The 72,089-nt window shown below is 39.8% G+C and overlaps 1 protein-coding gene across 1 annotated transcript; it reads right to left on the reverse strand.

Moving 5' to 3' along the window:
• Window positions 1-8,537: 8,537 nt before the first annotated feature.
• Window positions 8,538-53,371, reverse strand: LOC133537826 (endothelin receptor type B-like). The gene is made up of 7 exons (XM_061878900.1): window positions 53,108-53,371; window positions 52,860-52,972; window positions 35,949-36,144; window positions 29,772-29,909; window positions 29,554-29,687; window positions 27,316-27,424; window positions 8,538-8,675 (listed from the first exon to the last, which is right to left on the reverse strand). The coding sequence occupies exons 1-7, from the start codon at window positions 53,369-53,371 to the stop codon at window positions 8,538-8,540; spliced, it is 1,092 nt and encodes a 363-aa protein (XP_061734884.1).
• Between the last annotated feature and the right edge of the window lie 18,718 nt (window positions 53,372-72,089).

Consider the following 72,089-nt stretch of genomic DNA (forward strand, 5'->3'; position numbering starts at 1 on the left):
GGAAGCCGGCAGACCCGTCAGCGATCCTGTTCTGTCTCCCTGTAATGTTTGTCTGATTTTGAATGGGATTGTGCTGAAAATTTTAATTTTCCTGAATTAACTTTCCTGAAGTAATAAATAAAGTACTATCTAATCCAGGGGTGCCCATTACGTCGATCGCGAGCTACCAGTCGACCGCGGGGGGTGTGTCAGTCGATCTCGAGCCAGGCTTTTAAAAAAAATAGACCTAAAAATTAGTGATCATCAATCTTCACCAAGACGTCACTTAAATGACATTCACGGTACCGGAGGGTCTTGTGAGATGACGCTGGCTGCTGTCAAGATCATTATTATGAAAATATGACCGAGAGGAAAGCGAGAAACACTTTTTATTTCAACAGACTCTCGCGGCGTACCTTCCGTCAAAACTCTAAAGGCCGACAGCACATTTCCTATCTTCACAATAAAAGCCCTGCTTCATGCTGCCTGCGCTAACTAAATACAGAGTCTCGGAAAACTGGCGTGCACAAGCGATCCCTCAGAAAGCTGGCGTGCACATCATGGGACGGTATAGCTCGGTTGGTAGAGTGGCCGTGCCAGCAACTTGGGGGTTGCAGGTTCGATTCCCACTTCCGCCATCCTGGTCACTGCCGTTGTGTCCTTGGGCAAGACACTTTACCCACCTGCTCCCAGTGCCACCCACGCTGGTTTAAATGTAACTTAGATATTGGGTTTCACTATGTAAAGCGCTTTGAGTCACTAGAGAAAAGCGCTATATAAATATAATTCACTTCACTTCACATCACTTGTGCACGCCAGCTTTCCGAGACTCTTATTTTGTTAGCGCAGGTAGCATGAAGCAGGGCTTTTATTGTGAAGATAGGAAATGTGCAGTCGGCCTTTAGAGTTTTGACGAAAGGGACGGCGCGAAAGTCTGTTGAAATAAAAAATGTTTCTCGCCTTCCTCTCGGTCATTTTTTCATAATAATGAACTGGCAGCAGCCAGCGTCATCTCACAAGACCCTCGGGTGCCGTGAATGTCAATCAAGCAAGCTACGGAATTTGCCGCCAATGTTTTTCTTGTAAAGTGTATGGAAGCTGGATGAATTAGATGCCAAAAACCAACCACTTTCATGTGGTATTGTACAGAAAGGACAACTTTTTTCTCCTCCATTTGAAAACGTGGGCGTTATCATTGCTGTCTGATTCCAATCAATGCAAGTCATCAGAATCAGGTAATACACCAACTTATAGTCTTGTCTTCATGAAAGAAAGACATCTATATGTGTTACACATGCTTGTATTATCATTAAACACATTTAACTTGTTTACAAAAATGTCTCTTTCATAAATAAATAAATATAAATGATATATATAAATGAGGTAGATCCCCTCGAGTTGGTCAATTGAAAAGTAGCTCGCCTGCAGAAAAAGTGTGGGCACCCCTGATCTAATCTAATCTATTCTAAACAATGTGATAAACAACACTTAACACTTTTCAATCTAGAAATCTAGACATCTGGTCAGGACACACCTCACTCTTTTGCCTTCACCTTCATTGTCCATTCCTTTTTGGTGACTCTATATACTCTGGACCTAGACGTTGAGTCCGCGACATACATGGCGGACAATAACTGAAACAGTCTTCTTTGCCAGTTCAAATGCATTCGCCGTTTCCCCTCGACGGCCAGGTAATACAAGACACACGCTACCTTTTTTTAAATTACATCCGCGGGAGCTCGCATTCTTGTTGTCTCTCCTTCGACAAATGGACAAAGTTTTTGGCTAAGTAAAATCACAGCTGACCTGGACATTGGAAAGTTCTCTTGCCGTCTGAGAAGTGTTGTATCCCAAATAGCTGCAATTGCTTTCTCTTAAGGTATTCATGTGTGATTTCCGCAAGTGTCTGTACGGACTGAAGGAGAAACACGAGGCATGTCTGGATGACTCGCCTTCATATTTCCGGTGATTAGCTCCAAGTTACGAAACTCGCTTTATTATGAAGCTGGCTGTCACGCGTTCCTTCTGACGTCACTTCCTGTGTGGGGCGAGGTCTTTTTGGCGTCACTTCCTCTCCGAACTCACTTTGTAAGCGATCAATGAGTCCATACGAAGCCGAGAGCCGGAGATTCAAGAATTAAACGGCTGACTTACCCGTGTAAAAAATTGTTAGAATAATTATTTATATATTATCACACAACTCTAATGATTAAGGGTTGTTGCTATAGATATTATCAATTGTGCTGAAGTTGTATTTTTCTATCTGTGCAAAGCTGGCAGTCCAAAAGATTGCAAAATCATCTCGTATCAGTGTTGTGTCCAGACTCGGCCTGATGACTACCAAGGCCGAACATCGAGTACTGGTACGCAGATAACTAGTCCCAGCTGGGTAATCTAATCACCTGTCAGTTGTGTTTCGAGGTTAGGTGGGTTTTACCCTGGATAACCTTATCCGGCTTTGAGTAAACGGGCCTTAAGGATACCTTATCCAGTGTGAATCCCACCTAACTTTACCCTTGTCCACACACACACAATGGTCGTTTAACCCTCGTCCGCAGACAAAGCAGAGACGGGGTGATATCACGAGTGTCAGAACTTTTGCATTTCATTAATAGTCATATATTGTATCTAACTGGGGCTGTCGAGATTACCCCCATTCCCTCAGTGACCGCCTCAGTGATGTAACCAGGGACCTCCCAAATAGATAGAGGAAGCACGTGGGCGGTATAGCTCGGTTGGTAGAGCGGCCGTGCCAGCAACTAGAGGGTTGCAGGTTCGATCCCCGCTTCCGCCATCCTAGTCACTGCCGTTGTGTCCTTGGGCAAGACGCTTTACCCACCTGCTCCCAGTGACACCCACACTGGTTTGAATGTAAAAATTAGATATTGGGTTTCACTATGTAAAGTGGCATTAGAGAAAAAGCGCTATATAAATATAAATCACTTCACGTGGGCTGCACTTTAGAGCTTAGTTTGGATCTGTAACTAAAGGCAAAGAACGTCTGTCCTCAATTGAGCAAAATTTGACTGTGTCTCTGCATGATTCCTTGCTTCTTATCTGTTTAATAGAAGTCATCAGTGTTTGAACCTGACAATGGGGTGTGGTTTTCTTGCATCACTTCCTCTCCGAATTCAGTTTGTAAACAATCAATGAGTCCATGCAAAGCCAAGGGCCGGAGATTCAGGAATTACGCGGTGCACTTACACGTGTAGAAATGTGTCCGAAGAGGGGGGGACTTAAACGCTGGTTTAGTGTGGCTGACACAGGGCTTAGGCTAAATAATTATTCCTTTAAGGGGTTAAACGACTTAGTGTAGATAGTGGCCTTAAAGGACCGTGAATGCCGGAAGAAAAGTGAGCATTTAGGAAACCTCAGAGGGAATAAACAGGACCCTTTTTATTTGTTGATACAATAAATCGGCAAACAATAACCCCAAAATAATGGACTTGGAGAAGGCATTCGACCGTGTCCCTCGGGAAGTCCTGTGAGGAGTGTTCAGAGAGTATGGGGTATCGGACTGGCTGATTGTGGCGGTTCGGTCCCTGTATGATCGGGGTCAGAGCTTGGTCCGCATTGCCGGTTGTAAGTCAGACACGTTTCCAGTGAGAGTCGGACTCCCCCAATGCTGTCCTTTGTCACCGATTCTGTTTATAACTTTTATGGACAGAATTTCTAGGCGCAGTCAAGGTGTTGAGGGGTTCTGGTTTGGTGGCTGCAGGATTAGGTCTCTGCTTTTTGCAGATGATGTGGTCCTGAGGGCTTCATCTGGCCGGGATCTTTAGCTCTCACTGGATCGGTTTGCAGCCGAGTGTGAAGAATAAGCACCTCTAAGTCCGAGTCCATGGTTCTCGCCAGGGAAAAGGGTGGAGTGCCATCTCCGGGTTGGGGAGGAGACCCTGCCCCAAGTGGAGGAATTCAAGTACCTAGGAGTCTTGTTCAGGAGTGGGGGAAGAGTGGATCGTGAGATTGACAGGCGGATCGGTGCGGCGTCTTCAGTAATGCGGACGCTGTATCGATCCGTTGTGGTGAAGAAGGAGCTGAGCCGGAAGGCAAACCTCTCAATTTACCGGTCGATCTACATTCCCATTCTCATTTATGTTCATTAGCTTTGGGTTATGACTGAAAGGACAAGATCACGTGTACAAGCGGGCGAAATTAGTGAATGCAGTGGCTGGTCTCTCCGTTAGAGATAGGGTGAGAGGCTCAGCCATCTTGGGTGAGCTCAAAGTAAAGCCACTGCTCCTCCACATCGAGAGGAGCCAGATGAGGTGGTTCGGGCATCTGGTCATGTCCCCAGGGAGGTGTTTTGGGGCACTTCCAACCGGTAGGAAGCCACGGGGAAGACCCAGGACACCTTGGGAAGAGTAGTTCTCCCGGCTGGCCTGGGAACGCCTCGGGATCCTCCGGGAAGAGCTGGACGAAGTGGCTGGGGAGAGGAAAGTCTGGGCTTTCCTTCTTAGGCTGCTGCCCCCGCGACACGACCTCTGATAAGCAGAAAAAGATGGCTGGACGGATGGACGATAACCCCAAAATACAGCGCGATTAAAATCAGCAATTTAATTCTCGGCGGCAGCCAATCTTTTGTGAAGGCCTGCATGTACGCCGTGTGACTATTTGAATCTTCTCAAAGAAGTCGGCAGGAAAAAAAAAACTTTTAATTGGCGCAACCTGACACAGCATTAACACTCTTTATATGTGCTCGTCTTGTCCTGTGACAGCGAGACCTATCAGGTGGCGGCGGCGTCTTCCCCCCCCCGTCAACCCGCCACCCCCGTGCACAGACACACACATCCATCTCTTCTCCTGACCTCATTCTGTCATCTCTGCTTTTCCTTCCCCTCTACTCGCAGGTCTTTTATAAAGTGTCTCTGAGCATTACACATTTAACAATGCATTAAAAATAGGCCGCCATCAATCAGTCATCGCGTGGCGGGCGGCAGAGATCTACTCGTGCCACCCGGCATTTGGGAGTGTGAGAACAACACAACACCGTTTGAAAGCACACGCTCAGATCCGTAGGTGTGTTAATAAACACGAAAATGAGTCCTGTGGATGTAGATCAGGGGTCACCAACGCGGTGCCCGCGGGCACCAGGTAGCCCGTAAGGATCAGATGAGTCGCCCGCTGGCCTGTTCTAAAAATAGCTCAAATAGCAGCACTTACCAGTGAGCTGCCTCTATTTTTTTTATTTTATTTATTACCTAGCAAGCTGGTCTCGCTTTGCTCAACATTTTTAATTCTAAGAGAGACAAAACTCAAATAGAATGTGAAAATCCAAGAAAATATTTTAAAGACTTGGTCTTCACTTGTTTAAATAAATTAATTTATGTTTTTACTTTGCTTCTTATAAGTTTTACAAAGACAATTTTAGAGAAAAAATACAACCTTAAAAATGATTTTAGGATTTTGAAACACATATACCTTTTTACCTTTTAAATTCCTTCCTCTTCTTTCCTGACAATTTAAATCAATGTTCAAGTATTTTTTTAATATTATTGTGAAGAATAATAAATACATTTTAATTTAATTCTTCATTTTATCTTCTGTTTTTTTCGACGAAGAATATTTGTGAAATATTTTTTCAAACTTGTTATGATTAAAATTCAAAAAAATAATTCTGGCAAATCTAGAAAATCTGTACAATCAAATTTAAATCTTATTTCAAAGTCTTTTGAATTTCTTTAAAAAAAATGTATTCTGGAATATCTAGAAGAAATAATGATTTGTCTTTGTTAGAAATATAGCTTGGTCCAATTTGTTACATATTCTAACAAAGTGTAAATTGGATTTTAACCTATTTAAAACATGTCATCAAAATTCTAAAAATTAATCTTAATCAGGAATAATTATAGTCCGGAAAATACAGTAATACATTATTTTCAAAGGACTATTTAAAGTCTACATGTATCTCTTATGTGTGATTGCCATCTACTGGTCACACTTATAATTACACCATGTACCGAATAAAGTAGCTTTGAGGTCGTTAAGCAAAACCAGAAGTATTCCGTACATTAGGCGCACCGGGTTATAAGGCGCACCGTCGAGTTTTGAGGGAAAAATATTTTAAGTGCGCCTTGTAGTCCGGAAAATACGGTAATACATTATTTTTAAAGGACCATTTAAAGTTTTGATGTTTACTGGCGTCATGTAGCAGTCTACATGTATCTCTTCTAAGTGACTGCCATCTACTGGTCACACTTATCACACCATGTACCAAATAAAATAGCTTCGAGGCCGGTAAGCAAAACCAGAATTATTTCATACATTAGGGGCACCGTGTTATAAGGCGCACTGTCGCGTTTTGAGGGGAAAAAAACAATTTAAGTGACCCTTATAGTCCGGAAAATACAGTAATACATTATTTTCAAAGGAACATTTAACTTTTTTATGTTTACTGGCATCATACAGCAGTCCACACATATCTCTTATGTGTGACTGCCATCTACTGGTCACACTTATAATTACACCATGTACCAAATAAAATAGCTCCGAGGTCGGTAAGCAAAACCAGTATTATTCTGTACATTAGGCGCACCTGGTTGTAAGGCGCACTGTCAAGATTTGAGGGAAAAAAACATATTTTAGGTGCGCCTTATAGTCCGGAAAATACGGTAATACATTATTTTTAAAGGACCATTCAACGTTTTGATGTTTAATCGCGTCATATAGCAGTCTATGCGTATCTTGTATGTGTGACTGCCATCTCCTGGTCATACTTATTACACCATGTACCAAATAAAATAGCTTCAAGGTCGGTAAGCAAAACCAAAAGTATTCCGTACATTAGGTGCACCGGGTTATAAGGCGCACTATCGAGTTTTGAGGGGAAAAAAATATTTTAAGTGCGCCTTATAGTCCGGAAATTACAGTAATACATTATTTTCTGAGGACAACATTAACTTTTGATGTTTAATGGTGTCATATAGCAGTCCAAACATATATCATGTGTGACTGTCATCTACTGGCCACACTTACCATTACACAATGCATTGAAGAAAATTGCTTCGAAATCGGTAAGCACAACCAGAATTGTTCCGTACAATAGGCCAACTTAAAGTTTTGATGTTTACTGGCGTCATACAGCAGTCCACACATATCTCTTATGTGTGACTGCCATCTACTGGTCACACTTATTACACCATGTACCAAATAATATAGCTTCAAATTCGGAGAGCAAAACCAGAATTATTCCGTACATTAGGCATACCGAGTTTTAGGGCGCACTGTCAAGTTTTGGGGGAAAAAAAAAATATTTTAAGTGCGCCTTATAGTCCAGAAAATTCGGTAATACATTATTTTCAAAGGAACATTTAAACTTTTGATGTTTACTGGTGTCATATAGCAGTCCACACATATCTCTTATGTGTGACTGCCATCTACTGGCCACACTTATTACACCATGTACCAAATAATATAGCTTTGAGGTCGGTAAGCAAAACCAGAATTATTCTCTACATTAGGCACACCGGGTTATAAAGGGACACTGTCGAGTTGTGGAGGAAAAAAATGATTTTAAGTGCGCCTTATAGTCTGGAAAATACGGCAATACATTATTTTCAAAGGAACATTTTAAGTTTTAATGTTTACTGGCATCATATAGCAGTCTACACTTGTCTCTTATGTGTGACTGCCATCTACTGGTCACACTTATCACACCATGTACCAAATAAAATAGCTTTGAGGTCGGTAAGCAAAACCAGAATTATCCCGTATATTAGGCACATTGTGTTATAAGGGGGACTGTTGAGTTTTGGGGGAAAAAAAACAATATTTTGAGTGCGCCTTATAGTCCAGAAAATACGGTAATATATTATTTTTTAAGGACCATTCAAAGTGTTGATCTTTAATGGCGTCATATAGCAGTCTACACATATCTCTAATGAGTGACTGCCTTCTACTGGTCAGACTTATAATTACACCATGCACCAAATAAAATAGCTTCGAGGTCGGTAGGCAAAACTAGAATTATTCCGAACAAAACTTTTGAGTTTTTAGGGAAAAAAATGATTTTAAGTGCGCCTTATAGTCCGGAAATTATGGTAATACATTATTTTAGAAAAGACTATTTAAAGTTCTGATGATTACTGGCGTCATATAGCAGTCTACACGTATCTCGTTTGTGTGACTGCCATCTACTGGTCACACTTTACACTATGTATTGGAGAAAATTCATTCGAGATCGGTAAGCGCAACCAGAATCAATCTGTCGATTTTTGAAAAAATGAGGATTTTATCGGCACCTTTTAGTTTGAAAAATGCGGCAGATAGATGCCGGTGATGACAAGATTACGTGTGATGGCTGCCCGGTTAAAATGATGGCCAAAAGCTGCGATGCATGATACACGATTGACACTTGCTACAATCTGATGTAATGGCTGAGAGTGAGTCAAGCCCCCCCCCTCTAAAACCCCTGCAAGGCACACAATCTGAACAGTGACTCCAGGTTGCTCATACCAAAGCAGATGTTCAGCTCACAAAATAACGTCATAGTCGGTTTTCTTTCACATGCTTACTTGCCGCTATGCTGAATGCTTTAATAGTGACTTTAATAACTATACTTACAGGGGCTGTTGTGCACTTTTGACATCCTCTTGGCCGAGCAGCTGTTTCCCGTCTTTCGGCGGGCAAAACTGATCCTTTAGACTCCTCTCGGGCTCGTCGCGAGACACGCGAAGACGCCGACTACAAAGGCACGCCTGGAGGGAAAAAAAAGAAATAAATTGCGTGATGGGTTAAATAGGGGCAGGAGAAATTAGCATTTCACACAGACACAGAAAACGAAATGCTCTCATCGGTGAAGCATGCACACAAACATTAAAACAGTGGAATTTCTAACAATTGGGAAGATTTGTGTCATGTTTGTCCTCAAACAACAAACAAAAACATTTTTCCCTTCCATCTTTTCTGACAGTTCTCAGATTATCTAGTACACACTAACATATTTATTAATTCCGGTTTATCGAAACTACAGGAGCTGGTAAAGTTACAGACATTGTGTGTTTTGTTAAACTAAAAGTAAAACGTTACCAGCAAATTTACAAAGAATGTTTGTCATCACTTCTGAGAATGAAGAGCATGGAGGAAAGAGTAATTTCAAACATCATGTCACGTCTGGAACGCATCGTTATGCGCGAGTTGTCACCCCAAGATGCAATGGGACCAGACAGGCAGGGATTGCAGGTAAGAGCTGGTTTAATGTACAAAAATGTAAAATAACACTGGTACAAAACAGAAAAGAAAGTGCGTGCCTACACACGGTAAGCTAAGCTAACACTTAGCAATGGAGTCCGAAAGGCTAAGACATGACTTAGCAATAGAATCAAGGACTAGAGAAACCAAACTTGAAAGTTGCATGTAGCAAATGACGAACCAAGGACGAGCTGAGGTAGAATGCAGGTTTAAATACTAAAGTAACAATCAAGACACCTGTGCCCGTAAAACAAGAGCAGCTAGGACAAATCAGAAACCATTGTAAACAAAACAGGAAAAGCACAAACAAACTAAGGGATTCGGAAGAGTCCAAAAATAATCAAAACACACAAAGGGACTCAAGAACAAGACTAAGGATGTGATCCGGGTAGCGGATCACAACACATCAGTATTCAAGGACAACTTTAAGACAAATGTGTACATCAGTGGTGGGGGTTATCAATCAATCAATGTTTATTTATATAGTCCTAAATCATAAGTGTCTCAAAGGGCTGCACAAGCCAGGACGACATCCGCGGTATAGAGCCGACATAAGGGCAAGGAAAAACTCACCCCAGTGGGACGTCGATGTGAATGACTATGAGAAACTTTGGAGAGGACCCCTCCACTCTAGGGGAGACCGAAAACAATGGCTGTCAAGTGGGTCTAACATAATATTGTGAAAGTCCAGTCCATAGTGGATCTAAGATGATAGTGAGAGTCCAGTCCATAGTGGATCTAACATAATATTGTGAAAGTCCAGTCCATAGTGGATCTAGCATAATAGTTAGAGTCCAGTCCATAGTTAAACTATGGAATTGTCTTTACAATGAGATAAAAGATTGTAGAAATATATTCCAATTGAAAAAAATATATAAAATATGGAAAGTCATAAGTGTTTAAATTATGCTTTATATTTATCATTTTACTTTTTTTTTTGTCTGGTTTTGTGTTTGTTTCGTATCACCCCGTGAAGTGTCTATTACTTTTTGGGTTCAGTTTGTACTTCATGAAGTTTTGCACTTGTTTTTTTGTGTGTGTTTTTTGTTTGTTTTCATTATATTTGGGTGTGTTTGTGAATCTGGGCTATTCCTTAAGTAAAACTACTTATGTTGATTGGGGCAGGAAATATACAATTTTTTTCATTCTGTTCCTTCTCAAACATAGGTGTGTAAATATGTGTTTTAATTGCTAAAGTTGAATTGTCTTTTGATCAAAAATGCACACCAATGAAGGAGATGAATAAAAAATTACAACAACAAAAAACATTATTTTTGTCCTACGGCATTTTAAATGAAGTTTTTACGCATCAACAATACAGTATATGTCATGACGGAGGGTTTTTCGCAGCTTACTGCGAGGATTGTTCTCCCAGGATGCAAACAAACTTTTCCGAAAAAACGGTAGAAGGTAAGAACATTATTAAATCTTGGCTCTCAAATGTAAAAACAAAAAGGCGCACAAGTCGAAAGCACAACTTAATGCAGGAAACAAAACTAACACTTAGACTGAACTATGGACATAAAACAAAAGTCGCTAACTGTGGCATGAAAAAACAAAAACGTACTTGGCATGGCATGAAGCATGAGAAGAGCAATAGCAAGAATAAGAGCATGAACAGAGCTAGAAAAGAACAATGTCGCCAGGCCGACTAACTAACAAAGGCAGGTTTAAATAATAATCTCATGATTAGCGACAGGTGTGATCCAAACAAATGAGGCAGGTGAAACTAATGAGTCGCCATGGTGACAAAACAAACAAGGAAGCGCAAACAGGAACTAATGGAGTCCAAAACTAACAGAACATAACTAAACAAAACATGATCTGGACCACGGATTATGACTATTGTACCAACAAAACGTGCAGATGTCACGTCTTGTCACAGCATCGTCCTGCTAGAAAATGTTTACCGAACGCTGAACAGTCTTCATCCTGTTCCTTCCCAAACATAGGTGTGTAAATATGTGTTGAGTTGCTAAATTTTATTCGTCTATTGATCAAAAATGCACACCAATGAAAGGGTTGAACACAAAACATTTATTTAAAAACGCATTATTTTATCTTACGCATTTTTAAATGAACTTTTTACACATCAACAATTACGGGTGTACAGTATTGTACCTGTCAAGACCTGGTCTTTGGTGAGGTTTATTTTCCCATGGTGCAAAGCGATTGAACCGGACACAACGTGAAGGTAATGACACCTTTTAATTATTCTATCAAAAAGTGCTCACAGCGGAGGTACAAAACAAAAACTATTACTATAACATAAACTATGGACATGAAAACATGAACTAAAAAACTCACTAAACTGTGACTTGAATAGACAAAAAAAACTAACGTGGCAAAAAAAGAGCAGCATGAACTTTGACCTGGATAGAGTACTCAGAGTGTCAAGAGTGCAGAGCATGAATGTGATGTCGCCAGGCTGACTGCCTGGCAACTACAGGCTTTAAAGTGGTGACGTAATTAACAACAGGTGCGGGAGTCCAAAGGAATCAGGTGCGTGACATGAGGACAGGTGAAAACTAATGGGTTGTCATGGAAACAAAACAGGGAGTGAAAATACAGGAACTGACAAAATCCAAAAACCAAACGGAACATGGTCACCGAGACATGACAGTACCTACAAAACCTGCAGATGTCACGTCTTGTCAAAGCATCTTCCTGCTAGAAAATGTTTACCGAACGCCGAACACTCTTCATCCTGTTCCTTCTCAAACATAAGTGTGTAAATATCTGTTTAGTTGCTAAAGTTTAATTGTCTATTGATCAAAAATGCACACGAATGAAGGAGATAAATAAAATATGGAAAAAAAAAAACAGTGTTGAAGCGTAAAAAATTCATTTAAAAATATGTAGTTTTTTTCTTTTCATTTTTTATTCATCTCCTTCATTGCTGTGCATTTTTAAACAATAGACAAATTAAATACTTTTACACACCTATGTGTGAGAAGGAACAAAACGAAGAGTGTTCGGCGTTCGGTAAACATTTTCTAGCAGGAAGATGCTTTGAAAAGACGTGATATCTGCAGGTTTTGTACGTACAATACTGTATGCCCGTAATTGTTGATGTGTAAAAAGTTCATTTAAAATGCATAGGACAAAAATATTGTTCTTTTTTTTCATTTTTGATTAATCTCCTTCATTGGTGTGCATTTTTGATCAATAGATAATTAAACTTTAGTAACGAAACACATATTTACACACCTATGTTGGAGAAGGAACTGGATGGAGAGTGTTCGGTAAACATTTTCTAGCAGGAAGATGCTTTGACAAGACGTGATATCTGCACGTTTTGTTGGTACGATACGGTATGCCCGTAATTGTTGATGTGCAAAAAATGTATTCAAAATGCCTAGGAAGACAAAATGTGTTTTTTTTGTTGTTTTCATTTATTTATCTCCTTCATTGGTGTGCATTTTTGAAGGAGATAATTAAAGAATGAAAACGAAAAAAACATTTTTGACCTATGAATAAAAAACTTAAAAAAAATGTATTGCTTAAACAAGCTTAAAAATGCTTAAAATGCTTAGGACAAAAAAAATGTTATTTTGTTTATATTTTTTATTTTTCTCCTTCATTGGTGTGCATTTTTGATCAGTAAACAATTAAACTTTAATACTGTATGCCCGTAATTGTTGATGTGTAAAAAGTTCATTTAAAATGCATAGGACAGAAATATTGTTCTTTTTTTTCATTTTTGATTAATCTCCTTCATTGGTGTGCATTTTTGATCAATAGGCAATTAAATTTTATCAACTAAAGACATATTTACACACCTATGTTTGAGAAAGAACAGGATGAAGAGTGTTCGGTAAACATTTTCTAGCAGGAAGATGTTTTGACAAGACATGATATCTACACGTTTTGTAGGTACAATACTGTACGCCCATAATTTTTATGTAAAAGTTGATTTAAAATGCATAGGACAAATATAATCACGATCGTACAGTATTGCACCTACAAAACATGCAGATATCACATCTTGTCAAAGCATCTTCCTGCTAGAAAATGTTTACCGAACACTCTTCATCCTGTTCTTTCTCAAACATAGGTGTGTAAATATGTGTTTCGTTGCTAAAGTTTAATTTTCTATTGATCAAAAATGCACACCAATGAAGGAGATAAATCAAAAATGAAAGAAAAAGAACATTATTTTTGACCTACACATTTTCAATGAACTTCTTACACATCAACAATTACGGCCGTACAGATGTCACTTCTTGTCAAAGCATCTTCCTGCTAGAAAATGTTAACCTGAACGCCAAACACTCTTACACCTAGACTGGATTTAATCCAGCTCTGATACCACCTCCAAAAAAAAAGTTTTCCCCGTTACCGTGTCTGCAGAGAAAATTTAGCATTCATCGGCAACCTAGTAGGATGCTCATAATTACCTGAGCTCGGTGCCTATGAAACATTTAAAAACGGTGTAAAAACGGCGCACCATTAGTGGTTCCAGACAGCGGGAGATCATTCTCAGCCGGAGGAGTATCACAGTTTAGACGTTTTTTTTTTTTTTACACTGCATTATAATAAAGGTCCCTTGGAAATTGCTGTGAGGCTGCCTGGTGATGTTCTCTCCCCCCCCCCCCCCACCCCCCATCCCCTCACTTGCTCGCTCAATGGTTTTCCAGACCATTTTTACTTATTGCACCCCTGGGTGCTTGCTCACTCCAGTCTGCAGTCCATTTTATAGACATGACTCAATGTGCATTGGCTGCAAGTAGGAATTGTAATTTCCAAGCACATCTCCACCGTCTAATGAGATCCAATACCAGGGATGTCACTAACTAAGGTGCGTACAGAGCCGCAGCAGAGGGCTTCTCGATGTTTCGGTTATTTAGCTGCAAAAGACTTAAAAGGCCTACTGAAACCCACCACTGCCCACCACGCAGTCTGATAGTTTATATATCAATGATGAAATATTAACATTGCAACACATGCCAATTCGGCCTTTTTAGTTTACTCAATTAACATTTTAAATTTCCCGCGGAGTTTCTTGTTGAAAACGTCGCGGAATGATGCGTGTGACGTCCCGGGTTGGAGGGGACATATTAGCGCAGCACCATTTTCTCTTTTCATCGCGCGATTAAACAGTATTCTGGACATCTGTGTTGCTGAATCTTTTGCAATTTGTTCAATTAATAATGGAGACGTCAAAGAAGAAAGATGTAGGTGGGAAGCTTTAGCCTTTAGCCACACAAACAAACGGTGTTCCCTTGTTTAAAATTCCCCGAGGTGAAGCTTTACTATGGATCAGAGCGGTCAAGCCAACATGGTTCCCGACCACTTGTGAACCGGCAGGTTTCGGTGAGAAAATTGTGGTAAAAAGTCGCCTCTTACTGGAGATCAGCTGAGCTTGTGCCGTCCATGCAGCTGACCAACAATGTGCAATAGAATGTTAATACATAGGTTAGCACTGGGTTTTTTTTTAGCACATAGCACTTTAGAACTAAACACTTTAGCACACGGCACTTTATCCATGAGCTCTAGTGCAATGCACACTGGTACTTTATCTTTAGCACCATACTGTAGATTTTATGCCTACATCAAAGTGCCACCCATGTCTATCAAGCTCCATGTTCTGATGTATAGATGTTTAAATGTTAGTTGTCTGGTTGTGGTTGTGTCTGTGCTTGTGTTTTTGTTCTGTTGTTTTTGTGTATGTTTAGAAAGCAATGATGCACTGTGTCCAAGACAAATTTCCCCGCGGGGACAATAAAGTTGAACCTTGAACCTTGACTTTCCTCAGAGACTGGCGTCAAGACACCCGTGGACACACCCCTCCGACTATCAGGTTCTATTTAACTCACTAAAACACTAGCAACACAATAGAAAGATAAGAGATTTCGCAGAATTATCCTAATAAATGTGTTTAAAAACATCTGAATCCATCCCAATGCAATCGCCTTTTTTTTTTCTAGTCCTTTGCTATCAATATCATCGTCCATGAATCTTTCAACCTCGCTCAAATTAATGGGGAAATTGTCGTTTTCTCGGTCCGGTTTAGTTGACTAAATTAAAATTGTAAATTTCCCGCAGAATTTCTTGTTGAAAAGGTCGCGGAATGATGACGCGTGCGCGTGACGTCCCGAGTTGGAGGGGACATATTAGCACAGCATTATTTGCGGCTAAAAATTGTCTCTTTTCATCGCGCGATTAAACAATATTCTGGACATCTGTGTTGCTGAATCTTTTGCAATTTGTTCAATTAATAATGGAGACGTCAAAGAAGAAAGATGTAGGTGGGAAGCTTTAGCCTTTAGCCACACAAACACACGGTGTTCCCTTGTTTAAAATTCCCCGAGGTGAAGCTTTACTATGGATCAGAGCGGTCAAGCCAACATGGTTCCCGACCACTTGTGAACCGGCAGGTTTCGGTGAGAAAATTGTGGTAAAAAGTCGCCTCTTACTGGAGATCAGCTGAGCTTGTGCCGTCCATGCAGCTGACCAACAATGTGCAATAGAATGTTAATACATAGGTTAGCACTGGGTTTTTTTTTAGCACATAGCACTTTAGAACTAAACACTTTAGCACACGGCACTTTATCCATGAGCTCTAGTGCAATGCACACTGGTACTTTATCTTTAGCACCATACTGTAGATTTTATGCCTACATCAAAGTGCCACCCATGTCTATCAAGCTCCATGTTCTGATGTATAGATGTTTAAATGTTAGTTGTCTGGTTGTGGTTGTGTCTGTGCTTGTGTTTTTGTTCTGTTGTTTTTGTGTATGTTTAGAAAGCAATGATGCACTGTGTCCAAGACAAATTTCCCCGCGGGGACAATAAAGTTGAACCTTGAACCTTGACTTTCCTCAGAGACTGGCGTCAAGACACCCGTGGACACACCCCTCCGACTATCAGGTTCTATTTAACTCACTAAAACACTAGCAACACAATAGAAAGATAAGAGATTTCGCAGAATTATCCTAATAAATGTGTTTAAAAACATCTGAATCCATCCCAATGCAATCGCCTTTTTTTTTTCTAGTCCTTTGCTATCAATATCATCGTCCATGAATCTTTCAACCTCGCTCAAATTAATGGGGAAATTGTCGTTTTCTCGGTCCGGTTTAGTTTACTAAATTAAAATTTAAAATTTCCCGCAGAGTTTCTTGTTGAAATCGTCGCAGAATGATGACGCGTGCGCGTGACGTCCCGAGTTGGAGGGAACCTATTAGCGCAGCACTATTTGCTGTTAAAAGTTGTCTCTTTTCATCGCAGGATTAAACAGTATTCTGGACATCTGTGTTGCTGAATCTTTTGCAATTTGTTCAATTAATAATGGAGACGTCAAAGAAGAAAGATGTAGGTGGGAAGCTTTAGCCTTTAGCCACACAAACACACTGTGTTCCCTTGTTTGAAATTCCCGGAGGTGAAGCTTTACTGTGGATCAGAGCGGTCAAGCGAACATGGTTCCCGACCACTTGTGAACCGGCAGGTCTCGGTGAAAAAATTGTGGTAAAAAGTCGCCTCTTACAGGAGATCAGCAGAACTTGCGCCGTCCATGCAGCTGCCGTCGACTTCCCTCAGAGACTGGCGTCAAGACACCCGTGGACACACCCCTCCGACTATCAGGTACTATTTAACTCACTAAAATACTAGCAACACAATAGAAAGATAAGGGATTTCGCAGAATTATCCTAGTAAATGTGTTTAAAAACATCTGAATCCATCCCTATGCAATCACCTTTTTTTTTCTCGTCCTTTGCTATCAATATCATCGTCCATGAATCTTTCATCCTCGCTCAAATTAATGGGGAAATTGTCGTTTTCTCGGTCCGGTTTAGTTTACTAAATTAAAATTTGAAATTTCCCACAGAATTTCTTGTTGAAATCGTCGCAGAATGACGACGCGTGCGCGTGACGTCCCGAGTTGGAGGGAACCTATTAGCGCAGCACTATTTGCTGTTAAAAGTTGTCTCTTTTCATCGCAGGATTAAACAGTATTCTGGACATCTGTGTTGCTGAATCTTTTGCAATTTGTTCAATTAATAATGGAGACGTCAAAGAAGAAAGATGTAGGTGGGAGGCTTTAGCCGTTAGCCACACAAACACACTTTGTTCCCTTGTTTGAAATTCCCGGAGGTGAAGCTTTACTATGGATCAGAGCGGTCAAGCCAACATGGTTCCCGACCACTTGTGAACCGGCAAGTTTCGGTGAGAAAATTGTGGTAAAAAGTCGCCTCTTACAGGAGATCAGCTGAACTTGCGCCGTCCATGCAGCTGCCGTCGACTTCCCCCAGAGACTGGCGTCAAGACACCCGTGGACACACCCCTCCGACTATCAGGTACTATTTAATCTCACTAAAACACTAGCAACACAATAGAAATATAAGGGATTTCCCAGAATTATCCTAGTAAATGTGTCTGAAAACATCTGAATCCATCTCAATGCAATCGCCTTTTTTTTTTCTAGTCCTTTGCTATCAATATCATCGTCCATGAATCTTTCACCCTCGCTCAAATTAATGGGGAAATTGTCGTTTTCTCGGTCCGGTTTAGTTTACTAACTGAAAACTTTTAAATTTCCCGCGGAGTTTCTTGTTGAAAACGTCGCGGAATGATGACGCGTGACGTCCCGAGTTGGAGGGGACATATTAGCGCAGCACTATTTGCGGCTAAAAGTTGTCTCTTTTCATCGCGCAATTGAACAGTATTCTGGACATCTGTGTTGCTGAATCTTTTGTAATTTGTTCAATTAATAATGGAGACGTCAAAGAAGAAAGATGTAGGTGGGAAGCTTTAGCCTTTAGCCACACAAACACACGGTGTTCCCTTGTTTAAAATTCCCGGAGGTGAAGCTTTACTATGGATCAGAGCGGTCACGGGAACATGGTTCCCGACCACTTGTGAACCGGTAGGTTTCGGTGAGAAAATTGTGGTAAAAAGTCGCCTCTTACTGGAGATCAGCTGAGCTTGCGCCGTCCATGCAGCTGCCGTTGACTTCCCTCAGAGACTGGCGTCAAGACACCCGTGGACACACCCCTCCGACTATCAGGTACTATTTAATCTCACTAAAACACTAGCAACACAATAGAAAGATAATGGATTTCGCAGAATTATCCGAGTAAATGTGTCTAAAAACATCTGAATCCATCCCAATGCAATCGCCTTTTTTTTTTCTAGTCCTTTGCTATCAATATCATCGTCCATGAATCTTTCATCCTCGCTCAAATTAATGGGGAAATTGTCGTTTTCTCAGTCCGGTTTAGTTTACTAAATTAAAATTTTTAATTTCCCGCAGAGTTTCTTGTTGAAAACGTCGCGGAATGACGACGCGTGCGCGTGACGTCCCGAGTTGGAAGGGACATATTAGCACAGCACTATTTGCGGTTAAAAGTTGTCTCTTTTCATCGCAGGATTAAACAGTATTCTGGACATCTGTGTTGCTGAATCTTTTGCAATTTGTTCAATTAATAATGGAGACGTCAAAGAAGAAAGATGTAGGTGGGAAGCTTTAGCCTTTAGCCACACAAACACACGGTGTTCCCTTGTTTAAAATTCCCGGAGGTGAAGCTTTACTATGAATCAGAGCGGTCAAGCGAACATGGTTCGCGACCACTTGTGAACCGGTAGGTTTCAGTGAGAAAATTGTGGTAAAAAGTCGCCTCTTACTGGAGATCAGCTGAGCTTGTGCCGTCCATGCAGCTGACCAACAATGTGCAATAGAATGTTAATACATAGGTTAGCACAGTTTTTTTTTCAGCACATAGCACTTTAGAACTAAACACTTTAGCACACGACACTTTATCCATGAGCTCTAGTGCAATGCACACTGGTACTTTATCTTTAGCGCCATACTGTAGATTTTATGCCTACATCAAAGTGCCACCCATGTCTGTCAAGCTCCCAGAATTATCCTAGTACAGGGTTCGGGAACCTTTACCACTCAAAGAGCCATTTTGACCCCTTTCACAAATTAAAGAAGACAAAAGGAACCGCAATCATTCTCGCGAATATCTTCTGGTGGTCACCCATCTAACAGTAATAAGGGCGTGCCATGGAGCCATTGCCTTTGACGCCTTCTACAACATGTACAGACATGTTGTATGTGGCTTCCGCAGATACTCGTACACGACTGCAAGGCATACTGGGTGACACAGAGTACACTGAAGGTTGTGATATAAACAATTTTAACACTCTTACTAATATGCACCACACTGTGAACCCACACTAAACAAGAATGACAAACACATTTCTGGAGAACATCCGCACTGTAACACATTATAAACGCACCATAACAATTACCCAGAATGCTATGCATCCATGACTCTTTCAGGCTATGTTATACACCCCGCTAGCACCAAACCCCCCCCCTTCCGTGCGTCGGTTGAGGTGGGTGGGGGTGTATAATATAGTCAGGAATAATCATGGATGCAAAGGATTCTGGGTATTTGTTGTGTTGCGTTTATGTTGTGTTACTGTGAGGATGTTTGTCATTCTTGTTTGGTGTGGGTTCACAGTCTGGTGCATATTAGTAAGAGTTTTAAAGTTAATCATATCACAACCTTTGGTGTACTCTGTCACCCAGAATGCCTTGCAGTCGTGTACGTGTATCTGCGGAAGCCACATACAACATGTTACTGGACTGGCAAGATGTCTGTACATGTCGAAGGCACGCCCTTATTACAGTTATATGGGTGACCACCAGCGGTTATTCGCGAGAATGGTTGCGGCGCCCAATGTCTTCTTTATTTTGTGAAACGCATCAAAATATAGAAGGCGCTAAAAGTAAAGCCACCACGGCACGCCCTCAACATTGTTGTCTGAGTGAAAATCAAAAAAATGTTGACCCCGGGTGATGTTCGGAAGAGGGTCCGAGAGACCCTCTTCCGAACATCACCCGGGGTCAACATTCTTGGGGCGGGGGCTCGGCGATTGTGCAGCTGAGCCACATCAGAGTGGCCAAAGAGCCGCGGGTTGCCGACCCCTGTCCTAGTAAATGTATCTAAAAACATCTGAATCCATCCCAATGCAATCGCCTTTTTTTTTTTTTCTAGTCCTTCGCTATCAATATCGTCGTCCATGAATCTTTCATCCTCGCTCAAATTAATGGGGAAATTGTCGCTTTCTCGGTCCGAATCGCTCTCGCTGCTAGTGGCCATGATTGTAAACAATGTTCAGATGTGAGGAGCTCCACAACTCGTGACGTCATTCGCACATCGTCTGCTACTTCCGGTTCAGGCAAGGCTTATTTATTAGCGACCAAAAGTTGCAAACTTTATCGTCGATGTTCTCTACTAACTCCTTTCAGCAAAAATATGGCAATATCGGGAAATGATCAAGTACGACACATAGTATGGACCTGCTATCCCCGTTTAAATAAGAAAATCTAATTTCAGTAGGCCTTTAAGGGGAAAAAAAAGAAAAAAAATCCCTCAGTGCGGTTGCAACTCGTTCCTCCACCCCGGTAAACCACAGCCGCATTAATAAACATCAATCATAAAGCACATGGAGGCGGAAGGCAACAAGTCCAACGTGCCACGCTGGATTTACGGCTCCAACTGTTCAGAGTTGCATTTCACATTTTCAATGCACTTTTAATGCTTGCTCGCCGAACTCGTTTGTGTGAAAACACGCTAAATCAAAAGTAGCGGCGCTATATCACGGGGGTGATATAAATGCCATATAAATCTGATCCGAGCGAGAAGTCCGACAATAAAGCACAAAAGCCCAGCAGAGACGTTTCCCCGCAGTGAACCGAGGCGCGCGAAAACTCTGGTAAATCCACGTTGCCAGGCAACAATCACGTGCAGCTCTCTAATGTAGGCTTGCTGATGTTGATTTTGTTTAAAACTGCTTTGCGTTGACAATATAATCATACTGTGTCAGGTAGAAACTATATGTAGAAACATGTTTTTTTGTTGATGGACATGGGAAAAAGTATAGTTCACTCCTTTGTCAAAAAGAACTTTTTTTCTTTTTTTTTAATGAAAGAATAAGGAGAAATATAATATGGTGTCAAAGTAATAGATGTAGGAAAATATAAATGATTCCCGAGCGTGGCCACCGCTGCTGCTCACTGCTCCCCTCACCTCCCAGGGGGTGGAACAAAGGGTTGGGTCGAATGCAGAGGGTCATTTCACCACACCTGGTGTGTGTGTGTGTGAGACTATCAGTGGCACTTTAACTTAACTACAATTAAATGAAAAATGTTGTAATTGTCAGGACTATGACATGGATTGGTTTTGCTCCTTCGACGCAAAAGGGATTACAGGACGAGCCAGGCGTGAATTCAGGTACATGATGATAATTTATTCATACACTAAATACAAAAATAATCAAAACAAAGGGCGCTCACAAGAAGGTATATTACCAGACTACAAAATACAAACAGGAAACAAAAACACTTGCACGGTGGCATGAATGAACTGTGAACATAAACAGCAAGATGGCCTGACTATAAACAACTAAAACAAAACACTTACTGTGACAAAAAAAAAAACAGCAGGCAAGAATAGCAAGGTGCTTGGCAGGTGATCGTGGGCATGGAGAATGAGTAGCATATGTTGGCAATGCAATAGCAGGCATGAAGGCAGAAAGCAAATAGCAAAGTTCCCAGGACGAGGACAGAAACAAAATGGTATTTAATAGCAGCTATGATGATTAGAAACAGGTGTGGGACTGAGGGCTGGGGGCGACTTGGAGACCAGGTGGAAACTAATGGGTTACGATGGAAACAAACAGGAAGTGTAAAACGGGAAACAAGAGTCCAAAAACAAAACAAACATGCTCAAACTTAAAACTGAATTACAGGCATGACAGTAATAATGAAGGAAAAAGGCATAAATTCCAAAAATGTGAAGTTTTGTATTTCACTGGAGTAAATATGTATATATATATATATATATATATATATATATATATATATATATATATATATATATATATATATATATATATGAATTAACGACTTGTGTCATATAGTAATTTTACAAGCAGAATTAAGTGGAATATTTTTGTATTTTGTTTTTTTTTTATTTATGAAAATAAAGCGGTGATATTACATAGAGAAGGAAGGAGTCATTTTATAACAAAAAAGTAAGATTTCTTTAAGAAAACGTTTAAATGATTCCAATTTTGGTTTTGCAAAGGTATATTACAGTTAATATGAGGAAAAAAACAAATTATTTAGACCAGTGGTCCCCAACCTTTTTGCATCCGCTTAATAATTGTATTTTATTTTTGTCATGAAAAAGGGAAGTTTTTGTGGTTGGTGCACTAATTGTAAGTGTATATTGTGTTTTTATGTTGATTTAATTTATTTATTTATTTTATTTTTATTTATTTATTTTTTTTAAATAAAAATGAATAAAAAATTGTTCTGCGGCCCGGTGGTTGGGGACCACTGATTTAGACCATTTTTGGTGACACTATTAGAAATAAGTCATACTTTTTCAAGAATATATAATAAAGACTAAACAGTCAAATAAAGTTGTTCAGGACATAGTTACACAAATTAAGTTTTAACACTGTAAGGAAAAAGAGTTGCAGGTTTAAAATAATATGAAAATGTGGTAATAATAATATTTTGAGAATAAATTCATATCTTAGTGGACTGAAGTCTAATTATAAAAATATTGTAATATCGCAGGGAAGAAAAGGGTTTTATTTTTTTACAAGAAAAAAAAAATCTGAAAATGTTAAGAGGGTAAAAAAAACTTCATACAAAAAAAGTCATAATATTTTAAGTAAAAATTAAAAAATGTGGAGAAATTACATTATAAAAGCAATAGGATTCGAGCAAAAACAATATTTTGAGTAGCAGTAATTAATGACATTTGCTGAAGGACACAGGAAAGTAGAGTTCTCTGCTTTGTCTAAAAGCACTTTTAAAAAAAAAAAATGAATAAATTAAGTCATAATATTATTTTTTTTTAATAAATGATATTTTGTTTTCAACAAAAAGTATGGCCCAACATACACTATATTGCCAAAAGTACATGGCCTACCCATCCAAATCACTTGGTCCAAATACAGGTGTATAAAATCAAGCACTTAGGTATGGTGACTGTTTCTACAAACATCTGTGAAAGAATGGGCCGCTCTCAGTGATTTCCAGCGTGGAACTGTCACAGGATGCCACCTGTGCAACAAACCCAGTCGTGAAATTTCCTCGCTCCTAAATATTCTATAGTCAACTGTCGGCTTTATTATAAGTAAATGGAAGAGTTTGGGGAACAACAGCAACTCAGCCATGAAGTGGTAGGCCACGTAAACTGACAGAGAGGAGTAAGCGGATGCTGAGGCGCATAATGCAAAGAGGTCGCTGACTTTCTGCACAGTCGGTTGCTACAGAGCTCCGAACCACATGTGACCTTCCAATTAGCCCACGTACAGTACGCAGAGAGCTTCACAGAATGGGTTTCCATGGCAGCTGCATCCAAGCCATACATCACCAAGTCCAATGCAAAGCGTGAGATGCAGTGGTATAAAGCACGTCAACACTGGACTCTAGAGAAGTTGAAATGCGTTCTTTGGAATGATGAATCACGCTTTTCCATCTGGCAATTTGATGGACAAGTCTGGGTTTGGAGGTTGCCAGGAGAACGCTACATTTCGGACTGCATTGTGTCGAGTGTGAAATTTGGTGGAGGAGGAATTATGATGTGGGGTTGTTTTTCAGGAGTTGGGCTTGGCCCCTTAGGTCCAGTGAAATAAACTTTAAATGCTCCGGGATACCAAAACATGTTGGACAATTCCATGCTCCCAACCTTGTGGGAACAGTTTGGAGCGGGCCCCTTCCTCTTCCAACAAGCAAGGTCCATAAAGACATGCATGACGGAGTCTGGTGTGGATGAACTTGACTGGCCTGCACAGAGTCCTGACCTGAACACCATAAAACACCTTTGGGATGAATTACAACAGAGACTGAGAACCAGGCCTTCTCCAACAATGTGACCTCACCAATGCGCTTTTTTGAAGAATGGTTAAACATTTCCTATGAACACACTCCGCAACCTTGTGGACAGCCTTCCCAGAAGAGTTGAAGCTGTAATAGCTGCAAAAAGTGGACCGACCTCATATTGAACCCTCTGGGTTAGGAATGGGATGGCACTTCAAGTTCATATGTGAGTCAAGGCAGGTGGCCAAATATTTTTGGCAATATAGTGTATGTCAAGTCCCAAATGAGGAAAAAAAACGTGACTGGTAAATTTGACTTCCGCTTTTTCCTGTAAGGCTGGGGTGTCCAAACTTTTTCCACTGAGGGCCACAGACTGAAAAATCTAAGTATGCGGGGGGCATTTTGATATATTTCTTTTTTAAAACCAATACAATAGTTGTTGTTTTTTTACATTTATGGCCTTCCTCAAGTTTGGTCCCCGGTCTCTGGAAGGGTCTCAGTCATAAAAATGTTAGAAATAAGTCATGCATTTTTTTTTTTTTTTTTTTTCATTTAACGCTTGCATCTCAAGATCAACTTCAGGTCTGTCTGTCGTTAAAAAAAAAAAATGTTGTTTTTTATGTTTATGGCCTTTATGTCAAAACCCTTATTTATATGGCAAACACACAAACTATGCAACATTTTCCCCTAAAACATTTCAAAGTGGAGTATTTGACGTGAAGTAATTGGAACCCTGAATAGGTCAATAATTCATAAAAATACAAAAGAACAAGTGTTGAAAATAAGCCAAATGTATATTTATATTTTAGTACGCTTAAAGGCCTACTGAAATTATATTTTCTTATTCAAACGGGGATAGCAGGTCCATTCTATGTGCCATACTTGATCATTTCGCGATATTGCCATATTTTTGCTGAAAGGATTCAGTAAAGAACATCGACGATAAAATTGTCAACTTTTGGTCGCTCATAAAAAAGCCTTGCCTGTACCGGAAGTAGCAGACGATGTGCGTGTGACGTCACTAGTTGTGGAGCTCCTCACATCCTCACATTGTTTACAATCATGGCCACCAGCAGCGAGAGCGATTCAGACCGAGAAAGCGACGATTTCCCCATTAATGAAAGATTTGTGGATGAGGAAAGTGAGAGTGAAGGACTAGAAAAAAAGAAAAGGCGAGGGCAGTGGGAACAATTCAAATGTTATTAGACACATTTACTAGGATAATTTTGGAAAATCCCTTATCTGCTTATTGTGTTACTGGTGTTTTAGTGAGATTATATGGTACCTGATAGTCGAAGGGGTGTGGCCACGGCTGTGGTGACCGCCAGTGTTCCCGGTGGGAGAAGGTAATAGTCCGCAGCTGCAGGAGGACGCAAGCTCCGCTTATGTCTACGGTAAGAGCCGATTTATCAGCACAATTTTCTCACCGAAACCTACCGGTTGACATGTGGTAGGGAACCATGTTCAGTTGACCGCTCTGTTCCATAGTAAAGCTTCACCTTCGGGAATGTAACCCAGGAAACACCGTTTTTGTTTCTAAAGGCAGCTGCAAAACACCGCTTCCCACCTACATCTTTCTTCTTTGACGTCTCCATTACTAATTGAACACATTGCAAAAGATTCAGCAACACAGATGTCCAGGATACTGTGTAATTATGCGATTAAAGCAGGCTACTTATAGCTTGGATTGGGCTGGAAAAACATGTCCGCTACAACCGGTGACGTCACACGCACGCGTCATCATTCCGCGACGTTTTCAACAGGATACTTCGCGGGAAATTTAAAATTGCAATTTAGTAAACTAAAAAGGCCGTATTGGCATGTGTTGCAATGTTAATATTTCATCATTGATATATAAACTATCAGACTGCGTGGTCGGTAGTAGTGGGTTCCAGTAGGCCTTTAATTCTGTAGATCTCTTGATTATAAGATTTTATCATTTTTTTCATACTCTTTTGTTTCTTTGATGTCCTTTTTGTGAACGAAAACTTTGTTTCGCACAAAATATGCAATATTATCCCCCCAAAATATTTGAAAGTCAAATTGTTCCAGTGAAGTAATTGGAGCCTTCAGCTAAATTGGCCCTAGTGTTTGAATGTGAGTATGAATGTTGTCGGTTTATCTGTGTTGGCCCTGCGATGAGGTGGCGACTTGTCCAGGGTGTACCCCGCCTTCCGCCCGATTGTAGCTGAGATAGGCGCCAGCGCCCCCCCGACCCCAAAAAAGGGAATAAGCGGTAGAAAATGGATGGATGGATGTCGACCGGCAGGTTTCGGTGAGAAAATTGTGATATTAAGTCGGCTCTTACCGGAGACATCAGCGGAGCTTGCGCCCTTCTGCATCAGCTGTCAAAAAGCTAACTGCGACTTTCTTGGCGCCTCCATGGCTTCCATCAGAGACACTGGCGGTCAACACACCCCTCCGACTTACAGGTTTGACTTTATAATCTCACTAAAACACTAGTAACACAATAATCAGATATGGTATTTTCCAGAATTATCCTAGTAAATGTGTCTAATAACATCTGAATCGCTCTCACTGCCCTCGCCTTTTTTTTTCCTTTTTTTTTATGTAGTGCTTCACTCTAACTTTCCTCATCCACGAATCTTTCATTCTCGCTCAAATTAATGGGGAAATCGTCGCTTTATCGGTCCGAATCGCATTTGTTGCTGTTTTCAACAGGATACCTCGCGGGAAATTTAAAATTGCAATTTAGTCAACTAAACAGGCCGTATTGGCATGTGTTGCAATGTTAATATTTCATCATTGATATATAAACTATCAGACTGTGTGGGTTCCAGTAGGCCTTTAATTCCGTAGATCTCTTGATTATAAGATTGTATCATTTTTTTCATACTCTTGTTTCTTTGATGTCCTTTTTGTGAAAGAAAACTTAGTTTCGCACAAAATATGCAATATTATCCCCCCAAAATATTTGAAAGTGATCCAGTGAAGTAATTGGAGCCTTCAGCAAGTCAATAACAGTCCGCATGGCAACTTTGTGTTATTAGTGTCAACATTGCAACTTTTTCTTGTTACATGTCATTGTTTACTCTTTTATGTTTGAATTTTTTATTATAGTATTTTTTGGAATGGCGGCCGCACTTTGGACACGCCTGCTGTAAGGTCACCACAATAGGTAAATTACATCTACTTTTAAAGCCTTTTTTCTTGTCATTCCAGGTTGTTTCCTTCTTTGTGTGGCACAAATCCCTCTTTATAGAGAAGACTTTGAGCCCTATAATATTTCTATTCAGACAAGGCTAGTTGTAGAAGAGGGAGTATCTCACCTTGAACGCCCTCTTAAATCTCTTGCTGAGTACGTACAACGCCACGGGGTTGATGCATGACTTGAGGGAGGCCAGATTGATGCCGACGTAGTCCAGCACAAGTAAGATGCTAAAAAGAAAAGTTGAATGTATTACACATTGTAGTAGGGTTGCATGGTATTAGTACAGTACCGCGATACTAAAGAAATGTATTCGGTACCATACCGCCTCTGAAAAAGTAGTTTCTTACAAGCAGGACGAGGAATAGCTAAACATGCTTTTCTACACACCGTAGCCCGCCGGCGTCAAAATGTAAACAAACGCCATTAAAATGATTCCCGGGCGTGGCCACCGCTGCTGCTCACTGCTCTCCTCACCTTCCAGGCGGTGAACAAAGGGGTGGGTCAAAAGCAGAGGAAACATTTCACCACACCTAGTGTGTAGGTGTGACAATTATTGGTACTTTAACATCCACTGTAATGATACCAAGTGAAGTGAAGTGAAGTGAATTATATTTATATAGCGCTTTTCTCAAGTGACTCAAAGCGCTTTTACATAGTGAAACCCAATATCTAAGTTACATTTAAAACCAGTGTGGGTGGCACTGGGAGCTGGTGGGTAAAGTGTCTTGCCCAAGGACACAACGGCACTTACTAGGATGGTGCAAGCGGGGATCGAACCTGCAGCCCTCGAGTTGCTGGCATGGCCACTCTACCAACCGAGCTATCCCGCCCAAGGACAGGAGTCGATACTACTATGATTACGTCGATATTTTTGTCATCACAATATCTTTTTGTTGTTAATTTATGTTATGTTTATTGACTCAGGAAATATGTCCCTGGACACATGAGGACTTTGAATATGACCAATATACGATCCTGTAACGACTTGGTATCGGATCGATACCCAAATTTGTGGTATCGTCCAAAACTAATGGAAAGAATCCAAACAGAAGAATAAGTGATTATTACATTTGAACAGAAGTGTAGATAGAACATGTTGAAAAGAGAAAGTAAGCAGATATTAACAGCAAATGAACAAGTCTATTAATAATTCATTTTCTACCGCTTGTCCTTAATAATTTTGACAAAATAATAGAATGATAAATGACAATATGTTACTAAATATGTCAGCAGACTAAATTGGGAGCTTTTGTTTGGTTACTTACTACTAAAAGACAAGTTGTATGTTCACTATTTTATTTAAAGACAAACTTGCAATAAAAAAAACATTTTTTGTTAAAATAAAGCCAATAATGCAATTTTTGTGTGGTCCCCTTTATTCAGAAAAGGATCGAAAAGTGCTGAAAAGTATCAAAATAATTTTAGTAAAGGTACCAAAATATTGGTATCGGGACAACACTACACTGTAGTAAACAGCAGTGGTCCCCAACCACCGGGCCGCAGAATATTTTTTTATTCATTTTCATTAAAAAAAAAATTATATATATAATTTATTTTTTTTATTTTTATTAAATCAACATAAAAAACACTATATACACTTACAATTAGTGCACCAACCACAAAAACCTCCCTTTTTCATGACAAAAACGTCCCTTTTTCATTATAAAGTGTTTTTAGGATTTTGTCAATGTACACCACTAAATTGGATTTGAAATAAAAGAAGATAGTATCCATCCATCCATTTCCTACCGCTTATTCCCTTTTGGGGTCGCGGGGGGCGCTGGCGCCTATCTCAGTTACAATCGGGCGGAAGGCGGGGTACACCCTGGACAAGTCGCCACCTCATCACAGGACCAACACAGATAGATCCCTGTCCCACCATGCTGCCTATTTCTCTTCTGTAATCTGTTTGTGTTGCCAACACAGATAGACAGATGACATTCACACTCACATTCACACACTAGGGCCAATTTAGTGTGGCCAATCAACCTATCCCCAGGTGCATGTCTTTGGAAGTGGGAGGAAGCCGGAGTACCCGGAGGGAACCCACGCATTCACGGGGAGAACATGCAAACTCCACACAGGAAGATCCCGAGCCTGGATTTGAACCCAGGACTGCAGGAACTTCGTATTGTGAGGCAGACGCACTAACCCCTCTGCCACCGTGAAACCCAAGAAGATAGTATTCATTCATTATTATTCATGCGTTTGTTACGCCTCGTCTCAAATTACTGTAACGTACTATTTTCGGGTCTCCCGCGGGACAAATTATTAACCGTTGACCGGTCCGCGGATACAAAAAGGTTGGGGACCACTGGTATACAGTATTGTATAAATTAAATTTTTTTAAGCTCACCTTAGCAGTTGACATCGATCCGGATCTTTCTGGTCGTAGATGGTTGATTTAAGGATTCTGCTGAGGTGGAGTGGCAACCAGCAGACAGCAAACAACACCACCAGGCACAGAGTCGTGTTTGCAGCAGCTTGCCTCTTTAAACACAACATTGACAGATAGCCATAGTGAAGTCCAAAGAAAAAAAAAAAATGAAGAAAAAGAAAAATAATTGGACACACCTGCTTGCTGTGTTTGTTTAAGTTCTCTTTGTTCTTCCGCATCTTCCCGGTCCTTAGCGCATAGAAGATGACGGCCCAAGCCAGCGGCAAGCAGAAGTAGACGCTGAAGAGCCACCAGTCCTTCGCGGCCTTATAAAACTGTGAACAACACAGGGCATTAAAGCAATAGTAGGGAATTATTTGACTACATAATAACACAAACAAAACCCTGGTGATGATACATTTTGCTGCCGTTGCCATGGGGACCATCAATCCCCTATTTTAGTAGTCCATGATAGTGGTGGACCAGCCAGGACAACTAAGTGTACATTTTAAAGGCCTACTGAAACCCACTACTACCGACCACGCAGTCTGATAGTTTATATATCAATGATGAAATATTAACATTGGAACACATGCCAATACGGCCGGTTTAGTTTACTAAATTAAAATTGTTAATTTCCTGTTAAAAGTCGTCTCTTTTCATCGCATAATTACACAGTATTTTGGACTTCTGTGTTGCTGAATCTTTTGCAATTTGTTCAATTAATAATGGAGACGTCAAAGAAGAATGCTGTTGGTGAAAAGCGGTGGATTGCAGTTGTCTTTAGCAACATAAACACAGCCGGTGTTTCTTTGTTTGTTGTGAAGCTTTAATATGGAACAGAGCGGTCGAGCGAACATGTTTCCCGACCACATGTCGACCGGCGGGCTTCACGGTGGAAGAGGGGTTAGTGTTTTTGCCTCACAATATGAAGTTCCTGCAGTCCTGGGTTCAAATCCAGGCTCGGGATCTTTCTGTGTGGAGTTTGCATGTTCTCCCTGTGAATGCGTGGGTTCCCTCCGGGTACTCCGGCTTCCTCCCACTTCCAAAGACATGCACCTGGGGATAGGTTGATTGGCAACACTAAATTGGCCCTAGTGTTTGAATGTGAGTATGAATGTTGTCTGTCCATCTGTGTTGGCCCTGCAATGAGGTGGCGACTTGTGCAGAAGGCGGTTTACACCCTGGACAATTGTAGCTGAGATAGGCGCCGGCGCCCCCCGCGACCCCAAAAAAGGGAATAAGCAGTAGGAAATGGATGGATGGATGTCGACCGGTGAGAAAATTGTGATATTAAGTGGGCTTTTACCGGAGACCTCAGCGGAGCTTGCGTCCTCCTGCATCAGCTGTCAAAAAGGCAACTGCGACTTTCTTGGCTCCTCCATGGCTTCCATCAGAGACACTGGAGGTCAACACACCCCTCCGACTTTCAGGTATGACTTTATAATCTCACTAAAACTCTACTAACACAATAATCAGATAAGGGATTCCCCAGAATTATCCTAGTAAATGTGTCTAATAACATATAAATCGCTCTCACTGCCCTCAGCTTTTTCTTCCTTTTTTTTAATCTAGTGCTTCACTCTATCTTTCCTCATCCACGAATCTTTCATTCTCGCTCAAATTAATGGGGAAATCGTCGCTTTCTCGGGCCGAATCGCTCTTGCTGCTGGTGGCCATTATTATAAATTATGTGAGGCTGTGAGGAGCCCGACAACCCGTGACGTCACGCGCACATCGTCTTCTACTTCCGGTACAGGCAAGGCTTTTTTATTAGCGACCAAAAGTTGAGAACTTTATCGTCGATATTCTCTACTAAATCCTTTCAGCAAAAATATGGCAATATCGCGAAATGATCAAGTATGACACATAGAATGGACCTGCTATCCCCGTTTAAATAAGAAAATCTCGTTTCTGTAGGCCTTTAAACTTTTATTTTGTGCAATTGTGCTGTCAATACAACGTATCGCTCTATATATTGTTTTACAGTAGGTTATTTGTAAAGCTCATATCGATTTTTAGTTGCATCAATGACATGTTTTGCAAAAACATGCCACTTTTTTTATATTTGCCAAATTTCTTTCTTTTTTTATTTTTTTTTTTATTTTATTTTTTTTAATTAATCAATCCAACAAAATAATACACACTAACACCATAATAATAAGTTCCAATTCCAAAACAACATGCAGAATAGCAACCAACCGAGCGATTGAGAGGACAACCAAACATGACACAAAACAATCCAAAAGTAGTCAAACAAAAATGAATAATATCAACAACAGTATCAATATCAATAAGAATTTCCAACATAGCAGTGATCAGAAATCCCAGCCATTTATAACAAATAAAAACATTTTAAAAAAAATAATAATAACAATAAAAACAATAGTGTCTCTTTTAATAATGATAATAAATTATGTATTTATTATTTAATGAATTATGTAATAAGAATAAAAAAAATATTTAAAAAATTGTTAAAAATTAAAAAAAAAAATGTAATTAATTATTTAATAATAATAAAAACAATAGTGCCACACAATCAATCAATCATTTGGATCACATCTCATAAGCTTGACAACAAATGATGCCCAATATTTTCCACAAAGATAAAATAAGCCATATTTTAGGTTCATTTAACGGATGCATTATTCTTAAAAAAAATAAAATGTGACATATTGTGACTAAGGATGTCAAAAGTACCAAGTTATTTCATGTTATTAATAAAACATTTTTTACAATAATCATCTTTATACTCAGAAAGGTGGTTTGGTATACAATTCGGCCAGTGCTCCGGTCAAGGCATACGTGGCTCATTTTCACATTTTAGCTCAGTTGGTAGAGCGGCCGTGCCAGCAACTTGAGGGTTGCAGGTTCGATTCCCGCATCCGCCATCCTAGTCACTGCCGTTGTGTCCTTGGGCAAGACACTTTACCCACCTGCTCCCAGTGCCACCCACACTGGTTTGAATGCAACTTAGATATTGGGTTTCACTATGTAAAGCGCTTTGAGTCACTAGAGAAAAAGCGCTATATAAATATAATTCACTTCACTTCACTTCAAAATACAAACCGACGGGACTTCAGCTCAAACGTTTAAGCCTTGAGCGAATAAATTACGCGCACTCAATTCAAATGTTTTCTGTAAACATTACTACTCTTCGACATTCTGACGATAGAATTGCATTTGAGTGTAAGTATTTGGTTATTTTTTTTCGGTGAGTTTGAATTCTGCACGTTATTTGTTGATTATTCCAATTTGGATGATTTATGTGATTTATTATTAATTCTAACCATTCCACAGCACTAATTGTGACATACTTTTACAGTATTTCCTTTTGTAACAATGTGTACTCAGATTACAATGACAATTCTGTCAACAAATCTATATTTGCGATTTATCACAGTCCACACTCGGAATCTCTTATTTCTCATTGAAGCTTTACCATTGTACAAACCCCAAACCATTGAAGTTGGCACATTACGTAAATCATAAATAAAAACAAAATACAATGATTTGCACATCCTTTTCAACCTTTATTCAATTGTATAGAATGGAAAGACAAGATACTTAAAGTTCGAACTGGAAATCTTTGATATTTTTTGCAAATATTAGCTCATTTGGAATTTGATGGCTGCAACATGTTTCAAAAAAGCTGGCACACTTGGCAAAAAAGACTGAGAAAGTTGAGTAATGCTCATCAAACACTTATTTGGAACATTCCGCATTTGGTACTAATGCGTGAGCAAATTGTTGAACAGCTTAAGATCAACATTTTTCAACAAGGTATTGCAAGGAATTTAGGGATTTCGCCCTATAAGGTCTGTAATATTATTAAAAGGTTCAGAGAAATCACTGTACTTAACACTGAATGCCCGTGACCTTGGATCCTTCAGGCGGGTACTGCATCATAAAGCGACACCAGTGTGTAACGGGTATCACAACATGGGCTAAGGAACACTTCATAAAACCACTGTCAATAACTACAGTTTGTCGCTACATCTGTAAGTGCAAGTTAAACTCTACTATGCAACGCGAAAGCCATTTATCAACAACACCCAGAAACGCTGCCAGCTTCGCTGGGCCCCAGCTCATCTAAGATGGACTGATGCAAAGTGGAAAAGTGTTTTGTGGTCTGACGAGTCCAAATTTCAATCAATCAATCAATCAATTTACTTATATAGCCCTAAATCACTAGTGTCTCAAAGGGCTGCACAAACCACTACGACATCCTCGGTAGGCCCACATAAGGGCAAGGAAAAATTCACACCCAGTGGGACGTCGGTGACAATGATGACTATGAGAACCTTGGAGAGGAGGAAAGCAATGGATGTCGAGCGGGTCTAACATGATACCGTGAAAGTTCAATCCATAATGGATCCAACACAGTCGCAAGAGTCCAGTCCAAAGCGGATCCAACACAGCAGCGAGAGTCCCGTTCACAGCGGAGCCAGCAGGAAACCATCCCAAGCGGAGGCGGATCAGCAGCGCAGAGATGTCCCCAGCCGATACACAGGCAAGCAGTACATGGCCACCGGATCGGACCGGACCCCCTCCACAAGGGAGAGTGGGACATAGGAGAAAAAGAAAAGAAACGGCAGATCAACTGGTCTAAAAAGGGAGTCTATTTAAAGGCTAGAGTATACAAATGAGTTTTAAGGTGAGACTTAAATGCTTCTACTGAGGTGGCATCTCGAACTGTTACCGGGAGGGCATTCCAGAGTACTGGAGCCCGAAATGAAAACGCTCTATAGCCCACAGACTTTTTTTGGGCTTTGGGAATCACTAATAAGCTGGAGTCCTTTGAACGCAGATTTCTTGCCGGGACATATGGTACAATACAATCGGCAAGATAGGATGGAGCTAGACCGTGTAGTATTTTATACGTAAGTAGTAAAACCTTAAAGTCACATCTTAAGTGCACAGGAAGCCAGTGCAGGTGAGCCAGTACAGGCGTAATGTGATCAAACTTTCTTGTTCTTGTCAAAAGTCTAGCAGCCGCATTTTGTACCAACTGTAATCTTTTAATGCTAGACATGCGGAGACCCGAAAATAATACGTTACAGTAATCGAGACGAGATGTAACAAATGCATGAATAATGATCTCAGCGTCTTTAGTAGACAGAATGGAGCGAATTTTAGCGATATTACGGAGATGAAAGAAGGCCGTTTTGGTAACGCTTTTAATGTGTGACTCAAAGGAGAGAGTAGGGTCAAAGATAATACCCAGATTTTTTACCGTGTCGCCTTGTTTAATTGTTTGGTTGTCAAATGTTAGAGTTGTATCGTTAAATAGAGGTCGGTGTCTAGCAGGACCGATAATCAGCATTTCCGTTTTTTTGGCGTTGAGTTACAAAAAGTTAGCGGACATCCATTGTTTGATTTCATTAAGACACGCCTCCAGCTGACTACATTTCAAATTATTTTTGGAAACTGTGGATGTTGTGTCGTCCGGAACAAAGAGGAAAATAACCATCCGGATTGTTATAGGCGCAAAGTTCAAAAGCCAGCATCTGTGATGGTATGGGGGTGTATTAGCGCCCAAGCCATGGGTAACTTACACATCTGTGAAGGCACCATTAATGCTGAAAGGTACATACAGGTTTTGTAGCAACATATGTTTCCATCCAAGCAACGTTATCATGGACGCCCCTGCTTATTACAACAGCGTGGCTTCATAGTAAAAGAGTACGGGTACTGGACTGGCCTGCCTGTAGTCCAGCCCATTGAAAATGTGTGGACCATTATGAAGCCTAACATATGACAACGGAGATCCCGGACTGTTAAACAACTTAAGCTGTACATCAAGCAAGAATGGGAAATAATTCCACCTGAAAAGCTTCAAAAATTGGTCTCCTCAGTTCCCAAATGTTTACTGAGTGTCGTTAAAAGGAAAGGCCATGTAACACAGTGGTAAAAATGCCCCTGTGCCAACTTTTTTGCAATGTGTTGCTGCCATTAAATTCTAAATTCATGATTATTTGGCATAACAAATTAAGTTTCTCAGTTCGAACATTAAATATCCTGTCTTTGCAGTCTTTTCAATTAAATACAAGTTGAAAAAGTTTTGCAAATCATCATATTCTGTTTTTATTTACGAATTACACAACGTGACAACTTCACTGGTTTTTGACCTTGAGCCAGAACCTCACCAATATTTAACACATCCAAAATACAACCCCCCTCTACAAAGATATGTATGCAACTTTGCTAAATGTATGACTCCTGCATTTCATGTAACTGCTGCTTAAAAGGTCACTAAAAAAAAACCAAAAGATAGTGCAGCTGGCAGAAGGCCGATGTGCTGCAGACCGGATTAGAAAGTACAGTAACATCAAACACAGGTTATGATTACTTGTGGCTTGCATCATGGTCACCTGCATAAACGGTGTGGTCTGCACAGGATGAAGCAGACAAATCCTCAGATGTTGGTCTTTGTGGTGTACGTTGATCACGGAGAAGCCCACAAGTTCGGGTAGAGCCAGTATGATGGAGACGAGCCATATGAGAGATATTTCCACCACTGACACTCCTCTGCTTTTGATCCGTTGCCAAGAAACAACTGCACGGTACCTAAAACATTGTGTTTATAGGTTAATCACAAATGGAGTACACCCCTCACAATTTAGCAACTGTTTTTTTCAAGGGACAATGCTATTGAAATGAAATTAGGTCATAACTTAAGAGCAGTATGTGTACGGCTTATATAGGACTATAGACTTACTGTCCGCTGAAAAATACTCCACTCACAGAGATGTCACGATACCATAATTTTAGTCGATACCAATGCCCATGAGTTTCCTCAATTCTCATTCAACACCATCAGAAAAATGGAAATAAACTGCACCCATGTACCTTTAAAAGGCAACTACTTCCTAATTCTAGTATTTAGGATCACTGGTCCCCATTCAGCAACAAGTTCCTAACTTTTCCTCCCATCTTTCTTCCAAAAGGATTTCCTAAGAGGAGCCCATTCAATTTCATGACGTGTTCTTAAATGGCCAAATTGTTCCCACCTGCTGTTCTTAAATTTCTGCATGCCAAATGGTTAGCGCGTGCCTGTCTGTCATATGTTGTATACAAACATGCCCTTATTTCTCCAATATGCATATGTAAACACCCTTAATTCCGTAATCTGCACAAGTAAACACCCTTAATTCCCCATACAAGGGCACAATTCAGGCAAAAAAGCCGAACATCAAACACACGAAGACAACACAAACAGATTACAGAAGAGAAATAGGCAGCATGGTGGGACAGGGATCTATCTGTGTTGGCCCTGTGATGAGGTGGCGACTTGTCCAGGGTGTACCCGGCCTTCCGCCCAAATGCAGCTGATATAGGCTCCAGCACCCCCTGCCACCCCAAAAGGGACAAGCGGTAGAAAAATGGATGGATGGATGGAAATACACAATGTCAAAATGTAAGTTTAAGAAAGGGGGGACAGCTGATGTAGCCTAAAAGGTTCAGATAAATATGTGTCAGTTCGGGCAAATAGGTTCTACATGGTCGTGAAATATGCACTCCCTCCCCAAGGCACGATCTGCGGCATCTTGCAGTTGCAGCAAAAGCATTGCCGTTGTGTGAGTTGAGTTGCAACAGGGTGTGGGAGGCCTGTTGGTCTTTTAGAGAGTCACCAATCACTAAAACAGCGCCCCGGTAATTGATGATTGTATGTGTGTGTGTGGGCTTCACGGTGGAAGAGGGGTTAGTGCGTCTGCCTCACAATACGAAGGTCCTGCAGTCCTGGGTTCAAATCCAGGCTCGGGATCTTTCTGTGTGGAGTTTGCATGTTCTCCCCGTGAATGCGTGGGTTCCCTCCGGGTACTCCGGCTTCCTCCCACTTCCAAAGACATGCACCTGTGGATAGGTTGATTGGCAACACTAAATTGGCCCTAGTGTGTGAATGTTGTCTGTCTATCTGTGTTGGCCCTGCGATGAGGTGGCGACTTGTCCAGGGTGTAAACCGCCTTCCGCCCGATTGTAGCTGAGATAGGCGCCAGCGCCCCCCGCGACCCCGAAAGGGAATAAGCAGTAGAAAATGGATGGATGGATGTGTGTGTGTGTGTGCTCGCGTGCACGCACACAGTATTTTAAAAAGTCAATCAATCAATCAATCAATGTTTATTTATATAGCCCCAAATCACAAATGTCTCAAAGGACTGCACAAATCATTACGACTACAACATCCTCGGAAGAACCCACAAAAGGGCAAGGAAAACTCACACCCAGTGGGCAGGGAGAATTCACATCCAGTGGGACGCCAGTGACAATGCTGACTATGAGAAACCTTGGAGAGGACCTCAGATGTGGGCAACCCCCACCCCTCTAGGGGACCGAAAGCAATGGATGTCGAGCGGGTCTAACATGATACTGTGAAAGTTCAATCCAAAAGTCTATATATAGCTCATTTTGCTATGTCTGTCTGTCTTATCTATCCATCTATTTATATATCTATATATCCATCTATAATATTAATGTAATATTACACAATAGATGTAATATAACTTGTCATACTTAAGAACTTTTATGAACCGCTGCCCGGATCATATCATGATCAGGTTTTGAGTCTTTTTTGTATTATGTTCTGTTAATGTTTGCCTTAGTTCCTAGTTGCACTTCCTTGTTTGTTCTGTCACCATTGTATCAATCAATCAATGTTTACTTATATAGCCCTAAATCACTAGTGTCTCAAGGGGCTGCACAAACCACAACACAAACCACTACGACATCCTCGGTAGGCCCACATAAGGGCAAGGAAAACTCACACCCAGTGGGACGTCGGTGACAATGATGACTATGAGAACCTTGGAGAGGAGGAAAGCAATGGGTGTCGAGCGGGTTTAACATGATACTGTGAAAGTTCAATCCATAATGGATCCAACACAGTAACGTATTATATATATATATAAATATATATATTTGTAACCTATTATATTCACCTGCCGCGGTTTCCAGACGCACACCTGTTTTTGTTAATCACTGCCAGGATTTAAGCCTGCCTTCCTCGTTCACTCGTCCTTGCTTCTTAGTTTGTGTTCCACAACAGTAACAACTCTGTTTCCGATCCTGTATTCCTGTTCGCAACCAGTTATCTTCCACGCTAAGTCTTTTGTTTTTCTCAAGCTCCCATGCTAGTTCTGTTTGTTTTGCCTTTTGTGCCTTGTGCAAGTTTTTCTGTTTCATAGCCTGTTTTATTTGTTGAATAAATCAGTATTTCCTACCTTCACGCTTTGTCCGAGCCCGACTGCATCAAGAGAGAACGAACCCGCATCACATTGCCACGCAATCGTCACAAGTACAAATAGCCCACCCTAAGAGTGATCTGGAGCACTCGTATATTTTCTTCTTACCTACGAACAAATCCCAGCTAAGAAAACATTGGTGAATACAAAAAATCTCCTTAAGATCTTCGTAAGTGTGCCTAAGAACAAAATATGTTCTTAAGAACGGTTGCTGAATGGGGCCCACTGTGTGTCAACATGTTTTGGTACAGAATCTAAATTCCAGTGTCAGCCACCAAAAGGTAACATTCAAAAAAGAACAGCAGCCTTCTGCAGCCTCCGGTGTATTTAAAATAAACAACGCTGTGATTATGAATACGCTCATAAATAACAGTCGTATTTTACATTCTAAAAAGAACAGCAGTTGCGTAAAGCCCTTGGGTATGTAAAAAAAAAAACATACTGTTCTTAGTGTTCTCTAAATATGGATGTCATGTAATTTATTGTTTAAAAAAAAAAGATTAAACATGTTTAAATACAAATATTTGCACTTTTATTCTGAATTACAGTAGTATCAACACCATGTGCAATATACCTTTTTCCTCTATTTTGCTGTTATTTCATTTTGATATTGTGCCACAGGCCCATGAAAATTAACACGGCATTCAGCAAACAAGCCCCAGGCCACTCTTTAAATTCCTGGTGAAATAAGTAAACCAGTGGTGTTCAAACTGTTGCCAAACAACAGAAACGTGTTTTTAATCTGCTCCCTCGGCATTTATAGAAGTGATAAAAGGTTGGGTTGCACGCCTCCGGATGTTTTCTGCACTCTGTGGTATTACTGTCTGGGCTTGTGGTGGCGGAGCTCAACTCACACTTTTGTGACCGCTTGTATTTGATTTGTACAAAAAAAATGCATGACACAAGATACCTTATTTGTTATTGATTGATTTATTTATTTATTTTCGGATTATCAATCAATGTTTACTTATATAGCCCTAAATCATTAGTGTCTCAAAGGGCTGCACAAACCACAACACAAACCCCTACGACATCGTCGGTAGGCCCACATAAGGACATAAGGCGCACTTATAATCCTTTTTTTCCCCTTCAAAACGCCTCATAACCTGGTGTGCCTAATATACGGAATAAGTCTGGTTTTGCATACCGACCTCGAAGCTATTTTATTTGGTACATGGTGAAATGATAAGCGTGACCAGTAGATGGCAGTCAAACATAAGAGATACGTGTAGACTGTCAGGAAGTCTTGGTGACGAACCCCAGGATGCAGAGATGGCAGGAAAACATGACTTTGATGATAAAAAGGCAGGAAAACACAGACCTCGAAGCTATTTTATTTGGTACATGGTGAAAATGATAAGTGTGACCAGTAGATGGCAGTCAAACATTAGAGATAAGTGTAGACTGTCAGGAAGTCTTGGTGACGAACCCCAAGATGCAGAGATGGCAGGAAAACATGACTTTGATGATAAAACGGCAGGAAAACACAAACCAGGAACCAGGAACCAGAATACCAGGAAAACAGGCAACAGGATTAAAGGGAAACTGGAGACAGCAAACAGGCTACAGCATACAGGAACCAGCTCACAATACTCCAGCACTGACTGGAGGGCGAGGCAGGCATAAACAGCTCCCGGCTGATGGACACCAGGTGTGACCAATCAGCTGCAGGTGAGGGGAAACAGAGCTCAGGGAAAGAAGCAAGAAACCGAACCAAAATAAGAGCGCTGACAAGAAATAAAATACAAACAAAGGAGGAAAAACTAAAACATAACTAACCTGTCAGTGACAATACTGACATGGACTGCAATACGACTCAAGTAAACACTACCAACATTGTAATTTTTCCATTTAAAATATAGAACATTACACACGGCGCTCAATAGTCCATCAAAATGTTTTAGTACGACTTTGGTAAGCTATGGAGCTGCACCGCTTGATGGATCGTCGGTGCATTAAACATATGACTATTATTATGGTGTGTGTATAAGGTAAGACTTTTATCGGGTGTTTTGTTTCGCAATACTATGCAAAAGCAACTTTTCTTGCCTTCTGGTACCTGCTGATCTGTATTTGGGATCTGCATAAGTCCTGAAAAATTATGCGCGAGTCCGCCTTTGTAGTCCGTGACGAAACCATAGTCGATAAGTGTATTATTTTTCTCTATCTTCTTGTTATGTGACATTCATCCTCCACTGTTGCCATTTCTAATATAAAGTTGTGTAAAGTTCTTACTTACATCTGTCAGTAAACTCACCAAGAAAGCGCTAAAACATACTTGCGTAGTGAGTTTACATTATTCACCCAAGGAACTTTAGTTATTAGAGCGCTCCGGTGGGACGGTTTTTCAAGGGACACATTTCCGGCGGATGAGGAGATGCTGCTTTGTTATTTATTTAAGTCAAGTCCATCTTTAGACACTTCTTCCACTCTCGTCCTTGCACGCTACACCGCTGCAACAAAGAGGACAAGGAGAAGACGCTGCGACTGTCGGAAAGCGGCTTTAAGACGATCTGTGAAACATTATCCATGCAACATTTCTACCAAAGAACCACCATTACATGTTATGTAAACCACAAAGAAGTGTTTTACATTTAGAAAAATATCATAATATGACCCCTCTAATGCGCCTTTTGTATGAAAAAAGGCCCAAATAGACCCGCTCGTCGGCAATGCGCCTTATAATTCACTGGCATCCAGTTGGAGGCGTTTGTGTCAGTGAGGGAAAGGAGGATACTGGACAAACTGCTGGCTATCAAGGACAATCCTGCCCACCCACTCCAGACAATTGAGGGACAGTTACCACAGTGTTCGATTCAAGAACCCCATCCAGCTGTATAATCACTCGCCATTCAGCAATAAAGGATTTCTGTCTATTACCTGACACCTTCTATGTTAGCTACTTTTCATTGTTTTTTCTCTCTATTTTTCTATTTTCTGCTGGATTTACTCTCTATTTAATGCTGCAGCTGTCACATATACTGTAATATTGTGCATGGAAATTGTTACATATTGTATATATGATATGACATAATATATCACTATATATAATATACTGTACATATATTATGTAAATATTACATATATATGTTAGATTTTGTATCGCTGTATTTAGTCTATTTACCATATTTTTCGAATTATAAGTCGCTCCGGAGTACACGTTGCACCGGCCGAAAATGCATAATAAAGAAGGAAAAAAACATATGAAGAGTTCATATGCAAAAGCAGATAAATCCATTTTGACCGATTCTGTATATTAACGATTTTCTGCCTGCTTCTGTTGCCGGTACATGTACAAGCGTACAATGTTTTATTTAATATCAACATAAGCAAGTCATGAAAGCCTAAACTTTTAAGAAATGCTGATGTGAAGTGAAGTGAAGTGAATTATATTTATATAGCGCTTTTCTCTAGTGACTCAAAGCGCTTTACATAGTGAAACCCAATATCTAAGTTACATTTAAACCAGTGTGGGTGGCACTGGGAGCAGGTGGGTAAAGTGTCTTGCCCAAGGACACAACGGCAGTGACTAGGATGGCGGAAGCGGGAATCGAACCTGCAACCCTCAAGTTGCTGGCACGGCCACTCTACCAACCGAGCTATGCCGCCCCAATGTAATGAATGGCTTTCAAGTAAGAGTGTTTGATGTGGTTTTACGTCAAAAGCAGATATGTCCAAATTATGATATGTTGCAAAAACAGATATCTCCAAAATCGTTTTCTTTGCGGTCGTTATTCCGCATAATATTCAAGATAAAGATAGAGAGAAAAACAGAACGGGAAATTTATTGAAAGCCACATTTCAACGTAACAACTGTTCACATTTCTTTACTTCATTATTTAACAGTTTGGATCCCTTGGTACGTATAAATCTAGCTGTCCCTGCGAACATAGTTTTTTCGTACTTGCTAACCGGACATGCTTTTTTGGAACTGTGACCTCACATATTTACCTTGTGCTTTTCAGCACAAAATGAAAAAACAAAAAAAAACAGTGTTGCAATGAAGACAATGTTTTATTAATAAAACAACCACAAATGCTCAACCTGGTTTGCCTATCAGAAACACTCCTGTGCAGATAACAGCTCACTCATCATCGCTATCGACATTAGCTCCATGCTCGACAACATCGTTTAACGCGGCGGTGTAAAACTCACGGACACGCGTGCTAGCGCCAACATCAAATAATAACTTCAACACGTCAGTTTTTTTCGCTGGCTTAACAGTTTTGTTCACAGGAGAAGCTTCCAAATTATTCATGCGTGGATAACAACACTGAGTGAGTCCGTGCGCGCTGCCATTTTGTTTGTCACGTGATCCCGTATCGCAGCGCTGGTTGGGCAAACGGATATATCGGCTTTTGTGATAAATGATCCATGGCGCTTATCGGCCGTTGCAATAAATCGCTGAACTAAATGACGTTAAAAGCGGCATTTGTCCGCATTTGGAAACAAATTGATTTTGGTATAACACAATAGAAGTGGCGGACTATATATTACCGAGGCTGGGCTAAACTTTATCAAAATGGCGTTTATCGGTTTTTGCGTATGAACTCTTCATATATACGTCGCACTGGAGTATAAGTCGCTTTTTTGGGGGGAAATTTATTTGATAAAATCCAACACCAAGAATAGACATTTGAAAGGCAATTTAAAATAAATAAAGAATAGTGAACAACAGGCTGAAAAAGTTTACGTTATATGAGGCATAAATAACCAACTAAGAAGGTACCTGCTATGTTAACCTAACATATTATGGTAAGAGTCATTCAATTAACTATAACATATAGAACATGCTATACGTTTTCCAAACAATCTGTCACTCCTAATCGATAAATCCCATGAAATCTTCTTCCTCGATGTCGCTTCTAAACAACTCTGCCAACTCCAAAGGTATGCGCCGCTTCCTTTTGTCGTTTTTTGCTGCATATTTCACTACGTCCGTCTTGTAATCTGCAGTACATGATTTCCTTTTTGGTGCCGATTTTGTTCAGCCCTTCTCAGTTTTTATAAAAGTTACCGCCAACGATGAAATGATCCATTTTAATCGTTATGGCAGTAGCATATAGCATATAGCAGTTAGCATTCCATGACCCACAATGCACTTCTGCCATGACCCTCCCCCGCCGAATTCTTATTGGTTGACGTGTGTGTGACGATTGCTGACATTTTCTTCGTCTCTTCCGCGAATGTAAATAAATAATATTATTTGATGTTTTACGGTAATGTGTAAATAATTTCACACATAAGTCACTCCGGAGTATATGTTGCACACCTGGCCAAACTATGAAAAAAACTGCGACTTATAGTCCGAAAAATACGTTATACCTGCATTGTCCTTTCCATTATTGTAACGAGCTACTGTGTGGAACAATTTCCCTTGTGCATCATTAAAGTTTGTCTAAGTCTAAGTCTAATCCGGTGCGCCATATGGTCCGGAAAATACAGTACACAGCTCGTTCACTTTTAATAAAGTATATACTTACAATCGCTGAAGTCCATCACAAACATTTCTACTATGTCTTATTTGCCAGCAAACCAGTGGCGTATGAGGTGTGTTGTACCATGTATTGATTTACCGTGAATTGATTAAATAAGTTGTAAAAACTTATTCGGGTGTTACCATTTAGTGGTCAATTGTACGGAATATGTACTGTACTGTGCAATCGACTAATATGAGTTTCAATCAATCAATCAATCGATGCATAGCTGATTTCCCCCACACCTACACTTACTGTGTGCTACACTACCTCACTTCTATATTAGCGAGGGCGAACCGGAAGCACCAAATCCTCATTCCTAACAAGCTTCCACGAATAAGTAAAGAAAAGGAAACGCGATAAATAAATTAAAAATTGTATATATAACCGTGGGACAGTTTTTCAAGGGACACATTTCCGGCGGATAAGGAGATGCTGCTTCGTTATTTATTTAAGTCAAGTCCATCTTTAGATACTTCTTCCACTCCCGTCCTTGCACGCTACACTGCTGCAACAAAGACAACAAGGAGAAGACGCTGGGACCGTCAGAAGGCGGCTTGAAGACGATCCGTGAAACATTATCTATGCAACATTTCGACCAAACATATACATATACATATATACATATATATATATATATATATATATATATATATATATACGTATATATACACATATACATACACACATATATATACACATATACATACATATATATATATATATATATATACATACACACACACATATACACACACACACACATTAAAAACTTCATTTTTCTTGACTATTTTATTGATTATGGGATAAGCAGTAGAAAATGGATGGATGGTCCTCTTTCGTCACCTATTGTTTGTCTTTGGTACAGTAATGTGTATATTTTAGGCCATTGGTTCTTTGTTTTGATTTCGCGAAAATATATATCTATTTTTATATTGTTATTTTTATCTTTGGTATGAACACTTTTATGTAACATAAGTAATTATTATTTCTGTGGTTCTTTGTTGTTTCTATTTTTGTATTCCATCCATCCATCCATTTACTACCGCTTATTCCCTTTTGGGGGCGCTGGCGCCTATCTCAGCTACAATCGGGCGGAAGGCGGGGTACACCCTGGACAAGTCACCACCTCATCGCAGGGCCAACACAGATAGACAGACAACATTCACACTGTATTATGACATTTTATTATCTGATCATGTTGTGCTGCATTTTAATCTTTTGTTTTGTGATTGTGTGATGTTTTTTGACCTGGATCCCAGGAAGAATAGTCTCCACTGCGTTGTAGACTAACGGGGATCCTTAATAAACTAACTAAACCTTCAGTATTAGTTTAATTATAGTTGTGTCCTCCTACATCTATTACTTTGTTACCATATTATTTTTCTCCTTATTCTTTAATTTAAAAAAGTGCTTTTAGACAAAAAAGGAGAGAACTGTACTTTCCCGTGTCATTCAACAAATGTCATAAATTACTGCAACCAAAAAGTGTTTTTATTTGCTATATATATATATACAATAATAATAATAATAATAATAATAATCCATTAATGCCAAAAGTTCTAAAATTCAAGGTAGAGTACCACAGGAATATGCACAGAGCAAGCACATGGAAACTGTGCAAGAAAAATAAGTAAAGAGAGCTAAAAAGAAGCGAAACATGCCACAAACCTTGAAAGTTCCTCTCAACACCAAACATTTGGAATGATCCCTCAACCAACAAAAGAGGGGAGACTGGCTCCAATAGCCCTCCAACACCAGGTGAGACAATCAAGGCAAACAAGCCACAGGTGAGGAGGGAAGCAGAAAGAGAGTAAACCTGTTGCAAACAGAATACAAACAAAAACAGGAAGCGGAACCAGAATAAGAGCGTAAAACAGGAAGTGAAGCCAAAAACGCAAGAAAAAGACCCAGAAACTAAACAAAAGAATAGCTGTAACACTTTCTTATTCGACACATACCAAGAATTGCCACGCTTCGCAGAGAAAAAAGATGTTGAACAGCATTCGGTACTAACGAAACTGAAAAAAGCTACAAACCCTGTTTCCATATGAGTTGGGAAATTGTGTTAGATGTAAATATAAACGGAATACAATGATTTATTTGCAAATCATTTTCAACCCAGATTCAGTTGAATATGCTACAAAGACAACATATTTGATGTTCAAACTCATAATTTTTTTTTTTTTTTGCAAATAATCATTAACTTTAGAATTTGATGCCAGCAACACGTGACAAAGAAGTTGGGAAAGGTGGCAATAAATACTGATAAAGTTGAGGAATGCTCATCAGACACTTATTTGGAACATCCCACAGGTGTGCAGGCTAATTGGGAACAGGTGGGTGCCATGATTGGGTATAAAAGCAGCTTCTATGAAATGCTAAGTAATTCACAAACAAGGATGGGGCGAGGGTCACCACTTTGTAGGCAAATTGTCAAACAGTTTTAGAACGAAATTTCCCAACGAGCTATTGCAAGGAACTTAGGGATGTTACCATCTACGGTTCGTAAAATCATCAAAAGGTTAAGAGGATCTGGAGAAATCACTGCACGTAAGCAATGATATTACGGACCTTTGATCCCTCAGGCGGTACTGCATCAAAAACCGACATCAGTGTGTAAAGGATATCACCACGTGGGCTCAGGAACACTTCAGAAAACCACTGTCAGTAACTACAGTTTGTCGCTACGTCTGTAAGTGCAAGTTAAAACTCTACAATGCAAAGCGAAAACTATTAATCAACGACACCCAGGAACGCCGCCGGCTTCGCTGGGCCCGAGCTCATCTAAGATGGTCTGATGCAAAGTGGAAAAGTGTTCTGTGGTCTGACGAGTCCACATTTCAAATTATATTTGGAAACTGTGGACGTGGTGTCCTCCGGAACAACGAGGAAAATAACCATCCGGATTGTTATAGGCGCAAAGTTCAAAAGCCAGCATCTGTGATGGTATGGGGGTGTATTAGTGCCCAAGGCATGGGTAACTTACATATCTGTGAAGGCACCATTAATGCTGAATGGTCCATACAGGTTTTAGAGCAACATATGTTATCTGCATAGGCAACGTTATCATGGACGCCCCTGCTTATTTCAGCAAAACAATGCCAAACCACATGTTACAACAGCGTGGCTTTGAAGTAAAAGAGTGCAGGTACTTTCTTGGCCCGCCTGCAGTCCAGACATGTCTCCCATCGAAAATGTGTGGTGCATTCTGAAGCGTAAAATACGACAACAGGACCCCAGACTGTTGAACAACTTAAGCTGTACATCAAGCAAGAATGGTAAAGAATTCCACTTTCAAAGCTTCAACAATTAGTTTCCTCAGTAACCAAACGTTTATTGAGTGTTGTTAAAAATAAAAGGTGATGCAACACAGTGGTGAACATGCCCTTTCCCAACTACTTCGGCACGTGTTGCAGCCATGAAATTCTAAGTTAATTATTATTTGCAAAAAAAAAAAACTTTATGAGTTTAACGTTAAAAATCTTGTCTTTGTAGTGCATTCAATTGAATATGTGTTGAAAAATGATTTGCAAATAATTGTATTCCATTTATATTTACATCTAACACAATTTCCCAACTCATATGGAAACGGCGTTTATATATTTATGTATATATTGCATGTTGGTATTGACTTGGTATCCAAGTACTTCGACATACATTACCGTAATTTCCGGACTACAAGGCGCACTTAAATTTTTTATTTTTTTCTCTCAAAATTCGACAGTACGCCTTAAAACCCGGCGCACCTAATGTAAGAAATAATTCTGATTTTGCTCAACGACCTAAAAGCTATTTTATTTGGTATATAGTAAAATGATAATTCTCACCAGTAGATGGCAGTCACACATACGAGATATGGGTAGGTTGCAATATGACTCAAGTAAACAACACCAACATTGTATATGTTCCATTGAAACTATAAAACATTACACCCGGCGCTCGAAAATCCATCAAAATGTTTTAGTACAACTTTGGTAAGCAATGAAGCCGCACAACTTGATGGATTGTACTGTGCTTCAACATACGAGTATTATTATGGTGTGTATATAAAGTAAGACATATCATCTGGTGTTTTGTTTCCCAATGTTATGCAAAAGAAACCTTTCTTACTTTCTGGTACCTGCTGATCTGAATTTGGGATCTGCATATGTCCTGAAAAATTGCGCACTTCCGCCTTTGTAGTCTGTGGTGACACTGTAGACATTAGGCTTCTTCTTTTTCTCTATCTTCTTTTTATAAAGTTGTGTAAAGTTCTTACTTTTATCTGTAAGTAAACTCGCCATGAAAGTGCTACAACATACCAGTGTAGTGAGTTTACATTATTTACTCAAGGAACTTTAGTTATTAGAGTGTTACGGTTGGACACAGGGTTTCTATTGCACTAGTAAGCTACGGATGATTATTGATTTAAGTAAATTTCGTTTTTGATTTAAGTAAAGACTGAATGTCATTAAAAGAGTTTGACACTTCTTCCACTCCCGTCCTTGCACGCTACACCACTACAACAAAGATGACGGAGAAAAGACTCTGCCGAAGGTGAGCCACGTAAATAAGACCGCCCACAAAACGGCGCATCCTGAAGCCTTTGCATAATAATTATACAACTAACCGTTTGTGGACAAGGAGAAACACAGCCATTGACGCACATTCAATCGCATTGTTAACTATCTATGAAAATATTCCACAGGTGCTACAGTCAACAACCCCCTTCCAGTCCGCAGACTACCAATGCTGGGCTACAATATCCAATAAGCGCGCCCTCGCTTATGTCACACTTCAATCAATCACTCAATCAATGTTTATTTATATAGCGCTAAAACACAAGTGTCTCAAAGGGCTGCACAAGCCACAACGACATCCTCGGTTCAGACCCCACATAAGGGCAAGGAAAAACTCACAACCCAGTGGGTTGTCAATGTGAATAACTATGACAAACCTCGGAGAGGACCGCCAATGTGGGTGACATTACATGTACATGCACTTGACACTTGCCTTTTACAGGTGCACACTCAAGCACTCTTCTCTCATGAAACATCCCAACTGCATACACCAAATATATGAAAGCTTAAAAAAAAAGTAACGTATTACTTACTTTCTATCTATTAAAGAATAAATGAAATAGTAATTATTTTTTTGAGAAAGTTATGAGTAACTCTAATAAATTACTTCTTTTAAGTAATTTTCCTAACACTAAAAATATGGTAACACTTTAGTATGGGGAACATATTCACCATTAATGAGTTGCTTATTAAAGTATCAAAGACTTAATTTAGAGTTATTTGGACACTACGGGAACATATAAGGGTTAGGGTTACTAATAAGCAATAATTCTGAGGTTATTGAGGGAAGACTATTAATTAATTGCTTACTGATTGTATAATAAGGCCATGCGGAATAACGTATTAATAAGTACTTAATAATGACTAAGAGCCAATATGTTATTATTTTGCATGTTAAAAAGCAACTAATTAATGGTGAATATAAGTTCTTCGTACTAAAGTGTTATCAAAGTAACGTATTAATTACTTTCTATCTATTAAACAATAATTCAAATAGATATTCACTTTTTTGAGAATGTTATGAGTCACTCTTATAAATTACTTTTTTAAAGTAATTTTCCTTACACTAGTTGTGATTCCTGTTTAGTGGATAGTAACTATACAATTTAAAAATATGGTAACACTTTAGTATGGGGAACATATTCACCATTAATTTGTTGCTTATTAAAGTAACAAATATTTAATTTAGAGTTATTTGTACACTAGGGGAACATACAAACCTTTTTTCCATATAAGATGGGAAATTGTGTTAGATGTAAATATAAACGCAACACAATGATTTGCAAATCCTTTTAAACCCATATTCAGTTGAATGCACTACAAAGACAAGACATTTGATGTTCAAACTCATAAACTTTATTTTTTATTTTTTTGCAAATAATAATTAACTTGGAATTTCATGGCTGCAACATGAGCCAAAGTAGTTGGGAAAGGGCATGTTCACCGCTATGTTACATCACCTTTTCTTTTAACAACACTCAATAAACGTTTAGGAACTGAGGAAACTAATTGTTGAAGCTTTGAAAGTGGAATTTTTTTCCATTCTTTTTTATGTCGAGCTTTAATCGTTTAAAAGTCCGGGGTTTCCACTGTCTATTTTACGCTTCATAATGCGCCACACATTTTCGAAGGGAGACAAGTCTGGACTGCAGGTGGGCCAGGAAAGTACCCGCACTCTTTTTTTACAAAGCCACGCTGTTGTAACACGTGCTGAATGTGACTTGGCATTGTCTTGCTGAAATAAGCAGGGGCGTCCATGAAAAAGACAGCGCTTGGATGGCAACATATGTTGTTCCAAAACCTGTATGTACCTTTCATCATTAATTGTGCCTTCACAGATGTGTAAGTGACCCATGCCTTGGGCACTAAAGCACCCCCACACCATCACAGAAGCTGGCTTTTGAACTTTGCCTCGATAACAGTCTGGATAGTCCGCTTCCCCTTTTGTCCGGATGACACAATGTCGAATATTTCCAAAAACAATTTGAAATGTGGACTCGTCAGACCACAGAACACTTTTCCACTTTGCATCAGTCCATCTTAGATGATCTCGGGCCCAGAGAACCCGGCGGCGTTTCTGGATGTTGTTGATAAATGGCGTTCGCTTTGCATAGTAGAGCTTTAACTTGCACTTACAGATGTAGTGACAAACTGTATTTAGTGACAGTGTTTTTCTGAAGTGTTACTGAGCCCATGTGGTGATATCCTTTAGAAATTGATGTCGATTTTTAAGGGAACGAAGGTCAAGGTCATTCAATGTTGATTTCCGGCCATGCCGCTTACGTGGAGTGATTTCTCCAGATTCTCTGAACCTTTTGATGGTGTTATGGACTGCAGATGTTGAAATCCCGAAATGTCTTGCAATTACACTTTGAGAAACGTTGTTCTTAAACTGTTTGACTATTTGCTCACGCAGTTGAAGACAAAGGGGTGTACCTCGCCCCATCCTTTCTTGTGAAAGACTGAGCATTTCATGGGAAGCTTTTTTCATACCCAATCATGGCACCCACCTGTTCCCAATTAGCCTGCACACCTGTGGGATGTTCCAAATAAGCGTTTGATGAGCATTCCTCAACTTTATCAGTATTTATTGCCACTTTTCCCAACTTTTTTGTCACGTTTTGCTGGCATCAAATTCTAAAGTTAATGGTTATTTGCAAAAAAAAAATGTTTATGAGTTTGAACATCAAATATGTTGTCTTTGTCTCCGTAATATCGCTAAAATTCGCTCCATTCTGTCCCCTAAAGACGCTGAGATCATTATCCATGCGTTTGTTACGTCTCGCCTTGATTACTGTAACCTATTATTTTCGGGTCTCCCCATGTCTAGCATTAAAAGATTACAGTTGCTACAAAATGCGGCTGCTAGACTTTTGACAAGAACAAGAAAGTTTGATCACATTACGCCTGTACTGTATATACTTTTATATACATATATACATACATATATACCTGTACTGGCTCACCTGCACTGGCTTCCTGTGCACTTAAGATGTGACTTTAAGGTTTTACTACTTACGTATAAAATACTACACGGTCTAGCTCCATCCTATCTTGCCGATTGTATTGTACCATATGTCCCGGCAAGAAATCTGCGTTCAAAGGACTCCGGCTTGTTAGTGATTCCCAAAGCCCAAAAAAAGTCTGCGGGCTATAGAGCGTTTTCCGTTCGGGCTCCAGTACTCTGGAATGCCCTCCCGGTAACAGTTCGAGATGCCACCTCAGTAGAAGCATTTAAGTCTCACCTTAAAACTCATTTGTATACTCTAGCCTTTAAATAGACTCCCTTTTTAGACCAGTTGATCTGCCGTTTCTTTTCTTTTTCTTCTATGTCCTACTTTCCCTTGTGGAGGGGGTCCGGTCCGATCCGGTCCGGTGGCCATGTACTGCTTGCCTGTGTATCGGCGCTGCTGATCCGCCTCCGCTTGGGATGGTTTCCTGCTGGCTCCGCTGTGAACGGGACTCTCGCTGCTGTGTTGGATCCGCTTTAGACTGGACTCTCGCGACTGTGTTGGATCCATTATGGATTGAACTTTCACAGTATCATGTTAGACCCGCTCGACATCCATTGCTTTCCTCCTCTCCAAGGTTCTCATAGTCATCATTGTCACCGACGTCCCACTGGGTGTGGGTTTTCCTTGCCCTTATGTGGGCCTACCGAGGATGTCGTAGTGGTTTGTGCAGCCCTTTGAGACACTAGTGATTTAGGGCTATATAAGTAAAAATGGATTGATTGATTGATTTGTAGCAAATCCAACTGAATATGGGTTGAAAATGATTTGCAATTCATTGTATTCCGTTCATATTTGCATCCAACACAATTTCTCAACTCATATGGAAACGGGGTTATAAGGGTTAAGGTTATGGTTATTATGAGGTAATTGAGGGAACACTCTTCGTTAATGGCTTACTGGTTGTATAATAAGCCCATGCAGAATAAGACATTAATAAGTAAATATACAATATAAACATATGTATTATAATGGTGGCAGAAATGTGCTTACCTGTCAACACTGAGAGCACAAAGACTGAACACTGAAATACCAACAGACGTTTTCTGGATGAAAGGCACCATCTTGCACAACGCCAAGCCAAAAGGCCAACCTCCTACCACGAGCTAAACATAAAGGGAGGGGAAAAAAAAAAAAAACATGACAATTAACATTTCAAGATAGGCTGGGATGGTAGAAAGTCGATAAGGCCCCGCATTATGTCGGCCTTGTAATTGCCTGTGCACGGGGCGACAACTCACCCTGTAGGCGCTGACCGGGATGTCTATCACCACGTGGACCAGATCTCCCAAAGCCAGACTTGCGATCAGGATGCTCGCCCCGCTCCTCGGGCGTGTCTTCTTGTGAATTACTCTCAGCAGCATCCAATTGCCCGCCGTCCCCAGCACGAAAACCACGAGGAAAACCGCGGCGGTGACATATTTGAAGGCCTCGCCGAGGCGGGTCGAGCGGGGACACATAGGAAGCGAGCTATTGTGGGGGGCCACCTGAACGGGGGACGCCATCCCGGGAGAGTTTCGAAACGCTGATGAGAACTTTTTTTCTCAGTCCAAAAAAAACAAAAAACCGGCCTTGAGATGCTTGCTGGCACCGCTGGATAGGAAAAGAAAGTAATTAGCAGAGCATCAGAACAACTATTACAGACAGGCTTATTAAAGCATTTCTAATTTCATTGTTGCATTTTACCTTTTTTTAACCACCGCTTGAATCAAAGTTGCCTGCCGCAGTAAAGGTTTGCAGTCTGGTTGTTGGAGGGCTTTATAGACCAAGTTGTCGCCGTTAGTCATCAATCTGTCAGCCCGTTGACTGTAATTACCTCCTTGTAGCGCCGCCCTCGTTAAATAGACGCCGCCGATGTGTCTGAAGCCTGTGTTGTTTACAGTGAGATCATTGTATTTAGGTTTTTTGCCTCTCTTTTTCAAATCAAAAAATACACGGCCGCAACATTTACAGCAGTGGTCCCCAACCACCCGATTGGTACCGGGCCGCAGAAGAATTTTTTATTAATTTTTATGAAAAAATAAAAAAATAAATATATATACATTTTTATTTTTATTTATTTATTTTTATTAAATCAACATAAAAAACACAATATACACTTACAATTAGTGCATCAAGCACAAAAACCTTCGTTTTTCATGACAAAAACGTCCCTTTTTCATGACAAAGAAAAAAAAAATAAAAATAAAATAAAAAACCCCCCCGCCCGGGCCGCGGGAAAAATGATTAAGCGTTGACCGGTCCACGGATACAAAAAGGTTGGGGACCACTGATTTACAGCACCCGGAAAAAAAAGTATGGGTACTCAAAAATCAGTTTTTATCTATTCCTGTACAAAATCAATCCATCGTTCCATTTTCTACCGCTTGTCCCTTTCGGGGTCGCGGGGGAGGCATACTTGCCAACCTTGAGAACTCCGATTTCGGGAGGTGGGGGGTGGGGGTGTGGTTGGGGGCAGGGCGTGGTTAAGAGGGGAGGAGTATATTTACAGCTAGATAAGAAATACTTGACTTTCAGTGAATTCTAGCAATATATATATATATATATATATATATATATATATATATATATATATGTGAGAAAAATCACAAGACTACTTCATCTCTACAGAACTGTTTCATGAGGGGTTCCCTCAATCATCAGGAGATTTTAAAATATTTTCTCAATCATCAGGAGATTTTTAAATCACCTGATGATTGAGGGAACCCCTCATGAAACAGTTCTGTAGAGATTAAGTAGTCTTGTGATTTTTCCCCACACCTACATATTGCGTTCTACCACGGTATCGAGCACTATTCTCTGGATAATCCAATCAAGATATATATATATATATATATATATATATATATATATATATATATATATATATATATATATATATATATATATATATATATATATATATATATATATATATATATATATATATATATATATATATATATATATATATATATATATATATATATATATAAAAGAAATACTTGAATTTCAGTGTTCATTTAGCTCGGTTGGTAGAGCGGCCGTGCCAGCAACTTGAGGGTTGCAGGTTCGATTCCCGCTTCCGCCATCCTAGTCACTGCCGTTGTGTCCTTGGGCAAGACACTTTACCCACCTGCTCCCAGTGCCACCCACACTGGTTTGAATGTAACTTAGATATTGGGTTTCACTATGTAAAGCGCTTTGAGTCACTAGAGAAAAAGCGCTATATAAATATAATTCACTTCACTTCACTTCACACATACAGTGGGGCAAAAAAGTATTTAGTCAGCCACCGATTGTGCAAGTTCTCCCACTTAAAATGATGACAGAGGTCTGTAATTTTCATCATAGGTACACTTCAACTGTGAGGGAAAAATGTCCCAAAAAATAATCCAGGAATTCACATTGTAGGAATTTTAAGGAATTTATTTGTAAATTATGGTGGAAAATAGGAATTTGGTCAACCATTCAAAGCTCTCACTGATGGAAGGAGGTTTTGGCTCAAAATCTCACGATACATGGCCCAATTCATTCTTTCCTTAACACGGATCAATCATCATGTCCCCTTAGCAGAAAAACAGCCCCAAAGCATGATGTTTCCACCCCCATGCTTCACAGTAGGTGTGGTGTTCTTGGGATGCAACTCAGTATTCTTCTTCCTCCAAACACGACGAGTTGAGTTTTTACCAAAATGGATACATGGATGATACAGCAGAGGATTGGGAGAACGTCATGTGGTCAGATGAAACCAAAATATAACTTTTTGGTTGAAAAGGATCATTTAAATGTTTCACTTGACTGCACGTCATTTATTCGTCCAAAACTGTTTCATCAAAAGTCCTGTCTGGATGTATTTTATAGCGGAATTGCACTGACCTGACCACTGAGCGTGTAACAACCCAGGCCGCCTCGCAGGTAACCATCCGCGGTTAAAGTAAATGAGCATGTTCTGTATGCCCGAGATAAATTGCATGATTAATCTGCGACTATACATTTTTAAAGCAATATTTTTTGGGTGATTACTCGTTATTTTGGACAGACTTAGTTTCTAGACGGGTTTAAAAAGCTGTTTTCGACCAAATCCATGCAATGATTCATTGAGTAAGTATGCGAAGTTTGTGTGTATGGAGCAGGGACGTTGGGCTGAGGGACCCTGTAGGGGGGGCGGTTTAGCTCGGTTGGTAAAGTGGCCGTGCCAGCAACTTGAGGGTTGCAGGTTCAATTCCCGCTTCTGCCAACCTAGTCGCTGCCGTTGTGTCCTTGGGCAAGACACTTTACCCACCTGCTCCCAGTGCCACCCACACTGGTTTGAATGTAACTTAGATATTGGGTTTCACTATGTAACAGCGCTTTGAGTCACTAGAGAAAAAGCGCTATATAAATATAAGTCACTTCACTATTGTTGTCCCCATACCAATATTTTGGTACTGGTAATTTTCTAAATAAAGGGACCACAGAAAAATTTAAATATTGGCTTTTTTTTTTAACAAAAAAATCTTAGGGTACATTAAATGTTTCTTATTGCAATTTAGTTTTTCAATAAAATAGTGAACATACAAGTCAACTTGTCTTTGAGTAGTTAGTAAACAAACAAAGGCTCCTAATTTAATCTGCTGACATATGCAGTAACATATTGTGTCATTTTCCATTGTATTACTTTTGTCACATTCTGTTGGTGACAAACCCCAAGATGCAGAGAAGAAGGCAGGCATTGAGTAAGAAAACATCATATAATGTCCAAAACTAAAAATAAAGAAAAGACACAAACCAGGAAGTAGGAACAGCCGAACTGGAAAACGGGGAAACAGGATCCAGCAAACAGGAACTAGAAGACGGAAAGCAGTCCACGGCATACAGGAACAGCGACAAGTAACAGTTAGGAGCTACAAGTATTGATGACAATAACCAAGCACTGACTGGAGGAGAAAGCAGGTAAAAATAGGAGCGGGCTGATTGACACCAGGTGTGGCCAGGTGCCAATCAGCGCTCAGAGAGAAAAACAGGAAACAGACAAAATAAGAGCGCTGACAGGAAACAAAGACAGGAAAAACTAAAACATGGCCACACTGTCGGAGAAAACCCTGACAAGTTTGTCAACATTATTAAGGACAAGTAGTAGAAAATTAAATAATTATTTTCTACTTGTTAATTTATTGTTAATATCTGCTTGATTTCTATTTAAACATGTTCTATCTACACTTCTGTTGAAATGCAATAATCACTTATCCTCCTGTTGTTTGGATACTTTACATTAGTTTTGGATGATACCACACATTTGGGTATCAATCCGATACCAAGTCGTTACAGGATCAAACATTGGTCATATTCAAAGTCCTCGTGTGTCCAGGGATGTATTTCCTGAGTTCATAAACATAATTTGCTGGCACCGCCACTCTACCAACCGAGCTATACCGCCTTGTACTGTACTATACTATAAAAGAAACAAAAAAATACTTGTAAGAAACATACTTTATTGGTCGCCATGGAGACGAGGATCAGTGATTTAGAAGTAGCTTAAAACACTGCCGAATGGGGCTGGAATTTAGCCACTAGCCAGCTAGCTAGCTAGTCATATCTTAAAGAACCTCTTCCTCTGGTCGTTTCAGTGTTATTACTTCACCTTTATCGTTGTTTTTTAAGCCCTTTTTCTCCCTTTCCTGTCTACACACATTGTCTGTTTGTAAGTACTCTGTGATTGTGCGCTGCCGAACGTGCTCATTTGCTGGTAACACCAACAAACGACACGACGTCACGACGACGGGTGCGACGAAACGGTATTTTTCAAAGGCGGTATAGTACCGAATACAACTCATTAGTATGGCGGTACTATACTAATACCGGTATACCGTGCAACCCTACCCTGTAGTAGTCTTTGCTCGACATTTTTAATTCTAAAAGAGACAAAACTCAAATAGAATTTGAAAATCCAAGAAAATATTTTCAAGATTTGGTCTTCACTTGTTTAAATAAATTAATAATTTTTTTTACTTTGCTTCTTATAACTTTCAGAAAGACAATTTTAGAGAAAAACTTCAACCTTAAAAATGATTTTAGGATTTTTAAACACATATACCTTTTTACCTTTTAAATTCCTTCCTCTTCTTTCCAGACAATTTAAATTAATGTTCAAGTATTTTTTTTGTTTTTATTGTAAAGAATAGTAAATACATTTTTATTGAATTTTTCATTTTAGCTTCTGTTTTTTCAACGAAGAATATTTGTGAAGTATTTCTTCAAACTTATTATGATTAAAATTAAAAAAATATATACTTGCAAATCTAGAAAGTCTTTAAAATCAAATGTAAATCTTATTTCACAGTATTTTGAATTTCTTTTAAAATTTTTGTTCTGGAAAATGTAGAAAAAATAATGATTTTTCTTTTTTAAAAAAATATAGCTTGGTCCAATTTGTTATATATTCTAACAAAATGCAGATTGGATTGTAATCAAAATTCTAAAATTAATCTTAATCAGGAAAAATTACTAACGATGTTCCATAAATTATTTTTTAGTTTTTTAAAAAAGATTCGAATTAGCTATTTTTTTCCTTCATTGTTGTGGTTGAATTTTGAATTTTAAACAGTCCAAAATGAAGATAAACTATCTTTCAAAATTTAATTTTCATTTGTTTCTTGTTTTCTCCTCTTTTAAACCGTTCAATTAAGTGTTTTTTTTCATCATTTATTCTCTACAAAAAAAATTCTGTAAAAGGAAAAAAAATGTACAACGGAATGACAGACAGAAATACCCATTTTTATATATATATATATATATATATATATATATATATATATAGATTTATTTATTAAAGGTAAATTGAGCAAATTGGCTAGTTCTGGCACTTTTTTTAACTGTGTATCAAACTGGTAGCCCTTCGCATTAATCAGTACCCAAGAAGTAGCTCTTGGTTTCAAAAAGGTTGGTGACCCCTGCCTTAGAGTGTCCCCGGGATCATAACTGAGTGGACGCCTAAATGTATATTTTATATATATACATATATTGCATTGGTTTTTAAAATAAAAATAATGAAAATGATCCACACTTGAAAGTTTGGACACCCCTGGTCTACACACATTGTCTGTTTGCAAGTACTCTGTGATTATGTACTGCCGAACATGCTCATTTGCTTGTAAAACCAGCAACGACACGACGATACGACGACGGTTGCGGCGAACCGGTATTTTTCAAAGGCGGTATAGTACCGAATATGACTCATTAGTATTGCGGTAGTATACTAATACCGGTATACCATGCAACCCTACCCTGTAGTAGTCTTGTAGGATGTGCTATGCCTCTAAACGTGGACACATTAGGCATCATATTAAGTCAGGGGTGTCCAAAGTGTGGCCCGCAGGTAATTTTTTAACGGCCCCACGGCACATTTTTAAAAATATACTTTCAAAAAATTCAAAACATAAAAAGTGATAAGAGCAAACATGTGAAATGTAACAAGAAAATGTTGCAATGCTTTAATAACACAAAGCTGCCATGCAGGCTGTTTATTTCTTTAAAAAATAATAATGAATCAAAATCAATGTCGTTTTGAATTATTGACCTATTCAAGGCTTCAATTACGTCACATTAAATTATCCACTTTGAGATATTTCTTGGGGAAAATGTTGCATATTTTGTGTTTTGTCATAAAAAACTGAGCTGTTTTTTTTAAAGAAGGGCTTAAATCAAACAAAAAAACATAAACAATAAAAATTAAAATTGACGGATACATCCGAAGTTGATCTGGAGATTATTTTGCTAAAAGTAAATAGTAAATTTTTTTTTAATAATTTAACACTTTAATGAGTAGGAAACTTTTGGATCCCCAATTATTTTAGTGTGATTTGTTTTTAAGTGTCAAAGCTAAAAAAATAATAATAAATCACAATCCAAAATTAAGGCTCCAAATATTATATAATCTCAAATATTCCACCTAAAAAAATTATTGGGTGAAAATGTTGCATATTTTGTGTTTTTTCCATTTTTTTCCCTAATATTGATCTAGAGATTTAAAACTTGAATAATAATGAAAAAAGTAATACTGAATAATGACACATTTTTTATATTTTTTTGGACCAAAACCCTAGGGGCAGGGGTCACCAACGCGGTGCCCATGGGCACCAGGTAGCCCGTAAGGACCAGATGAGTAGCCCGCTGGCCTGTTCTAAAAATAGCAGCACTTACCAGTAAGCTGCCTCTTTTTTTTTTTTTTTTTTTTTTTATATTTACTAGCAAGCTGGTCTCGCTTTGCTCAACATTTTTAATTCTAAGAGAGACAAAACTCAAATAGAATTTGAAAATCCAAGAAAATATTTTCAAGATTTGGTCTTCACTTGTTTAAATAAATTAATAATTTTTTTTACTTTGCTTCTTATAACTTTCAGAAAGACAATTTTAGAGAAAAACTTCAACCTTAAAAATGATTTTAGGATTTTTTAACACATATACCTTTTTACCTTTTAAATTCCTTCCTCTTCTTTCCAGACAATTTAAATTAATGTTCAAGTATTTTTTTTGTTTTTATTGTAAAGAATAGTAAATACATTTTTATTGAATTTTTCATTTTAGCTTCTGTTTTTTCAACGAAGAATATTTGTGAAGTATTTCTTCAAACTTATTATGATTAAAATTAAAAAAATATATACTTGCAAATCTAGAAAGTCTTTAAAATCAAATGTAAATCTTATTTCACAGTATTTTGAATTTCTTTTAAAATTTTTGTTCTGGAAAATGTAGAAAAAATAATGATTTTTCTTTTTAAAAAAAATATAGCTTGGTCCAATTTGTTATATATTCTAACAAAATGCAGATTGGATTGTAATCAAAATTCTAAAATTAATCTTAATCAGGAAAAATTACTAACGATGTTCCATAAATTATTTTTTTGTTTTTTAAAAAAGATTCGAATTAGCTAGTTTTTTTCTTCATTTTTTCGGTTGAATTTTAAATTTTAAACAGTCCAAATTGAAGATAAACTATGTTTCAAAATTTAATTTTCATTTTTTTCTTGTTTTCTCAACTTTTAAACCGTTCAATTAAGCGTTTTTTTCATCATTTATTCTCTACAAAAAAACGTCCGACGGAATGACAGACAGAAATACCCATTTTTTTAATATATATATAGATTTATTTATGAAAGGTAAATTGAGCAAATTGGCTAGTTCTGGCACTTTTTTTAACTGTGTATCAAACTGGTAGCCCTTCGCATTAATCAGTACCCAAGAAGTAGCTCTTGGTTTCAAAAAGGTTGGTGACCCCTGCCTTAGAGTGTCCCCGGGATCATAACTGAGTGGACGCCTAAATGTATATTTTATATATATATACAGATATTGCATTGGTTTTTGAAATAAAAATAATGAAAATGATCCCCACTTGAAAGTTTGGACGCCCCTGGTCTACACACATTGTCTGTTTGCAAGTACTCTGTGATTATGTACTGCCGAACATGCTCATTTGCTCGTAAAACCAGCAACGACACGACGTGACGACGACGGGTGCGGCGAACCGGTATTTTTCAAAGGCGGTATAGTACCGAATATGACTCATTAGTATTGCGGTAGTATACTAATACCGGTATACCATGCAACCCTACCCTGTAGTAGTCTTGTAGGAGGTGCTATGCCTCTAAACGTGGACACATTAGGCATCATATTAAGTCAGGGGTGTCCAAAGTGCGGCCCACAGGTCATTTTTTAACAGCCCCAATGGCCTAAATCAAACAAAAAAACATAAAAAAAACAATAAAACTTAAAATTGACGGATATATCTGAAGTTGATCTCGAGATTATTTTGCTAAAAGTAAACAGTAAAAAAAAAAGTATAATTTAACACTTTAATGAGCAGGACACTTTTGGATCCCCAATTATTTTTGTGTGATTTGTTTTTAAGTGTCAAAGCTCAAAAAATAATAATAAACCAAAATCCAAAATTAAGGCTCCAATTATTATATAATCTCCAATATTCCACCTAAAAAAGTTATTGGGTGAAAATTTTGCCTATTTTGTGTTTTTTCCATTTTTTTTTTCCTAATGTTGATGAAGAGCAGGGGTCACCAACCTTTTTGAAACCAAGAGCTACTTCTTGGGTACTGATTAATGCGAAGGGCTACCAGTTTGATACACACTTAAATAAATTGCCAGAAATAGCCAATTTGCTCAATGTACCTTTTTTTTTAAATTTACCTTTAATAAATAAATATTTATATATGAAAAAAAAATGGGTATTTCTGTCTCTCATTCCTTCGTACATTTTTTTTCCTTTTACGGAAGGTTTGTTGTAGAGAATAAATGATGAAAAAAACACATAATTGAACGGTTTAAAAGAGAAGAAAACAGGAAAAAAATTAAAATTAAATTTTTAAACATAGTTTATCTTCAATTTCAACTCTTTAAAATTCAAAATTCAACCAAAAAATATGAAGAGAAAAACTAGCTAATTCGAATTTTTTGAAAAAATTCAAAACATTATTTATGGAACATCATTAGTAATTTTTCCTAAGTAAGATTAATTTTGAAATGTTGATGACATGTTTTAAATAGGTTAAAATCCAATCTGCACTTTGTTAGAATATATAACAAATTGGACCAAGCTATATTTCTAATAAAGCCAAATCATTATTTCTTCTAGATTTTCCAGAACACAGATTTTAAAATAAATTCAAAAGACTTTGAAAAAAGATTCATTTTTGATTATACAGATTTTCTAGATTTGCCAGAATATTTTTTTTTAAATTTTAATCACAATAAGTTTGAAGAAATATTTAACAAATATTCTTCGTCAAAAAAACAGAAGCTAAAATTAAGAACTAAATTACAATGTCTTTAGTATTCTTTACAATAAAAAAAAAAAAAATACTTTAACATTGATTTAAATCGTCAGGAAAAAAGAGGAAGGAATCTGAAAGATAAAAGGTATATGTATTCAAAAATCATAAAATCATTTTTAAGGCTGTAATTTTTTCTCTAAAATTGTCATTCTGAAAGTTATAAGAAGCAAAGTAAAAAATATAAATGAATTTATTTAAACAAGTGAAGACCAAGTCTTTAAAATATTTTCTTGGATTTTCAAATTCTATTTGAGTTTTGTCTCTCTTAGAATTAAAATGTCGAGCAAAGCGAGACCAGCTTGCTAGTAAATAAATACAATTTAAAAAATAGAGGCAGCTCACTGGTAAGTGCTGCTATTAGAGCTATTTTTAGAACAGCCCAGTGGGCTACTCATCTGGTCCTTATGGGCTACCTGGTGCCCGCGGGCACCTTGTTGGTGACCCCTGATCTAGAGATTTAAAACTTTAATAATAATGAAAATAGTAATACTGAATAATGACACGTTTTTAATATTTTTTTGGACCAAAACCCTTAGGGGTCCCCGGGATCATAACTGAGTGGAGGCCTAAATGTATAGTCTATATATATATATATATTGCATTGGTTTTTAACATAAAAAATATGAAAATGCCCCCCGCTTGCTTTGATTTTTTAGTGCGCGGCCCTCAGTGGAAAAGGTTTGGACACTCCTGGTCTACACACATTGTCTGTTTGCAAGTACTCTGTGATTATGTACTGCCGAACATGCTCATTTGCTCGTAAAACCAGCAACGACACGAGGTGACGACGACGGGTGCGGCGAACCGGTATTTTTCAAAGGCGGTATAGTACCGAATATGACTCATTAGTATGGCGGTAGTATACAAATACCGGTATACCATGCAACCCTACCCTGTATGCCCCTAAACGTGGACACATTAGGCATCATATAAAGTAGACCGGCATGACAATACAGTTGTATAAAAGCTGAGATTTGAGTGGGATTGTCTGTGTTGCATCACACTGACAGCCCCCTGACAGCTCGGGTGTTGGATCTCGGTAGACGGTGCAAATAGACTTAATGTTGCAGCCGGTGGGTGAACATATAGAACGAGCGCTGGCCGCGGCGCAAAAGATTTACGAGGGGCATAAGAGCCCGGAGGCAGGAACAAAAGGCGTGCGGTGACCAGAAACATTCCATCGTTAATACCGTCCTTTGAAAGGTTCCGGCTTGTACTCTGCCAGCCAGGAATGACCTTGGCAAACATGTGTTGGCGCGCGTCCACGAAAACAAGCGATTAAGGGAGAAGAATTGCCGGAGTTGAGTGTGAGGGTGTATGAAAAGTCTTCTCAGCTGGGCGGCTGACATACAGCATTATTGCGAGGGTTTCTCTATATAGGTCACCGGAGAGCGCCAAGACGCTTCACGGCCTATGAAAAATAATTTTGAAAAAAATAAAAAAAAAAGGGAACATTTTCAGTAGCGCGTCTGAAGGAGTAATAAAGAAGAATGGAACAATCTCCGGGGAATTTTCACTAAGCCTTGGGTGTCAAACTCCGGCCCGCGGCCCGTGCAATTTCATTTGGCCCTTGAGGCAATATCAAATTAACATTAGAGCTGGGCCTGCTGGGATGTCGCATGGCTGCAGTTGTGTGTCCCCGATGATGCAAGAATCCAGGAGAGAGGAGTGAAGGTGAGATGAATTTAACATGGAACTCATAAGAAAACAAATAAACATAAAGCAGTCGTGCAAAGTAACGTTCCGAACAGGATATTTATCTTCGAGCACTGAGGAGTGCTCGAGTGAAACATAAATAGGCAGTAGTTTGATTGACAGCAGGTGTGAACCGCTGCCAATCAACGAAAAGAGAAAAACAACCTGATGGTTGCTGGTTGGCGCCTTGCATGGCAGCTCCCTCCATCAGTGTGTGAATGTGTGTGTGAATGGGTAAATGTGGAAGTAGTGTCAAAGCGCTTTGAGTACCTTGAAGGTAGAAAAGCGCTATACAAGTACAACCCATTTATTTATTATTTATAACAATGCTCGTGAATAAAACAGGAAATACAACAAAGTAAGAGCACTGAACAGGAAGTAAATACAAAAACACGAAAATTAACAGAAATAAAGTGACGGATTGTCACAGGTATTATACAGCGGCAAAAAACACCGCCTTCGCCGCTAATACTCATACTTGCCAACCCTCCCGATTTTCCAACCATTCTGCAACCAAGGCTTCAAATAAAAAAGAGGCATTAAATGTTTTATTTAAATTTTATTTAATATACTATTGATGTCTTTCGTTTGTTATTTGAAAGTTGATTTTGCACTATTAAGTTATATAAGTATTGCGTGTTCTATATTCATTGTTAAAGCAAATCAGTGTAACAAACTGCGCAATAATTTCTGCAACTTAACGCCCATCCATCCATCCATCCATCATCTTCTGCTTATCCGAGGTCGGGTCGCGGGGGCAGCAGCCTAAGCAGGGAAGCCCAGATCTTCCCTATCTCCAGCCACTTCGTCTAGCTCTTCCCGGGGGATCCCGAGGCGTTCCCAGGCCAGCCGGGAGACATAGTCTTCCCAACGTGTCCTGGGTCTTCCCCGTGGCCTCCTACCAGCTGGACGTGCCCTAAACACATCCCTAGGGAGGCGTTCGGGTGGCATCCTGACCAGATGCCCGAACCACCTCATCTGGCTCCTCTCGATGTGGAGGAGCAGCGGCTTTACGTTGAGCTCCTCCCGGATGGCAGAGCTTCTCACCCTATCTCTAAGGGAGAGCCCCGCCACACGGCGGAGGAAACTCATTTCGGCCGCTTGTACCCGTGATCTTATCCTTTCGGTCATGACCCAAAGCTCATGACCATAGGTGAGGATGGGAACGTAGATCGACCGGTAAATTGAGAGCTTTGCCTTCCGGCTCAGCTCCTTCTTCACCACAACGGATCGGTACAACGTCCGCATTACTGAAGACGCCGCACCGATCCGCCTGTCGATCTCACGATCCACTCTTCCCCCACTCGTGAACAAGACTCCTAGGTACTTGAACTCCTCCACTTGGGGCAGGGTCTCCTCCCCAACCCGGAGATGGCACTCCACCCTTTTCCGGGCGAGAACCATGGACTCAGACTTGGAGGTGCTGATTCTCATTCCGGTCGCTTCACACTCGGCTGCGAACCGATCCAGTGAGAGCTGAAGATCCCGGCCAGATGAAGCCATCAGGACTACATCATCTGCAAAAAGCAGAGACCTAATCCCGTGGCCACCAAACCGGAACCCCTCAACGCCTTGACTGCGCCTAGAAATTCTGTCCATAAAAGTTATGAACAGAATCGGTGACAAAGGACAGCCTTGGCGGAGTCCAACCCTCACTGGAAACGTGTCCGACTTACTGCCAGCAATGCGGACCAAGCTCTGACACTGATCATACAGGGAACGGACCGCCACAATAAGACAGTCCGGTACCCCATACTCTCTGAGCACTCCCCACAGGACTTCCCGAGGGACACGGTCGAATGCCTTCTCCAAGTCCACAAAGCACATGTAGACTGGTTGGGCAAACTCCCATGCACCCTCAAGAATCCTGCCGAGAGTATAGAGCTGGTCCACAGTTCCACGACCAGGACGAAAACCACAATGTTCCTCCTGAATCCGAGGTTCGACTATCCGGCGAAGCCTCCTCTCCAGTACACCTGAATAAACCTTACCGGGAAGGCTGAGGAGTGTGATCCCACTTAACGCCCAAAAAACGGAAATGCTGATTATTGGTCCTGCTAGACACCGACCTCTATTTAATAATACAACTTTAACATTTGACAACCAAATAATAAAACAAGGTGACTCGGTAAAGAATCTGGGTATTATCTTCGACCCAACTCTCTCCTTTGAGTCACACATTAAAAGCGTTACTAAAACGCCCTTCTTTCATCTCCGTAATATCGCTAAAATTCGCTCCCTTTTGTCCACTAAAGACGCCGAGATCATTATCCATGCGTTTTTTACGTCTCGTCTCGATTACTGTAACGTATTATTTTTGGGTCTCCCCATGTCTAGCATTAAAAGATTACAGTTGGTACAAAATGCGGCTGCTAGACTTTTGACAAGAACAAGAAAGTTTGATCACATTACGCCTGTACTGTATATACCTTTATATACATATATACATACATATATACCTGTACTGGCTCACCTGCACTGGCTTCCTGTGCACTTAAGATGTGACTTTAAGGTTTTACTACTTACGTATAAAATACTACACGGTCTAGCTCCATCCTATCTTGCCGATTGTATTGTACCATATGTCCCGGCAAGAAATCTGCGTTCAAAAGACTCCGGCTTATTAGTGATTCCTAGAGCCCAAAAAAAGTCTGCGGGCTATAGAGCGTTTTCCGTTCGGGCTCCAGTACTCTGGAATGCCCTCCCGGTAACAGTTTGAGATGCTACCTCAGTAGAAGCATTTAAGTCTCACCTTAAAACTCATCTGTATACTCTAGCCTTTAAATAGACCTCCTTTTTAGACCAGTTGATCTGCCGCTTCTTTTCTTTCTCCTATGTCCCCCCCTCCCTTGTGGAGGGGGTCCGGTCCGATGACCATGGATGAAGTACTGGCTGTCCAGAGTCGAGACCCAGGATGGACCGCTCGTCGGGACCCAGGATGGACCGCTCGCCTGTATCGGTTGGGGACGTCTCTACGCTGCTGATCCGCCTCCGCTTGAGATGGTCTCCTGTGGACGGGACTCTCGCTGCTGTCTTGGATCCGCTTGAACTGGACTCTCGCGGCTGTGTTGGAGCCACTATGGATTGAACTTTCACAGCATCATGTTAGACCCGCTCGACATCCATTGCTTTCGGTCCCCTAGAGGGGGGGGGTTGCCCACATCTGAGGTCCTCTCCAAGGTTTCTCATAGTCAGCATTGTCACTGGCGTCCCACTGAATGTGAATTCTCCCTGCCCACTGGGTGTGAGTTTTCCTTGCCCTTTTGTGGGTTCTTCCGAGGATGTTGTAGTCGTAACGATTTGTGCAGTCCTTTGAGACATTTGTGATTTGGGGCTATATAAATAAAAATTGATTGACATTGATTGATTGAATAATTAACAATTTATTCATGCACTCTCTTCCTACTTTTAAGGCTTGAATGTTTGTTTAATTCATTATTGTTATTTTATTTTCTAATTTATTATTAGCTTGTGGAAAAAAGTTTATTTTGATATTTACCTCAGAAGGCTGCAAATGGAAAAGAGGCTCTACATTTGTATTTAAATTTAATTTGATAAGCCATTGATAATTTATTATTATTATTATTATTATTTGAAACTCGATTTTGCATGTCACTATAAAGTTATATGAGCCTTGCTTGTTAAATCCATCCATCCATCCATTTCCTACCGCTTATTCCCTTTTTTGGGGTCGCTGGCGCCTACCTCAGCTACAATCGGGCGGAAGGCGGGGTACACCCTGGACAAGTCACCACCTCATCGCAGGGCCAACACAGATAGACAGACAACATTCACACTCACATTCACACACTAGGGCCAATTTAGTGTTGCCAATCAACCTATCCCCAGGTGCATGTCTTTGGAAGTGGGAGGAAGCCGGAGTACCCGGAGGGAACCCACGCATTCACGGGGAGAACATGCAAACTCCACACAGAAAGATCCCGAGCCTGGATTTGAACCCAGGACTGCAGGACCTTCGTATTGTGAGGCAGACGCACTAACCCCTCTTCCACCGTGAAGCCCTGCTTGTTAAATATTCAATGCAAAATGTGTTTGGGTCCCTATTAAAATGTTCATTTGTTCAACCTTGACCCACAGCTGTGTTTTTAGTTTAAAATTTTGGCCCACTCTGTATTTGAGTTTGACACCCCTACACGAAGCCTTCAAAGCAGGGGTGTCGAAACTTTTTCCACTGAGGGCCGTAAACGAAAAAATTAAAGCATGCGGGGGTTGTTTTGATATTTTTTATTTTCAAACTAGGGATGCACCGAAATGAAAATATGTGGCCGAAGCCGAAGCCGAATAAAATATAAACGCTTGGCCGAAGGCCGAATAATGAATGCAGTTTTTCCCAATTTTTTTTATATTGCATAAATAGCCTAGAATAAATATTTAGACATGTTTTTTCAAATAAAGTCTTTTTTTATTGAATATTGACATTTTTTTAATAATCCAGTAGCCTTTGCTTTTCAAAAAAAAGCACAAAGTTTTGAATTTATATTAGGCCTTCAAACAAAACGTGCATTCCCCAAAAAAATAAAGTGCATTAAAGTGGATAAACCCACAACAAATGAATTGTTGTCCTTTTGGCAAACGTTCACTTAGCCACAGTAGATATGCTAATAATGTAAACAGAAGGCTCAAGTAAATCTCAATAAGTGTGTGCTTGTAACCTCATACACTTATAAAGTTACACAACATATCCCAACGTCACCGCGTCAAAAAATTGCGTCACACGTCACTATTCGGCCTTGTTTTTAACTCATTCCACCGAAGGCCGAATGTGGCTTTTTTTGCCATATTCGGCCGAATATATTCGGTTACCGATTAATCGGTGCAACCCTATTTCAAACCATAACAAAATATATGGATTTTTTTTTGTTTTTACCTTTAGGGCTCCCGGGGACCATTAAAGGTGTGTCAAACTCAAATACAGAGTGGGCCAAACTTTTAAACTGAACAAAGCCGTGGGCCAAGATTGAACAAATTAACCTTTTAATAGGGACCCAAACAAGTTTTGTATTGAATATTCAATCAATCAATCAATCAATGTTTATTTATATAGCCCCAAATCACAAATGTCTCAAAGGACTGCACAAATCATTACGACTACAACATCCTCGGAAGAACCCACAAAAGGGCAAGGAAAACTCACACCCAGTGGGCAGGGAGAATTCACATCCAGTGGGACCCCAGTGACAATGCTGACTATGAGAAACCTTGGAGAGGACCTCAGATGTGGGCAACCCCCCCCCTCTAGGGGACCGAAAGCAATGGATGTCGAGCGGGTCTAACATGATACTGTGAAAGTTCAATCCATAGTGGCTCCAAGACAGCAGTGAGAGTCCCGTCCACAGGAAACCATCTCAAGCGGATCAGCAGCATAGAGATGTCCCCAACCGATACAGGCGAGCGGTCCATCCTGGGTCCCGACGAGCGGTCCATCCTGGGTCTCGACTCTGGACAGTCATTACTTCATCCATGGTCATCGGACCGGACCCCCTCCACAAGGGAGGGGGGGACATAGGAGAAAGAAAAGAAGCGGCAGATCAACTGGTATAAAAAATATTGAACAAGCAAGGCTTATATAACTTTATAGTGACATGCCAAGTCGAGTTTCAAATTATCCATCCATCCATTTCCTACCGCTTGTCCCTTCTGGGGTCGCTGGAGCCAACCTCAGCTCCATTCGGGCAAAGGCAGGGTACACCCTGGACAGGTCGCCACCTCATCACAGGGCCAACACAGATAGACAGACGACATTCACACTCACATTTACACACTAAGGCCAATTTAGTGTTGCCAATCAACTTAGTGTTGCCAATCAACATTTACACACTAAGGCCAATCAACGGATTTGGTGGTAGCGGGGGTGTATATTGTGGCATCCAGGAAGAGTTAGTGCTGCAAGGGTTTCTGGGTATTACGTGTGTTACGGTGCAGATGTTCTCCCGAAACGTGTTTGTCATTCTTGTTTGGTGTGGCTTCACAGTGTGGCGCATATTTGTAACCGTGTTAAAGTCGTTTATACGGCCACCCTCAGTGTGACCTGTACGGCTGTTGACCAAGTATGCCTTGCATTCAAGTGTGTGTTATAGCCGCAGATATTATGTGACTGGGCCGGCACGTTGTTTGTATGGCGGAAAAGCGGACGTGACCACAGGTTGTAGAGGACGCTAAAGGCAGTGCCTTCGAGGCCCCAACCCCAATATTGTTGTCCGGGTGGAAATTGGGAGAAATTCGGACAAATTGTTGCCCCAGGAGATTTTCGGCAGGGGCAGTAAATTTCGGGAGTCTCTCGAGTAAATCGTGAGGGTTGGCAAATACCTGCGGGCCAGCTCTAATCTTAATTTGATATTACCTCAAGGGTCAAATTAAATTACACAGTGGGCCAAATTTGGCCCGCGGGCCAGAGTTTGACACCCATAGTTTAAGTCATTAAATTGTTAAAAACAAGTCAAATTATTATTATTATCTTTATTATTTAACGCTTACAGTAAATTGTTTATTGAATGGATTCCCATTAGCTGACGCCAAGGCGACTGCTAGTCTTCCTGGGATCTATATAGGAGCTTACAAAATAAAAATACAAAGAATACATGCATTACCGAACATTATACAAAGGAAAAATAAAACATAAGATTAAAAAAAAGCTAGTTAAAGGCCTACTGAAATGAGATTTTCTTATTTAAACGGGGATAGCAGGTCCATTCTATGTGTCATACTTGATCATTTTGGGATATTGCCATATTTTTGCTGAAAGGATTTAGTAGAGAACATCGACGAGAAAGTTCGCAACTTTTGGTCGCTAATAAAAAAAGCCTTGCCTTTACTGGAAGTATGTGCGTGATGTCACCGGTGTGAGGGCTCCTCACATTGTTTATAATGTGAGCCACCAGCAGTAAGAGCAATTTGGACCGAGAAAGCGACAATTTCCCCTTTAATTTGAGCGAGGATGAAAGATTCGTGGATGAGGATATTGATAGTGAAGGACTAGAAGAAAAAAAATAGAAAAAATAAATAAATAAAAAGCGACGGCCCCGGGCGGCGGCAGTGTGAGCGTTTCAAATGTAATTAGACACATTTACTAGGATAATTCCCTAATCTGCTTATTGTTTCAATAGTGTTTTAGTGAGATTGTAAAGACATACCTCAAGGTCGGATGGCTGCGGTGAACACGCCAGTGTCTCAGAGAGAAGCCGAAGAGCCAAGCTCACAGCTGCCTTTTTTGACAGCTACTGCAGGAGGACGCATAATCCACTGACGTCTCCGGTAAGATATATATATCACAATTTTCCCATCCAAAAACATGCTGGTTGACGTAGAGAAACATGTTCGCTTGACCGCTCTGTGTTAAAGCTTCTGTCAGGACTATGGCGTGGATTTGTTTTGCTCCTTCGACGCAGCGGTACTACAGGACGAGCCAGGCGTGAGTTTAGGTACATATTTATTTAAACACTATAATAAAAAATAAACAAACTAAGGGCGCTCATAATGAGGTACAGAACTTGGCTACAAAAATATAAACAAAAACACTTGCTCGATTGGCATGAATGATGATGAATAAACAAAATATACTATCAATGATACTCAATAAACCAAAAACTAGCACTGAGGCAAAAAATACAAAAGGCTTACGTGGCGTAGTCAAAATAAAGTAGCAGCGTGGCAAGGCATGAAGGGTGCGTGGTCGTGGTCAAAATATGCAGGCATCTACAAAAGGCAAA

The sequence above is a fragment of the Nerophis ophidion genome, linkage group LG19 (genome assembly GCF_033978795.1).
Source record: "Nerophis ophidion isolate RoL-2023_Sa linkage group LG19, RoL_Noph_v1.0, whole genome shotgun sequence".
NCBI lineage: Eukaryota > Metazoa > Chordata > Actinopteri > Syngnathiformes > Syngnathidae > Nerophis > Nerophis ophidion.

What these genes read in the sequence shown, in the direction of transcription:
- LOC133537826 (XM_061878900.1), bottom strand. Translation starts at nt 53,371, where the DNA reads ATGGCGTCCCCCGTTCAGGTGGCCCCCCACAATAGCTCGCTTCCTATG. An exon ending in TCCCGGTCAGCGCCTACAGG is followed by an intron (nt 52,973 to 53,107) that starts GTGAGTTGTCGC and finishes CTTTATGTTTAG; the next exon opens with CTCGTGGTAGGAGGTTGGCC. An exon ending in AGACCACACCGTTTATGCAG is followed by an intron (nt 29,910 to 35,948) that starts GTGACCATGATG and finishes TGTTGTTCACAG; the next exon opens with TTTTATAAGGCCGCGAAGGA.